The sequence below is a fragment of the Amia ocellicauda genome, chromosome 1, assembly GCF_036373705.1.
Source record: "Amia ocellicauda isolate fAmiCal2 chromosome 1, fAmiCal2.hap1, whole genome shotgun sequence".
In the NCBI taxonomy this organism is placed as follows: domain Eukaryota; kingdom Metazoa; phylum Chordata; class Actinopteri; order Amiiformes; family Amiidae; genus Amia; species Amia ocellicauda.
In genome coordinates, this window is record NC_089850.1 from 5,779,167 (window position 1) to 5,840,114 (window position 60,948).

At 40.4% G+C, this 60,948-nt stretch overlaps 1 protein-coding gene across 1 annotated transcript; it reads right to left on the reverse strand.

Annotated features, from left to right (window-relative positions):
* Nucleotides 1–21,404: 21,404 nt before the first annotated feature.
* LOC136718453 (E3 ubiquitin-protein ligase RNF19A) lies at nucleotides 21,405–60,571 on the reverse strand. The gene is made up of 10 exons (XM_066696511.1): nucleotides 60,488–60,571; nucleotides 46,641–47,143; nucleotides 43,350–43,765; nucleotides 36,623–36,828; nucleotides 35,204–35,351; nucleotides 30,739–30,901; nucleotides 29,064–29,178; nucleotides 25,933–26,064; nucleotides 23,990–24,179; nucleotides 21,405–23,330 (listed from the first exon to the last, which is right to left on the reverse strand). The coding sequence occupies exons 2-10, from the start codon at nucleotides 46,824–46,826 to the stop codon at nucleotides 23,147–23,149; spliced, it is 1,740 nt and encodes a 579-aa protein (XP_066552608.1). The 5' UTR covers nucleotides 46,827–47,143; nucleotides 60,488–60,571; the 3' UTR covers nucleotides 21,405–23,146.
* Between the last annotated feature and the right edge of the window lie 377 nt (nucleotides 60,572–60,948).

Consider the following 60,948-nt stretch of genomic DNA (forward strand, 5'->3'; position numbering starts at 1 on the left):
AGCAACATACACCGGATCCGTCCCTTCCTCACCGACTACTCGACTCAGCTACTCGTCCAGTCACTGGTCCTCTCCCGCCTGGACTACTGCAACTCCCTCCTGGCCGGCCTGCCTGCATCTACTACCCGCCGCTCCAGCTCATCCAGCACTCTGCGGCTCGTCTGGTATTCTCTCTGCCACGATTCGCACACGCTACTCCAATGCTCCGCTCCCTTCACTGGCTTCCGATAGCGGCACGCATTCAGTTCAAGACTTTGACCCTCACCTACCGCTGTCTTCACCACACTGCACCAAGCTACCTTCAGTCACTCGTCTCTCCATAAATCCCCTCCAGACCACTGCGCTCCTCCAGTGCCAGAAGACTAACTCTGCCTCCACTCCACTCTCCTTTCTCCAGAGCCGCTCCTTCTCATCCCTGGCCCCTAAATGGTGGAACGACCTGCCCACCGAAGTCAAAACAGCAGAGTCCTTGACCTCATTCCGGCGCTTACTCAAGACGCATCTTTTCCGACAGCACTTGTAATATTAGTCCTCTATCCCTGCTAGATAGCACTTCACAGTTTTATTTGCTTCTCGCGTTCTTGATTGTTTTCCTCCTTGCTCCCTTTCCCGTAGCCCTTGTCTGTGACCCTACATCTTCACAGCACTTAGCTTTCACCATCCAGGATGTAGGAAGTCACTTACTGTACTTGTGTAAATTGTAAATTGGAATTTGTAAAATGTATTTTGAATTGCTGTTTTAGCCAAATTGAATTTGTAATGATTGATGCCTTGTACTTCTCTGTATTTTTGCACTTTGTTTGCACTTATGTTGTAAGTCGCCCTGGATAAGGGCATCTGCCAAGAAATAAAAAAAATAATAATAATAATAAAAGCTGTAAATATCTTGCTGTACAGAGAGACTCCGCTCAGGTGGAGAGCTTCCATGTCAGAGCCTCCCAGGCCTGGCATGTAAAATAAATACATTATCCTCTGTGCTTGAAGACTTAAATTCTTTACCTGGGTTCTAGAAACCCGATTTGTCTGTGGTACTCAAGCTTTAATAATAATGTTGGGTGGTGTAGTTGTTGTGTTTACTGAGGGTTTGGAGGGTTTCCCGTGTCCCCCCCTCAGACTTATATACTTTCCAGTTTCTCCTTGCACATAAGATTATTCAGTTATCTTCAGAATAACACTGTTAGTTATAAAGTCGCTATATCTTTCCTTTAATGAGGGTGTGCTATTTCATTTTTCTTCATTTTTCACAAAGACTAGAAAGATCACTTCATATCTACTTAGATGGCCAACACATTTGTCGTGCTTAAAGACATTACCTGTCTTTTTATCTGTGCTTTACTTCACTCAAAGCTTGCCTTCGCCATCCTGCACTTCCCCCGTTGGTGCCATGCATCCCTGTGTGTGTCTCTTATATACACCTCACTGACGAGGACGAAGTGTGTCCACCTGTCTGAACTCAGCTTTGGTGAGCGAGTATATTTCCATAATGATATAGGGGAAAATGGGAGGAGGGAGAGGTGCGTATATAGCTGTGGTCCTGTACCACAATATATATGTGGTAACACCATGGGGGGTTGCCATGGTATCGGGCTCTTGAAGTAAGTGGGGGCTCAGGAAAAAGACATGGGAAGAGGGGGTTATGGTGCAAAAGTGAAGATTTATTTATACTGCTGGAGTGAAAACAAAATAAAACTTGTTGAAACGATCTACATAGTGAAACAGATCCCTCTCTAAACATATTGCTAATCAAAGTAAGACAGACAAAGATAAACCAGTCAAGCAAACAGTCCAAAACACAAATCCAAAAAGTGTCAGTCAAAACTTCTTTACTGGGTTTTCAGTTCTCTTTTCTCACTGCTTTTCTCCTCCTCTTCCTCCTCCTCCTCCTCCTCCTCCTCCTCCTCTCTCTCTTCCTGGTCTGATGAGTCTCGATTTCTGTTGAGACATTCAGATGGTAGAGTCAGAATTTGGCGTAAACAGAATGAGAACATGGATCCATCATGCCTTGTTACCACTGTGCAGGCTGGTGGTGGTGGTGTAATGGTGTGGGGGATGTTTCTTGGCACACTTTAGGCCCCTTAGTGCCAATTGGGCATCGTTTAAATGCCACGGCCTACCTGAGCATTGTTTCTGACCATGTCCATCCCTTTATGACCACCATGTACCCATCCTCTGATGGCTACTTCCAGCAGGATAATGCACCATGTCACAAAGGTCGAATCATTTCAAATTGGTTTCTTGAACATGACAATGAGTTCACTGTACTGAACTGGCCCCCACAGTCACCAGATCTCAACCCAATAGAGCATCTTTGGGATGTGGTGGAACGGGAGCTTCGTGCCCTGGATGTGCATGCCACAAATCTCCATCAACTGCAAGATGCTATCCTATCAATATGGGCCAACATTTCTAAAGAATGCTTTCAGCACCTTGTTGAATCAATGCCACGTAGAATTAAGGCAGTTCTGAATGCGAAAGGGGGTCAAACACAGTATTAGTATGGTGTTCCTAATAATCCTTTAGGTGAGTGTATATATATATATATATATATATATATATTTCCTCCCAAAGGAAAATGCTTTGGCTTTTTCATTTCTAAATAAATATTAAAACATAATAAAATGTTCCACACTTTTTATTATTATTTGATTTTTTAAATCGGAAAACATTTGATTAGAGATGTATGTGTCGATACAGTACATTCTTAATTTCAACTTGGCAAAGTGTGGTGCCTTTCCAGTAAGTTTGTCATTGTAAATATGCTTTCTTCATTTCAGGTGCAGCATTTGATCCCAGCCTCATTGCTAAATTACAGTCACAGGTTCAGACACATCAAGACAGTTTATCCAGACTGCAGAAAGGTATGCATTCCATTTTGAAAATAATGTTTTATGTAATTAAACAGGAACATGAGATGTTGATATGTAATATGACTGTTGTCAGAAATGTTAAACATAACCCAAAATTGTCCACAACTGGATTTTGGATACAAAACAAAACCAAATTTATATCATACTTTTTAATTTAAATTATCACTTTTAATTTCACATGCAAATCTGCAATTCATGATAAGAAACAAAATATCCTTTTGCTTCAATTACATTTCAAATTATCATCGACACACAGATTGTACTCTAATTGATTTTACTGTCTTTGTTTCAGCTTCAGAGTTTCTATACTGTAGAAGAGTTGGCAATAAATACTTGGTTTTGAATAACAAACTTGGAACTTTTGACCAAGCCTTAAAGATCTGTGGTGATGCTGGTGTAAAAATGGCCAAAGTTCCTTCCAGAGTTTCAGCCTTACACTGGAGCAAATGACAGGAAGAGTGAAGGACAATTTGTTGATTCAGAAGAGAAACCCCTTGGATTCACCAACTGGAGAAGTGGTGAACTGAACAACAGTGCAAACGATGAAGACTGTACTACAGTACTGAATAATGGACTGTGGTATGACATACCTTGCAATTCAAACTTTACGATTGTGAGGTTTAAAACAATACAAATACTGATATCCACTGACAGTATTATTATTATTATTATTTGCATCTACTATACTGAACATTTAATCAGTTTGTATTAAATTAAAACCTAATCTTGTTCAAGTATCTATATTACTACCATATATCACTAAGATATATTTTATGCATTGGGCTAAACAACATGATTAATTACAGCCATCAACAGCATTTCTGAAACTGCAGTGCAACATGGTGCCCGATGTAACCTATTTGCTTTACGTCCACATATGATCACATAAGCTGTTTGTATTATCAGTAAGGCAGGCTTGTGACTTTGTAAGAGGCTCTTTAGTTGTACGAGAATGCCTGTGCTGGTAGATCATGTTTTGTCTTTATGTGTTTTAGCTGAGAGCCAGGATGTTGTATGAAGAACCCATTGCTCTCTGTGAGTAGGTTGCTGTTCGTGATCAGTTGCTGTTATATTAGGGTTCTGGCTGAAATCCAGGATTGATGACGATTGCTTAATTCATTTCTACAACATAAGTCGCACTCTCAACTCAGGTGCTCTTCTTATGATGGGTAAACATGCACAAGGGTTTTCTTGTCTGTGTTTCTAAACCAAATGTAGCCCGAATATAGACTGAATTATTTCATACAATTTTATTCTGTATTTCCACTTATTATGGTACTAGTTTTAAACCATGTTTAGCCTGTGAACTCATTTTTATTTGTTATTTTGAATGGGAACTATTGTGTAAGTTCTGAACAGTTCTGAAGGAATATTGCTTTTGTTTCTTTTCTCTATTTTACATCAGCCTGGCATCTTGAATGTGAACAAATGTTATCTTTTCCTGTTTGTAAAGAGCTCATGTTAGTGTATATTTGGTGACGTTTCATGTGTGATATTATTGAGAATTTAAATTTTCTTTTCACTATTTACATTTTTAAAGCTTTGTTTTGGAATTGATTTTTTTTATTAGTTAGGAGACAAAGGCTCCTCCATTTGTAAAAAGAAGGTTGGCATGTTAAACAAAAATTGTGATGGAAAGAGCACAAGCAAAGGCATTTTTTGTGATATCTAATGTACCAATAAACTTGTTTTTTAACTTGTCCTAGTGGTGTGTGTCTACATTCAATATTGTCACTGATTTTCACTGTAGAAGAGAAGCTGACTGGGTGAGGATTTTTAGGTCCCTGACAGTCTGAATTGTACTGCCATCTCCTGGCCAAGTGGCGCTGCATAGAGAGGGGGGCTGCTGCGAGCATTTGCATAAGGAGACAGAGGCATGCTGGGAGCATGAAAAACACATTTAACAAAACTCTTTGTGTTTAAAAAGTGTTGTAGTGGCCTCTGCTGGAGAAACCAGCACTAAGACTGCATAATTGATAAATAGCTTTTTCAGAGCTGACGGGGAATTTTTGATTCATCGTGCAGTAGGTCTTCGGTTATCCATTTCTTTCCATTTCATCACAGTTCTCAGAATGACATCCGCTTGTTGTTTCTGCTTCAGTTCTTCAATGTCTATTGCTAAATCTTCACAGGTTTGTCTTACAGGAACAGCTTGTTTAGGCTGTAGTTCAGAAGACCAACTGTTTTGCATGTCAGTAGATGACATACCTTTCTGTTTCTGAGAGGTGACAAGTAAACACTGCACTCCCTTAATACTCTGAGAGGTGTCCGGTCTTCTGGATAAAGCATCAGCATTGGCATGCTGTGCTCCTTCCCTGATAGGTGGGGTCCTCAGAATCAGAGCAAAGATGACGTTCGCTGTATCTGGAATCAGGCCTTCTCTCATGGTGATGTGGACTGGGTGTTCTCCTTGTGTATCTGTCCCTTGAGTGTGAGTAGGATGCAGATGGACTACGAGAATATCTTGAACTGCAGTGCTGATCAGGGTGAGATGAGTGATAGCGATTGCTAGGACTGTTAGTTCTTGAACAGTAATGGTTGCTTGGTGATGGAGACCGCCTTTCATATTTTTGCCTATGTAGGGAATGATGTCCGGGTCTTGGTCCAGGAGACATGTTTCTGTAACTGTGATATCCATATAAAGGCAAAGAAGCATCTTTTTGTGATCTAGAGGAAGAATTATACCCATTAGGGGATTCGTGTCTCAATGCACGATATTTTTCTCTGCCACGGTCTTGTTTCATCCATTCTGGAGAGGACTGACATTCCTTTTTCCCCTCTTTGTACTGGCTGTGCCCATGTTTGAGATGTTCTTGCTGTTGCTTCAACTGGCTCACCTCTACTCTGAGTGCTTTAACATCTGCAGTTAAATCTGCAATAGCTTGTAGTAATTTGGGGGATTCCTCTGACACAGATGTAATGGACTTGCTTGACACCATAGCTGTTAGGATATTTCCAGATTTACATGCAGACAGTTGTTTCCCAGGCAATGCCCCTGTCTGTGCTGTGTGTAGATGCTGAACGAGTTTAATTTTGATGGTTAAATTGGGTTTCAAAGACAGTTGTAAAGATTGCAAATTAAGAACGCAGTCCACCATGGTGCTGATTATTATTGTGTTTCTCGACTTCTACTCCGTGCTTGGGAACGCCCACATCCAGTGACGTCAGCATTGGTTCCCAGGCCGAGCACCGGCTCACGCTCCAGCACCGGCACCATGTCGGTGGTAAAGCGTTATGGGAGCATGCTGGGTGTGCTTTCGGCGCTCGAAGAGGGATCGATGGGGAACTGGGTCTTCCAACCAGGGGACCTGTAGGTGATCAGTTGTCCTTTGCGTGATGCTGAAGAACTCCTGAGAAGAAGGATGAGGGGGGGCTTCCTCCTCCACAGAGGCCAACAAGGCTAAGGAGGGTCTTTCTTTCTCACCTTTCTCTTCATCATCCAAACCCTCAGCATCAGAGGCTTGGACGGATACTGCGTCCATGTGGAAAGCATCCCTAGTCTCTCCTGTAGGAGTGTGAGGCTGCATGGGGGGAGGAGCCTGCCTGGACTGAAACTGAAGCCCCAGACTGTCCCCTGATCTCGCTGTAGGCAACTATTTAACCTAGTTCAGGCCAATAGGGATCAAGAATTTAATGGGATCAATTTAAGGATTTAATTTAAGGATCAATGTGCCTTGGCATAAATTCTGGAGTCTCTTGACTCTACTGGAGGGATGAACATCATTCTTCCAAAAGATATTCCCTCATTTGGTGTTTTGATGATGGTGGTGGAGAGCGCTGTCTAACACGTCGGTCCACAATCTCCCATAGGTGTTCAATTGGGTTGAGATCTGGTGACTGCGAATGCCATAGCATATCATTCACATTCAGTGAGCCCTCGTGCCCTGTGGATGGGGCATTGTCATCCTGGAAGAGACCACTCCCATCAGGATAGAAATGTGTCACCATTTGTAATGATTTGCAGTGACCCTTCCCTCTAAGGGGACAAGTGGACCTAAACCATGCCAGGAAAATGCACCCCATAACATAACAGAGCCTCCGGACCCCCTCACTGTAGGGGTCAAGCAGTCAAGCAGTTCTCTTGGTGTTCGGCTACCCATGCACTTGCCCACTTGTTGAGAACACCAGCCAGTTGAGCAGTCTATGTGACTGGAGCTCCTGCCATTCATGCCCCAATAATGACCCTCTTTCAAAGTCACTTAGATCCTTTCCTCTTGCCATCTTGATCCAATATCAAGGTCAACTGGGCCTGCTCAGAATTTGTATACATGCCACAGAGCATGATAGGATGTTAATTGCTTAATTGTATCATGCAGTACACCTGTTTGGAGGCATCTGCATTTGTTATGTTCCTCCACTCATTTATTCAGGTTTTTTCTTTAATTTGTCACCAGTCTGTATATAATAATAATAAATAATAATACATTTTTATTTTTATATCGCCCTTCGCAGGGTAGCCACAGAGCGCTTTACAGATTGGTAAACATACAACAAATGTACAGCAAAATAAAATACATAAATACAATAAAATAAAATATAGACCTGTAAACATTTTACATGATCTTGAATAAAGTGAGTGTACATTTAAGTAAATAAACCATTTAGGCACGGAGGAGAGAAAAACAAAAAAACTCCTATGGATGGCATGTAGGAGAAAATGAATCTCTGGGGGTCCATGGCTTAGGGCCTAGGCCTAATGGTTGCCTCCCCTCCAGGCAGTATAGTTATTACAGCAGCAAGGAGATCAGAAAGTTCTTTATCGGTGCTGCTGGCTGTGCTCTTCCCTCTGGAGGAGGCCTCTCGCTGGCCATCAGGGGTGGGGAGGGTTGGACCATCAACAGACTTTGTGTTGCGATGGCTCATCAGACCTTGGGTGTGGATGCCCCATTAGCCCTCCGTGGTGAGGTGCCTCAGAGGAGGGTTGTGCCTCATCAGACTTCCATGGTGAGAGACGAGGTGCCTAGTTGGCCCCTCAGAGTGGGGTGTTGCTGGAAGACAAGACAGTTGTGCTCAGATACTGGTCATGCAATGCAGGACATTTCCAAAGACAGTTGTGCAACTGCATGTCCATGGCACACCGGCGGCACTATGGGCTGGAAAAACAGAGACTAAACAGATGAGTCTTCAGCCGTGATTTAAAGGCTACGATGGAGAGGGCATCTCTTACGTTGGCTGGAAGATCGTTCCAGTTTCAGGGCCCTATATCTAAATGCTCGACCACCAGCGGTTTTCTTGTATATTTTAGGGACCACTAAGTAACCAGCTTCAGTGATCTCAATGGCCGACCTGGAGTGTATTCGATAAGATCGATAAGTAAGGAGGTACCAGTCCCTTTAGTGCTTTAAATGTTAGTAAGAGAACTTTAAAGTCTATCCTGTAGCGCACAGGCAGCCAGTGAAGAGAAGCCAATACTGGAGTGATGTGTTCATGTTTTTTGTTTTTGTAAGAATTCTTGCAGCAGCATTTTGGACTAACTGAAGTGCAGAAATAGCTGTTTGTGCTGCTATATATGTTAGAAAGTGTACTGTCTAGTAGTCTGTGTGATGTTCCTTGCAGCAGGTAGCCTATTCCACTTTGACCCTCATTCCTCAGAGCGTGCAGTAAGAAAGAAGGCTGTTTCAAGAGAAGGGTTGTGAGCTGCATCTCAGAGTGCCGTCACAGAGACTCTTAAGCTTGACTATGAAAAGACACTTAACAAGACAGCTTAAGTGTTGGTCACTAATGTACCTTAAACATTAAAAGCTGAACTCCAGAATGGTATAAGGTGAACTAACAAGACGTAATCCCAATATTAATATGTAATTGGAGTGGTAAGTGTTCATATACATGTTGTGATTAAACAGTGCTTAGTATTTATATCATCAGCCACACTAGGGTAGGATTATATGATTTAGGACATTTTACCTTCCAAATGGACTTTCCAAGGAGATTTTACAATTTCCATAGACATGTATCAGTAATTGGTCCCCCAGTGAACTTCCATTTCACATGTATTAGATTTTATCAGTATCAGTTCACACCCTAAAAAGTAATCCCAAGACACTTTGCAAACAGAAACAAGTTGAATGTGTTCTTGTACAGACACGTTTGTTTTCCAAAAGCGTAGAACACAGGGAAGAACACTGATTAAAGATCAACTCACAAAGTAAGTGCCACACTTTAATTTATTTCCAATTGTATTCATTGTATTGTTTGTGTGATAGTAAAACTAAACTGGCAAAAGACGTGAACAATATTTTGTTGTTCTAAGCCGGTGTAATATTTGATATTCAAAAGAAACTGAAAACACCTTGAAAAAAGCCTGTTATCATTTTATTGTATATCTTTACCTCAAAGAATAATACTAATAACCTAATAAGGAAGTCAGTCTCAATAATTAACACTTGTAGTCATGCTGATTAGCAGAGTAAATTATTCTGTCGAGTCGTTATTAATGTTTCATATAAACTGTATTATGTTTTATATTGATAATAATATGCAGACTGAGCAAATTAGATTGATCAAGATAGCAACAGGCAGTTGTTTAGGGCATATTTCAATTGTAAATTGGAATTTGTAAAATGTATTTTGAATTGCTATGTTTTAGTTTAATTGAATTTGATGCCTTTTACTTAACTGTATTTTTGAACTTTGTTTTACACTTATGTTGTAAGTCACCCTGGATAAGGGCGTCTGCCAATAAATAAAAATAATAATAATAGCAATAATAATAATATCCTCTGGACATTCTCCTTTCCACTTTGACTTCTGTTTTTGTATGATGGCCCACGAATGTATCGCCCATGGGTTTGTCCGTTTGTGGATTTCCTGTTTCTCCTCTCAAAGCTAAACATGTTACCTCATTGTTAAGAAAACCACAAGATCGTACAGTTCGTATGCTGTAACAGGACCAGACATCTGCCTCCATGATGGCCTCCTCCCTTGGGAAGGGCAGCGTACAAACTTTGCACTCTGGGGCTTGTTCACGTGGCCTGAATATAGTTAATTCATTATTCAGCAGTATTTATTCAGGTGCGCCCAGTCTTGCCCCCTGTAAATGTGTAGATTGTGTTGCAAGTGTGTTGCCCTGTCACCCAGCTGCATATAATTCAGTGGTACACAGTAGAGCTTGTGGCCCCACTCCTAGCTGTGGTACTTGAGCAGGAAGTGACCACTCCTGTGTTAAGTGGAGGGGCACAAGAGCTGGCCTGCTGTTGCCCCTGCTTTGTATATAGTTTGTTTGTTGTAACTAACCAATGGGTGCCGGGGTAGGTTCTGTTGGCACTCCTCTCTCAACTGTTCCCAGTAGAGCGTGACTGAGGTCTTTGTTCCTGGGCAGCCCAGATGTGGTCCCTGCGTCCTCCATCCAAAGCTGGATCAAGTGGAGGCCCCCTTAACAGGTATAGCCTTGGGGCAGGCTTCCTTACCAGTTCGCTGCCATCCTCCCTTAAGAATGCAACCCTGGTTATCTGAAAAAGAAAGCATTGCCCAAAGGATGCAAGGTCGCTCGGGAGTTCAGAGGAAGTTCCTGTGTGCACATCACCATATATACAAACAGGAAACATGAAGGGACTGCTTGAGTGACAAATACAGGGGCCAATAGGCAGCTTTGATAGAAAAGTGATTAGATGAAAACAGGCTTAACCTCTCCCCCTTTGGGCAATGCTTTAACCCTGCTCTGGTACCATGAAAAAAGTTACATTGACAGTACCATTTTGGGTGGGGTCACAGAGACCCCATGGTACCACAGCAGGGTTAATTTACCAGGGATACATACACAATTTATGCAAAATATTGTCTGAATTCACTGGCATACTGTGTTATACAGTTTTATTTTTCTGTGATTAAGACTGCCTAACATTTAGAAAAATGAATATGCACTGTCATTGTCACAGCCTCGTCTACCAGCTTGAGTCAATCATTCAATCTGCATTACAATCACATTAATTACTCACCGCACACCTGCTGTCCATCATCTTTTCCTCCTACCGGCCAATTTAAACTCCTCCCTGACTTTCATTCAATGTAAAGTTTTGTCAGCATTTGCTAAATCTCCAATCCTTACTTTAATAAAAGATTAAATTAAATTATTAAATTTAAATGAATCTGGTATTCCTTAATTATCTGGCAGTTGACTGGGTTAAGTGTCTGATATCACAGCATTCAATAATCATACCCTTTCATGTATAATGTCAATAGTGTTAACCATAGTGTTTCCGGGAAACTGTTACACTGTGAAAATCATCTTTGCTACGCCATCTTGAATAAGGTTGATGTTGTAAGTTGTTTGCATTTAACTGTGTGTATCCTACAACCCAGAAGAACTTTGGCAACTATATACATATAAAATGCTTAGTAAAGGACCATTTTAACTGATTATTTTATGACTAGTATCAATATATATATGGGTTTCTCTTCAGGTGAGAGGGGAGTGCAGGGTCCTCCAGGGAAAGCTGGTCCCATTGGTCTATTGGGATTGAAAGGTGAAAAAGGTGAACAAGGGCTTCAAGGTACTCTGTCCAAACATCCATACATTTTCGAAACCACTTATCCTGGTGAGGGTTGCAGGGAAGCCAGAGCTGATCCTGGCAGGCATAGGGTGGAAGGCAGGAATATACCCAGGACAGGATGCCAGGCCATCAATGGGTAACACACACACACATATACCTACAGGACAATTTAGCATGGCCAATTAACCTAACCCACATGTCTTTGGACAGTGGGAGGAAACCAGAGTGCCCAGAGGAAACACAGGGAAAATATGCAAACTCCACACAGACAGTCGTGGGACCCCTGGAGCTGGGAGACAGCAGCGCTAACCACCACTCCACCGTGCCACCGTACCGCCCCAGTCCAAACATATGATATAAAAAGTGTTCAAAATCCGGTTGCTGACAATACACTGAAATTGTTATCCTTATGTTGTTAAATGTGAAAGTTAGTGATCTTGCAACTCGCAGGCAAATATGAAACATGACCTTGAATATATTGAATATATACTGTCCACAGTATGACCTATCATCTTAATATTATAGGATGTTTTCTATTTTAAACTGCAGTGCATTTACCTGCATGGACAAACATACAAAAAGTAGTGTATCCCTCCATCACTCCTACTCCCCATGGTTGTTCTTGCCTTCCCTGTCCCTTTATAGACAAAGTATTTAACTCTACTATTTTTCACCATCGACTAGGCCAGTGCAAATGTGTAGAGCCTCCCCAGTTTTTAACAAGAAATTAAAAGAAAATGGAAATTAAAAACAAATTGTATTATATGACTTGTTAATTGAAAATGCTTAGACTTCTTCTGGAAAGTTTACTTTTTTGATAATTTCTAAATAAATATTAAAGTATTAAAGTTTGTCATTGTAACAATAGCTTCTTCATTTCAGGTGCAGAATGTGATTTCAGCCTCATTGCTAAATTACAGTCACAGGTTCAGACACTTCAAGACAGTTTATCCAGGCTAGAAAAAGGTACGGATTCCTTTTTGAAAATACTGTTTTATTGAGATATATGATATGACTTATAATGAAATGTTAAAAGTGGCTTTCAATATTGTCCAAAATTGGATTTTTGATGCAAAACAGATTCTAATTTATGTTTTACTTTTTTATTTCAATCATCACTTTCAATTTCATGTGCAAAGTAGAAAAGCTGCAATACATACTAGAAAACAAGATCATTTTACCTCAATTAAATGTCAAGTTTTCATCCACAGATTTTACATGAATTTATTTTGTTTTCTTTGTTTCAGCTTCACAGTTTCTACTCTGGAGAAGAGTTAACAATAAATACTTGGTGTCCAATAAAGAACTTGGAACTTATGACAAAGGCTTAAAGATCTGTGGTGTTGCTGGTGCAAAAATTGCCACACCGAGAAACAAAGTGGAGAATGATGTTCTTTCAAAGTTCCTTGCAGAGTCTCAGACAGCTTACATTGGAGCAAATGACAGGAAGAGTGAAGGACGATTTGTAGATTTAGAAGAGAAACCCCTTGGATTCGCCAACTGGAACAGTGGTGAACCTAACAACCAAGAAGGCAATGAAGATTGTTCTACAGTAGTGCATAATGGACTGTGGAATGATGTACCTTGTGAATCAAACTGTATGATAATTTGTGAGTTTTAAAATATATATATAAATACTGATTTCCACAGATTTAAACAAATATAATATAACTATAATAAACAAATAATCAGTTTCTATCAAATTAAAAAAATAGTATTACCAAATATCACTGTAAGATATATGTTGTGCATTGGGCTTGACAACATGTTTACAGCCATCAACTGCATTTCTGAAACTATTAATATAAAACAATTATATTATTATATTATATTATATTATATTATATTATATGAACATTTCCTCATCAACTTAAAAATGTCAAATCAATGAAAATAAAAACACAATGTATGAAGGTGAGGAATATATTAGTAATTTTCCTCCAGCAAGGAATTCTGTTCCAGGTGGAGCCAGTTAGGTGTGAATTGGTGGCAGGTAGACAAAAGCTACCTAAAGCAGCTGTTTGGAAAGAACTGCACTGTTTATCAGTGACAAAAAGCCAAGGAGTTGACAAGGGGACAGAAACCAAGAGACTGAAAAACTGTAAAATTTAGAAGCATGTGGCCACTACAGTGTCAGGTTTGGACAGTGATGGCTCCGAGGGTGATGGGAGGGCAGTTGAGCACCAGAGCACCATGGTGTCCACTCCCCACAGAACAGGGAGGTAGTTATAGTAGGAGACTCAATTCTTAGAGGTATAGATCACACAGTGTGTTTAGTGTTTAGTGATAAGGAGACCCGCGTGGTATCTTGCCTGCCTGGTGCTCAGGTTGCAGATCTCCCTAAACTAGTAGGACTAGTTGGCTACTGGCCAAAGCCGGGGGGAATCCACTGGTCATGGTCCACATTGGAACCAATGACATAGGAAATGGTAGGACAGAGGTTCTGCAAGACAAATTTAAAGAGTTAGGAACAAAACTAAAGAGCAGAACCTCCACAGTAGTTTTCTCGCCAGGCGCCAGGGATGGGAGACAGGCAGAGATTAGAAAGTTTAATATGTGGTTGAAATCTTGGTGTAGGGAAGAGGGGTTTAGGTTTATGGAGCATTGGTCTTTCTTCTGGGATAGATGGGACCTGTACAAACCGGACGGTCTCCATCTAAACAGAAGGGGGGCTAATGCATTGGGAGAGCGTATGTGCTGTGAAATTGAGAATCTTTCAAACTAGGGATCGGGGGGCAGGGAGCTCTGACAATGGGAGATGTTCCACTAAGGAAAGAAAACAAAGGGAAACTGCTAGTAGGAAAGTCCTGAAATGTTTGTACCTCAATGCCAGGAGTATAAGGAACAAGATGTTAGACCTAGAAGCCACAGTGCTGATGTGTGACTATGATGTTGTAGGAGTGAGAGAAACATGGCTTACAGAAAATGATGGGGATGAATACAAGTTGAAAGGATACACACAGTTTAGGAGGCACAGGCAAAATCAAAGAGGTGGTGGGGTAGCATTATATGTCAGAAATGACATTCAGCCAGAAGAACTCAAATTAGATCCTAGAAATGAAACAGAATCTTTGTGGGTTAAACTTTTGAATAAAAGATCTGGGGGATTAGTGGGAGGAGGGTGTTACAGACCACCCAACTCAGATATTCAGAAAGATGTTGCTCTATACAATGTAATCAGGTGTAGTGAGGATGTGGCTGTTATAATGGGGGATTTCAATTTCCCAAACATAGATTGGGAAAGCCCAGTTGGGACTACAGCAGCAGAAATAGAAATGGTTGAGATGGCAAACGACTGCTTTCTAACTCAATTTGTCAGGGAACCAACCAGAGAGAGTGCATGTATTGACTTGATCTTTTCAAATGACCAAGATAGAGTCAGAGGGACACTAGTTAGAGAACCAATGGCAAACTGTGATCACAATATGGTTAGCTTTGAGGCAGACTTTCAAAAAACAAGGACCAAGTCTAAAACAATGGTCTACAATTTTAGAAAAGCTTGAAGGTATGAGGTGGCACTTCATAGAGTTAGACTGGAGCACACTGGATACAGATTCAGTTGAAAATGGATGGTTATATTTTAAGAATATACTACTTGATGCTCAGGAGAAATTTGTACCAAAACGTAGCAAATTGAGGACCAATAAACACTGGCCAAAATGGTTTAACAGAAGAATGCAAAAAGACATTAAGAGAAAGAAAATGTGGTGCCCCTGACCACCCACAGGAGAGCCTGGGAAACGGTTGGGGTGGAGTCGGGCTCCCCATGCCACTGCAGGATACAGTGCTCCATTGCCCATGTGCCCCCACCCCCACCGTGCAAATGGCCTGTTGTCTTGAAGGCCAATTTGTCTGTGATACGCAAGCTTTAATAATAACGTGGGGTGGTGTAGTCGTTGTATTTACTGAGGGTTTGGGGGGTTTCCCACATCACCCGGAACCCCCTCTCAGACTTATATACTTTCCAGTTTCTCCTTGAACATAAGTTTATTCAATTGTTTCCTGAATAACACTATGAGTTAAGTCATTATATCTTTCATTTAATGAGGGTGTGCTAACTAATTTTTCTTTTCACAAAGACTAGAAAGATCAGTTCATATCTACTTAGATGGCAAACACATTTGTTGTGCTGAAAGACCTGTTTTTTTATCTTTTTACTTCACTCAAAGCTTGCCTTCGCCATCCTGCACTTCCCCCATTGGTGCCATGCACTGAATGTGTGTGTCTCTTATATACACCTCACTGACGAGGGCCAAGTGTGTCCACCTGTCTGAACTCGGCTTTAGTGAGCGAGTATATTTCCATAATCATATAGGGAAAAATGGGAGGAGGGAGAGGTGCTTATCCTGTATATAGCTGCGGTCCTGGACCACTTCCCATGGGGTGTGACAATATATATGTTGTAACACCAAGGTGGGTTGCCATGGTATCGGGTTCTTGAAATAAGTGAGGGCTCAGGAAAAAGACATGGGAAGAGGGGGTTATGGTGCAAAAGTGAAGATTTATTTATACTGCTGGAGTGAAAATAAAATAAAATGTGTTGAAATGATCTACACAGTGAAACAGATCCCTCTCTAAACATATTGCTAATCAAAGTAAGACACACAAAGATAAACCTTTACTGGGTTTTCTCTGTTTTAGTTCTCTTTTCTCACTGCTATTCTCTCCTTCTCTTCCTCTCTCTCTTCCTTCCTTCCTTTATACTGGCACTGGCCAATCAGGGGCATCTTGTGGGTAAACTCCTAACACTATGTTACAATATATATATATATATATATATATATATATATATATATATATATATATATATATATATATATATATATATATATATATATATACTACCGGTCAAAAGTATTAGAACAACCACATTTTCACATTTTTTTCTGAAATTTTAGAAGTTTTTAAGTTCAGTTTCCTACACCATCAAAAGGTACTTGGAAACTGGAGGAAACTCTGACAGGAAGAGGTCTAGAAGAGGACACCCTTATAGTCATTCTTCTCCAGCTGCTGGACCCACAGTTTATGCTGCAGGCTGTACTGAATATAATACAGCCCATAATCTGGGCTTTATAATAAAATTAGTCATTGTAAAAGAGTTATAATTGAATTGATCCTGAAACACATCATATATTCATATATTATTGCTATTATTTATTGTATTAGCAGATTTGCTTGTCTGCCTGGCCTGATCGGCTCAGCAAGTTTCTAACTTTCCTTTGGAATTCAATATTGATCACATTTGCAAACCCAGGTCTCTGGATCAATGTTGGCCTTGTTGGCAGGGGTGGACTGGGAGCAATAAATGGCCCTGGACTTGTACCCAGGGGGCGATGGCTGGTGAATTGCCAGTCTGCCTATGGTTGTAGGATCATTAGGTGTAGAGCTGTATACAGGACTGAAGGACAGCCAGCCATTTCAATGTGCTTCATGTTGCATAAAATTCTATATTTTAGTTTTATGCTATTTAACTGGTTATTTATGTTTTATAATTGTATAAGTCTGCTAAGATATGTGCATAGTGATTTAATCATATTGGGGCAGCTCCATATCTTAATAAAGAACAAGACCCCGTTCACACTTATTAGGCCGGCCCTGGGCGCCTCAAATTTAGTCCGGCTTTTTTCAGACACCCCGTTCACACTTGCGGTTTAGGAGCCTCTGTGCGTCACACATGCGGGCGAAAAGCGGCCTAAACGAAATGCATGCCGGGAATAAACAAATCTGCTCAAACAAACCAGTGACGCACTTACAGGTGTATTCGATGTGATTATAATCATAACTTATTAACATCGATTGGCTATTGTTCGGTTCTATATTTTATTTGAAAGTAATCCGAAGCTTTCTAAAATAATTAAAAATGTGCTGGTTCAATGGGGAATCTAATTCAAATATTTCCCTTTTCAAATGTCTATCTTCGGTTCTGCAAGTCTAAAAGTGCTGTTTTACAATTCACCCAAAAGCGAAGCACCTTTATTAGGACATCCGCATTAAATCACATTTAAATCACCGCATTAGTGTGCAGTCGTGTGCACGGAAAGCAGCGTCTGCGCTCAGCTGCGCTCCTGCGGTTTCTGTTTTAACTGCATCTTCATCCACATTGCTTTCATTTCTGCATCGTCCCAGTTTTTACCTCTAACGCCGGCATTTGTGATTGTACTGCTCGGCTCAATATAACTGCATTTCGGATTGCATGGTAAATGGCTGGTCTCGTATTAAAATGCACTGATTTGAATGGAAACCTGCTTCGGTTAAATTTATATCGTTTTAATGCAAAAATTCGGATAATTAATAAAGTTGGTCCCGTTCACAATGCAATTTCCACGTGTAAAATGCATACTGTTAAATTTCAGACTTCAATCATACTTAGTACAAGAACAAACAACAGCAAGTTTACCAGCTACACACACTTTTATTTTAATCGACCGAGTAGTTTGAACTGTTCACATCATTATAACTCATTACTTAGCCTAGACTTTTATAATATATATATATAAAGATGTGTTCTAGTGAAATGTAACAGTACATTTAAGGCTATAGATCGATATGACATTCAAACAATAGAGACAATACTGTGTCCTGCAGCGGTGCAGCTGTCTCAGTGCCCAGGGCCGGCCTAAATCTCAAGTGTGAACAGGGCCCAATATGCTACAGCAGGAATTCACATGCCAAGGAGGAAGCTTTAAGGATAGTTTTCCCCTCATTTTCCACCATGTTTGAATTAAATGCCTTTAATATATGTAGGTTAAACCACTGCAATAGATTGCACATATCACGCACCTCTGGCTTCTATTCTATCCTGGTTGAAGATATTTCATTATGAAGGTTTCGGCGGTACTCCAGGAGCCATTTTCAGGCTGCTTGGACTTATTTTTTAAAGACTGTTAAACTATCAATGGTGTAGAACGAGAAGCTCACCAGTTTTCAAGATGGTACGAAGGCCTGCACTGATGCTACAGGGAAGTGGCCACACCAGAAGACTGTGGAAAATGAAGCCCTTATGAGGACACTCCCAGATGGACAGCTTATATCGGAGTTGATGACAGAAAGGCAGAAGGGAGATTTGACATCGTTCTTCTGACATTGATTATTGGATTGCCTTGGTTCGTCCCGTCTGCCGGTTCCCGACCCCCTGCCTGAACTGCGTTCGCTCCGCACATGGGTCCCTTCAATCCAGTCTGTTCGATATGACAGGTATAACAGCCTAGGGAAAGCATTGACTGTTATCCTCCATTCAAGTACATGTGTGTAGATGCATATATAGTAACACTGAGCACAGAGCAGAGGGGGCATCAAATCTTCCTTCAGGGTTCTGGGGAGATACCTTCGAGTGACTGCTAGACAGGCTGTTACGTGTGGAAAATATATAGTATAATTGTACCATTTCCTAGTGTGAATAATTAACTGACAATTTTCCTGTACAAGATTAAATCATAAACTTCTCCAAAGTAAGCAAACACTTAATATTACTATACATCTTTCAGACACTTGAATGGATTAATTCAGTAATTGTGCTGCCATTTCAAAGGCTAGCCATGTGAAGGAAGAGATGCTTCTGACCATTTCTCCAGTTAAGACAACAACAACAAAATCTTACATAACTCACTGGGTCTTTTTACCCAAGGAAAACAAGTGATTGACAAAAAACAAACAAACAACAAACTGTAGTGATGATATGGTTCTAGCTGCCCTTAAAAGCAGATGAATTAAAGATTAACCATGGATTAATTATTCAGGATAAGTACCAAAGCTTTAATTAACTTCTTTTAGGAGTCACTGCCTTTGAAAAGTTTAGCAGCTTGATGAGCGGTGAAGAAACCCTTCGTATTTCAAGCCAAACGGTTCACAGAAAGATGCTGTACAATATAAAGCTTGATTTAAAAGAACCAAATCAATATTGCCTGCTCGTTACAGGTATTTATGATGATTAATACTACAAAAGCCCTTTCCTGCTAAGCTAGCCTAATATTTTGTGGTGTGTAGTTTGGGGATGATTTGGCCCCACCTGCAGGTGACTTGAAGCAATAACAACTTGACATTATAAAGACGCCTAAAATCCAATTAACCAAAACCAAACCCATTTGTGTGTGTGTTTGCATATTTATAGCCTCCCTTTTTAAATTGATGATGATAAATATGAAAATGCATTTAATAAACACTAGGTAGGAAAGTAGGACACTGCAAGATTGTGAACAATGAGGGATTTTGCTTTTTAATTGAAATTTTCTACAAATATTTCTACACAATTGTTTAGACTTCTAATTTAGTTTTTATTTAATAAACGGGACAGAAAGAGACCTTCTCATTCACATTCTGTCACTCATAAACCTTTCACGTTGAAAAATGAACAGCGCACACTGTCAATGTCCATGGACAACCATAGTTTATTGTAGCCAATCAATGTCACACTTTGCATTCGTACGGGCTTTCCACAGTTTGTCTTTATTTGTAGGCAAAAGCATGACACAGCATACTGTAGCTTTGCTTTGGTGCTTGGTTGTAAAGAAACGAAGCCATGACATTCCCAAAGCTGGAAATAAGATTCCCATTGTGGAGACATTCAATACGTTTATGGTTTTATGAGCTAAAGGCTCTTCTACACACGACACACTAGGGGTGATGCAGAAAAGAAACAATATGTGCAGACAAGTCCTGGGAAGGTTTTCATACAACAGTGGAACAACAACAGATGAAGATGAAAATTAATACATATATTTTGTGTGTATATGTGTGTGTGTGTGTGTGTGTGTGTGAGTGTGTGTGTGTATCTCCAAATTTAAGGACAAGCATGAAATATTCAGCAACGATTCTGCATGTAAGAGCCTGCTGGTCTGGGTTGGGAGTCTTATTTCCAGGTGTGCATACCCACCACCTGTATCACAATGCCACTAGGTGCCAGTTCAGCTCGGCAGTGACCTACGTGACATCCATCACTTCAGGATTACAGGATGCCAAGAGAACCATGCAGCTCCTTCTGTTGTGAACACACCTAGACCGATATGAATCAAAGCTTCAATATGGATCTGAAGGGCCCTTAGTGTCATAGTCCGTTGGAGATTAAATTTGTTTTAATAGTTTCCATTGATTATAAACATGAATTACAAATTGCCTGATTTTGTTTTCATCTGCAAGTCAATTAAGATAAAATGTTATTGCCACTTCACAGTCAGAAATATTTATTTGTATGTGTGTGTGTGTGTGTGTGTGTGTATATCTACATTCCCCTAAAGGATTATTAGGAACACCTGTTCAATTTCTCATTAATGCAATTATCTAACCAACCAATCACATGGCAGTTGCTTCAATGCATTTAGGGGTGTGGTCCTGGTCAAGACAATCTCCTGAACTCCAAACTGAATGTCTGAATGGGAAAGAAAGGTGATTTAAGCAATTTTGAGCGTGGCATGGTTGTTGGTGCCAGACGGGCCGGTCTGAGTATTTCACAATCTGCTCACTTACTGGGATTTTCACGCACAACCATTTCTAGGGTTTACAAAGAATGGTGTGAAAAGGGAAAAACATCCAGTATGCGGCAGTCCTGTGGGCGAAAATGCCTTGTTGATGCTAGAGGTCAGAGGAGAATGGGCCGACTGATTCAAGCTGATAGAAGAGCAACTTTGACTGAAATAACCACTCGTTACAACCGAGGTATGCAGCAAAGCATTTGTGAAGCCACAACACGTACAACCTTGAGGCGGATGGGCTACAACAGCAGAAGACCCCACCGGGTACCACTCATCTCCACTACAAATAGGAAAAAGAGGCTACAATTTGCATAAGCTCACCAAAATTGGACAGTTGAAGACTGGAAAAATGTTGCCTGGTCTGATGAGTCTCGATTTCTGTTGAGACATTCAGATGGTAGAGTCAGAATTTGGCGTAAACAGAATGAGAACATGGATCCATCATGCCTTGTTACCACTGTGCAGGCTGGTGGTGGTGGTGTAATGGTGTGGGGGATGTTTTCTTGGCACACTTTAGGCCCCTTAGTGCCAATTGGGCATCGTTTAAATGCCACGGCCTACCTGAGCATTGTTTCTGACCATGTCCATCCCTTTATGACCACCATGTACCCATCCTCTGATGGCTACTTCCAGCAGGATAATGCACCATGTCACAAAGGTCAAATCATTTCAAATTGGTTTCTTGAACATGACAATGAGTTCACTGTACTAAACTGGCCTCCACAGTCACCAGATCTCAACCCAATAGAGCATCTTTGGGATGTGGTGGAACGGGAGCTTCGTGCCCTGGATGTGCATCCCACAAATCTCCATCAACTGCAAGATGCTATCCTATCAATATGGGCCAACATTTCTAAAGAATGCTTTCAGCACCTTGTTGAATCAATGCCACGTAGAATTAAGGCAGTTCTGAAGGCGAAAGGGGGTCAAACACAGTATTAGTATGGTGTTCCTAATAATCCTTTAGGTGAGTGTATATATATAGATACACACACACACACACACACACACATACAGTATATATTAAACAGGGGGAGGGGGGATTGTAACCTCTAATTACAAGGGGTTATCAGGAATTGCAATTAAGCATAGCTTCATTTCCACATTTAATGAGTCACCAAAAAACTTCAGGCTGCTACTTACGATGTGTCAAAATAACAAGTAAAGATTCATACATGCTACTTAATTACTGCATTCCCAGTTCTGCCATGTATTTGAGATTTCCACCTTTTAGTTTTGCTTCATTGTAGATTTTAATCTCCTTTAAATAAAAAGCAGTGCCAAATTCATTGTGGAAGCTACAGTATTTAAATGTTTTTACTACAAGAGAAAGGGTCAAAATAAGGCTCAATTGAAGCCATGGTTAATTGACAGCCATGTCATTGATCACAAATTATCATTATATACTTAGACTTATTCAGATTTTTTAACTGTCCATGCAAACCTTCTGCTAACACTCTGTAGTCCATAAATCCAAGGCAAGCGCTCATGGTTCAATCTTTCACGATCACATCAGAGCAATCTCAAATTAACAAAAACCCAACAGAAACCACAAACATGCTAAAACAATTAACCATTTGTTTTGCTGTCACTGTTAATTTTGTCGAGCGATGATCTTCAATGTGAAGCTTTGGGTATTCCAGTCCATCATTCATGGACATTAACTCCAAATCTGGAGATGAGAAACCCATGGGCAAATCTGTGTGGCTTACAGGAGTTTTCAGTACTGTTACAGTATACACATCCAGCCTTGGACATATGTGATCAGTGTACAGAGTTGTATACGTTTGATGGGGAATCAGGCTACATGTCTTTGCATGAAAATAACTCATGCACAAACATCTTTACGCAAAGATAGGGAAACCCCCCCTTTGATTGTTTTCCTTTTGTGAAATTAAATGGAGATAAGAAGCCCGAAAAGAAGAAATAAAGACCAAAAAAATAATCTAATAATAATAATAATAATAATAAAATAATAAAGTTTATCAAAGTATTTAGCAAACAAATGCTTTCAAACTTTGGGGGGTAATAATTACATATGAAAAATGTTTCCCTTGGGTGAAGACATGTAGTCAGAAAGCAGTGGTTTTGTAAGTATTTTGGCAAGAACTAGACTCCTCTCCTCGCCTGGGAGGACGTGTGAGTTTGCGGCACCCCCAAACGAACAGACACATCCCTTCCTCGCGGCGCGCTCTCTCCTGCTGCTCGATACTGTTCAAACAGACGCTTGCTGTGTCCCTCCACCCCACGCTCAGGCTGGAGTGACCCGAGGCTGACCAGCTCAGCAGGCTGTAGGGAAGCAGCTGTAATCCTTCAGTGTGTGTTTTTAAACCGTGTTTGCTTCAGGCGTGGCCACTCTGCCCATCTCGCTGCCGCACAGCTGCTCCCTGGAGCAGCCCAGGGACTCCACGGATAGGCTCTGACTGGACAGGATACTGCTGAGGCTCTGCTCACGGCCATCCCTCGGATGGGCTTCGATTTCCACCTGCACCTCAATGTTGGTGCCCTCCCTGGACAACAAAAACAGATTCCATCAACATCCTATCAACAATCGCAGCTGATATCGCTGCTCTAGAGGCAGTTCAGGGGAGAGCAACCAGACTTATTCCAGCTCTGAAGGGAATGTCCTACTCGGAGAGACTGAGGGAACTGAACCTTTTCACCCTGGAACAGAGGAGACTACGTGGGGACTTGATTCAAGTCTTCAAAATCATGAAAGGTATCGACCACATCAACCAGAGGAGCTTTTCCAGATCAGCAGGGACACACGCACCCAGGGACACAAATGGAAATTGGGCTTCAAAGACATTCAGGACGGAAAACAGGAGACACTTCTTCACACAGAGAGGCATCACAATCTGAACAAACTCCCCAGCGATGTGGTTGAAGCGACAATTTGGGAACATTTAAAAATAGACTGGATAGGATCCTTGGATCACTTATTTATTAATCGACACCAAACGAGCACAATGGGTCAAATGACCTCCTCTGGATTGGAAACTTTCTTATGTTTTTATGTTCTAATAAACAAGAGCTTGGCGTTAACTTTGGCAAACGACATCTCTAAGGTACTGAACAAAAAGAGAAGAACAAGAATAAGAGCAAACACTGGATTATACTGTACAAGATCAGAGGCTGTTTCTAATTTCAATATAGATCAATAACTCACCTTAATGAAGGGTCCTGCGTGTCACTGAACATACTTCCCGCCAGGGCCACGGTGCTTGCCGATTGGTTGTCCTGTTCCTTGCCACTCTCCCGGTCCCCATGGCTCCGGCTGGTGCTGGGCAGCATGCTAGCCTCATGGACGCTGGCCTCACTGACCGCTAGGTTGGGCTGACCCGTCCAGTGGTCACTGACTATGCAAGGGAACAGAGAGATCCTCACGGGAAGTAGCAATGTACAGGACATGTTTTATAGAACACATCAGCGATGTTGAATTAAAAACAACACTGGCGAAACCGCCGCTAAAGTTTCTATATATCACTAAATGGTATAAGATGTAAGAATGTCCATGCGTCCATCGTGTTTCATATATAGTGGCCCCTACATATTTATACACCTGCGAGTGAGCTAGCTGTAAACATAATTATCTAATAACAATGTGTCGACGTGATGGCTGTTTTCTTTCTACATTACATTAATTCTATACTTGACAGGCTCTCCGAAATCTCATACAATAACATCTAGTGGCACTTCCATATCTGCTGTCTTCACATACAGTGAGGGAAAAAAGTATTTGATCCGCTGCTGATTTTGTACATTTGCCCACTGACAAAGAAATGATCAGTCTATAATTTTAATGGTAGGCGTATTTTAACAGTGAGAGACAGAAATAACAACAAAAAAATCCAGAAAAACGCATTTCAAAAAAGTTCATGCTAGTGTTAACACCAACATTAGCATATTATGATGCCAGCAAACCTACTGTGGTTAGTGCAGGCGCAAGCAGCTTTGGTTTAGGAGCTACACTGCTGCAGGGAAAGGAAGGTGAGCTCCAACCTGTTGTCACGAGTGGCAGTGACCACTGGATCCCAATATAGTCACTCTATGCCACCCCAGTTTTAATAACTGACGAAGAAATGATCAGTCTATCATTTTAATGGTAGGTGTATTTTAACAGTGAGAGACAGAATAACAACAAAAAAATCCAGAAAAACGCATTTCAATAAAGTTAAAAATTGATTTGCATGTTAATGAGGGAAATAAGTATTTGACCCCTTCGACTTAGTACTTGGTGGCAAAACCCTTGTTGGCAATCACAGAGGTCAGACGTTTCTTGTAGTTGGCCACCAGGTTTGCACACATCTCAGGAGGGATTTTGTCCCACTCCTCTTTGCAGATCCTCTCCAAGTCATTAAGGTTTCGAGGCTGACGTATGGCAACTCGAACCTTCAGCTCCCTCCACAGATTTTCTATGGGATTAAGGTCTGGAGGTTTTGTGTTTCTTCCATTTGTGAATAATCGCACCAACTGTTGTCACCTTCTCACCAAGCTGCTTGGCGATGGTCTTGTAGCTCATTCCAGCCTTGTGTAGGTCTACAATCTTGTCCCTGACATCCTTGGACAGCTATTTGGTCTTGGCCATGGTGGAGAGTTTGGAATCTGATTGTTTGATTGCTTCTGTGGACAGGTGTCTTTCATACAGGTAACGAGCTGAGATTAATCTGTATACCTGTATAAAAGACACCTGGGAGCCAGAAATCTTGCTGATTGATAGGGGATCAAATACTTATTTCCCTCATTAACATGCAAATCAATTTATAACTTTTTTGAAATTAGTTTTTCTGGATTTTTTTGTTGTTATTCTGTCTCTCACTGTTAAAATACACCTAGCATTAAAATTATAGACTGATCATTTCTTTGTCAGTGGGCAAACGTACAAAATCGGCAGGGGATCAAATACTTTTTTCCCTCACTGTAGTAATTGCAATGAAATCCTGTCTCTTTTAACATTGTTTATCTTTGTGAACTCTGCTCTTTCCGGGCATCAGTTGGAATGATTGAAATTAAAGGGATGTGGATTTGAACAAGCCGTGTATTTGTGTCTTTCCCAGGGAAGGGGAGGGCAGTATAGGCGGTCACCATTTTGACACCTAGAGAAGCACTCACAGTTGGCTAAATCTTCCAGCTGTATTTTCCGCGGCTCTAGCTGATCCTTTTGACCACGGCACCAGCCGTTACGACATAGAGACATGGGGACGACTCCGTACACATAGGTCATCATGAGCGGGACTCCGACTCCTGAAAGACAGACAGATTGAAGCAGACGTTATTAGAGTAAATCGCAAAAAAATAAACACAACTTTTACATTAAATTGAAACATCAAAAGAGAAAAACGAATGAAGAGCTACTAATGATGATCAGTATTCATTAAAGTTGTAAACTATCACTGGCAAATATGGGATTTCAAATAAAACGTGGCAGCTGGTGACTCTCATTTGTATTTTTGTTTCAGTTATTTTCATTCAAGAAGCTTATGGTCAAGATTATCGAAATTTAAAGGAAACGAAAGTTCATGATGCAATAATGTATTTTTAAATTTGGTGCTGAGTCTATTGTTTAATGAATACAACTTTTTACGGAAGGCTTTTTATTTAGCTTGTTTTGATCATATTGAACACATGCATATAAAATGTGGTGAATTTCACAGTAGTAGTTAATAGTAGTTAGTAGTAGTTAATATCTGAGGAGTAAACAATAGCAGAATATGTTTTAAGTGGTGTATCTATTAAAAAAATGCTTGGATCAAATTGTCTTATTGAAGGGATAGGATACATCATAGGAATGCATTGGTACAATGATGAATAAGTGGTGTATCTTGATTGGGAGTTGGTGGTTTGTGTCCTGTTTCCATGGCTTAGGTACAGTAAATATTATCCTGACTATATAATACAATAGCTATACTGTATTCATTTTAGACCTTTCAAGATATATATGTTGATATTAGCCTGATAGGATTTCCTAAAGTGCCTTATGGACCAGTAATATATTGTCTTTTCCATGTTGAATGTAACTTACTTAAGGAAATATAGGCAGAATTGTGAAAAGTTATTTGGTGACATACTGGGGCACTTAGGAACGAAAGATTTGAAAATGGACATAGACCATTTTAATTGTAAGAATTAAAAGTGTGATATGTTTTTCAACAGCTATACCTGAAATTATTATTTTTCATAGTAGTAGTACTAGTAGTAAGGAATTTAGCTGTCAGTTAGGTTTCCCAGAATCCTAAGGGACTGATAAAGGTTGTTCAAATGTTAACTTATGATGTCTTATAAATACACTGCAATACAAGGGTACCAACACTCTGGGCAAAACCCTTCAGTAGATTTCAGTGACTCATATTAAGACATGAGAGATGATTGGACTGCTCTACAAGTCTAATCTAATCAGATGTGTCTTGGGGGGGCAGTGGGAAGTGGTAAATGACAGTTGGGTCCTGATGCTCAAGACCATGAGGGACACTCGAGGGAAGGCTTGACTAATTGAACTGCAGACAAGGGGCAGGAGGAGATATAAGGAGAGACAGGTGGAAGGAAGGAACAGCATTACGAAGAAAGACGTGGGTACAGGGAAAGATCTTAATATGGGCAGTGATATGAGGTCAGTGTACAGAGTGAAACAGAGCAGCATGAGGGAGGTGACGCAGAGAGAAAATACGGCGAGCAGCAGGACTCTCAAGTCAAGGGTGGTTGGCGGAGAAGGCCAGCCAGAAGGGAGCTGAACTAGGCCAGTAGTGACAGGACAATAATAAGCATTATCATAACAACAGTGCCATAATGACAAGTAGTGCATACTGGTCTACATTTAAGGTTCTAGGAGAATACTGGCTATTAAATGAGATGCTGAATCAATGAAATCCAGACCAGAGTGTCAAATGTAGGGAGGCAGTCAGTGAACTACAATATAGAAACCCCCAGGCTCCTTCTCAACCGAGTCATCTGGCTGAGTAATCACACAGGAGTTTGGTTGCAAGTCTTTCTTTTCCAATTTATGTACACACAAACACACAAATAAATGAATATGTATACATATACAGTTGTAGTCAAATGTATGTACACCCTTCCTTTGAAAGAATGTTTCATACCATAATCAATGGCTCATTCTTAGCTGAGTCAATGTTGTTGTGATGTTACATGACTTAATACAACCCTGTCATTAGTATGCTTGTTTTTATTCCCCAATATTTAGTTTTCCTGTTTTGACTGCAACAACATTAAAACAAAGTGACCGGACAATCTAGGAACATATGATTTTTTTATATTAAGGTCGCCAGCTTTTCACAGGCCAATCCCAAGAGGAGGGGATGTGGTGCCTTGTTAAATTTCAAAGATCATGCTGGTCAGATTTAATTATTATTATTTAGTATTTTATTGCTATTATTAACAAAGGGTGAGGGTTAAAAGACATGGATGAATAGGTTTTCAGCAACCGTAATGTATAAAAAACTTGACCAAGGCTGAGGACGGGAGCTGAGAAATTGTACACTAATACCCCATTCACACTGAAACAATTGCCAGCTTTTTGGTGACATTTTGTTGCTGGCAAGGTCTGTGTGAATAATAATGGCAGTGAGGTAGGAACAATTATTTTTATGTTTTAATATAGTCTTGATTTGCCTTTAAGCAGGCTGTGTCTCAGTGTAAATGAAGTGGTTGAGTGAAATACTCAGAAGCCCTAGAGAAGAGATGTGCACCAGAAGAGAAGCCTTGACTTAGAGTAATGGTAAAATTAGAGTTCAATCCAAACAATCTAATGTTATAAATTCAGTGAAGTTGGCCAGAATCAGCTGGTCTGTTGTCCAGCCTGTGCTGTGAAGGTCATTGCATATGATTGCACTACAATTTGGATAGAGCCTTTGTAGTCTGTTAAGTATTCAGTTATCTACTGAGCAACTTTCAATAATAATTGAATTTTTCCACAGTGTCTTGCCACAAACTAGCAGCCTTGACATAAGAGATAACGTATTAAAACTGAATTTGAGACACAATAACAACCACAAAATGGAGCAGACAAACACAGCAGTCCAAATGTGAAAGCACAGTGGAAAAAAGGACATTTCTACTGTGATTGGAAGTGCTCCTGGAACGAGATTTGGTTGGTTTGACTTGTATGCTCTTAAAACATTATGTCACTTGGCAAAGAGCTACTTGTGCCAGAACATGTCAAACATCATATTGCATTCAAAATATGAAGTCTAGTGACTCAAAGACAGACAGATTTGAAGGCATTCACTTACCCACAGTCACAGCTGCTATAACCGGAGAAACAAACACAGACATGACAACCCCACTGGCCACCGTCAGGTACTGTTTACTCCCTGAGATATTGTTTTTCTTACATCGACTGTGGACCTGAGAGTTGTTTGACAAACAAAAAGCAAGCAAACAACAACAACAACAACAACAACAACAACAAAAAACAGAAGATCAGTTGTGTACTTATATCCAGCAGTGCTACTTTGGGTGACACAGAATAAGAATCCTACTATAACAGAAAACAGTATTTACTTCTATTTACAGAGGAGAGTAACAGCTTGTAATTGTATAAATCTAAAACAGGTAACTGGTTAGTCAGACCTTTTATTTGCCTCTTACACATTCTTTAACCAGATATTAAGGTCTGACATGTCTGCTTTATTGTCATACCCTGGACTTTCTGTACACATGTCTAAGAGTCTTTTTCTGTTTTTAAGATACGACTAAGGGACATAAAACTCAACAAATAACAGCAGAGGAGCACAGTATTTTGCTTATTCTCTAACACATCTTTAGGGCTAGCCCAAATTAAAGCAATTACCTAACCGTGAATTGCAAAGTACAAATCTGGACCATATCATGGTTTAATTTATTGTTAAAAGCCACTCTTTACACTCTTTAAAAATCACAATGTGATAGGGTACAACTTTGTAATTTGGTCTTGCCCTTAGTAATAATTTAACTAGTACAGTACATGAATATGTAATCTATTCATGACCCCTACAAGAATAAAGTTAAATGGCTCATAGAATAAGAAACTGAAAAATGAAATATTTTGCCATAGTTAAATCATGACTTATTGGGCATTGTTTCAAATGATCCCGTCAACGATTTACACTGTTCAACATTAACACAATCAGAAAAAAGGGGGGAAACATGAATATAGATATCCACAAACACATCCCATCCTCAAAACATTCACAGAGGATAAACAAAAGGAGCACAAAGAGAGAGAGAGGGAGAATCCACCAGGTCTCGTTTCCCAGCAGATTTTAGTATTTATCACATGCAGACAGAGTGATTGCTTTTCTCTACACACTTGATTACTTGTCTGTTCTTTAACTGAACTGTCCTCCTACGGCTTGTCATTCGGGTCCTTCATAATGGAAGAACCAAGAAAAACTCAATATCGTAATAGGGAAATCTGATGGACTATTCTGTGTTTTCTCGACACCCCGCAATTGATTTAATGTACCTGTCACCGGGTTCGGGTTTTAATCCCTGTGTGCAATTGATCCAATCTCTTTTCACTTTAAAAGCAGAGACAGGGAAGAAAAATAAAAACACAGATTAAAAATAATTAAGGTTATTCTCTTCGGACACATGTGCAGACCATATTATTTCAGTTGTTTTTCTTGCTGCATAATGTTGTAAAACGTTATTTGTTAGAACAGAAATAAATTGGCAGCTAGTGATGCAAGTTACCTCATTTGCTGGGGACTTTTAAGTAACACCACTACGCACGTCGTAGCAAAAGCAGATGTCTGTGTTCATGGCTTCTGATTACGCCAAGTTTCCAGAGCCGCCCAAGTGTCTGGAATGGTTTCGGAGGCTTGTTTATCCAAACCCACTCATGTTTTCACTGATTTAAATAAAGAAAAGCCTTTTTCTAACCCAAATAAGAAAAATAATCTGGAGCAATGGATATAGCAGTACCTTTCGACCCATGTAGATTGGTATCCCCACTATAATGACTGGGATGGCGATGCCAGCGATGAGAGAAATGACCACCGGAGCTCCTAGTAGCATTCCCACCTGCCAAAGCACCTTCCGTGTCTGTGACCAGGGCTTCTTGCCCCAGAATGTGCAACCAGAGGGACTGCAAGAGAGACAGACAAAGACATGCTTGAAAATGAACCAATTCGGTCACTCAGAGGACACTCACACTCTGGGCAGTGAGCCAACGGTGAATGTCATGAATGCTGATGCACAGATTTAAAAAATAATCATTCTTACATGACCAGCCCAACAGAGTGTGAAGGACATGACTTTACTCCTTCAGCTCAGCCTTTGGTTGACTTCATGAATTGTATCCTTCCTTTTAAAACTGTGATGTAATCTTGTCCTAGATTATCTGTATTATGTTGTTCAGATTCATTTCAGACCTCAGTCCCTGTCTTCCTCTGTCGGCTACATACTGATCGGGGTCGTAAACCACAGAGAGGGTGTTATTTAAAAAAAACACCCAGGGATATTACATTTTAAATCTGCAAAAAAATCCCTATGGTAAACAATCCCCAAGGTGTGGGAATTTGTTAGTCCTTTAGGTTAACATTCTTTACAATGCCAAAAACAACAACATGCACAGTGGGAGATGATTGTGTTTACACCATTGAGGGCCGGGGTGTTAAAAGTATCTGCTTCATTATAGCAACACTTAATTTCAGACTTTCTCTCTGGGAAAACACAGCACTGCAGGTCAAAGCTGTCCTAATGCTGACAGCAGGAGTCACAGACAGTGAATTAATTGCAGTGAGCAAGGAAGGTTTCCCTCTGAAACAATGTGCGTTTCTCCCGGCACTAACCAGAAGAATACGCAAAGAATGACAAAGTAAGGGGGGTTCAGGGGATCACTGATCTTAAATTCAGTAAACCTTAGATAATTCCCTTATGTGTTCTTTCAATTTTTAGGCTTGCACCATGTTTAAATTGTAACTATAACACAGGTGAATAGTTTACATGTTAAATCAATCTCCTGTAATTACTATAAAAAAAACTGTTGCATTAATCTTTAAAGCTCAGTATAATGTCTGTAGTTGTGATTTTCTGGAACAAGATTATCATGACAATACTTTTGCAATTTTTCATCAGAGGCACCAAACAGTTACAAAAGTCTACAGTCACGTGATAAAGTCAGACAAAGGATAATCCATCAGCACTGTTTGAACTCATCAGAATTAGTTTGAATCCTATTTTTAATTTGACTTTACTTACTTGTTGTTGTTTTTTTTAGATTTAGTTTTGTTTTTATTAACACTGGAAACTCAAAAGAGTATTTCTAATTCGATGACAATTCAGTCAAACAATGAATTAGTATGATAGCCATTGGACACACATTTTTCAACCAAAAGTGTATCTGGTCCTTTTAGAGAAGCCTCAGCTTTCTAAAAGGATGGTCAATTATTACATAGTTTCCACTGTCAGGCTCGACTGGACCCGAGTTGACACAAATACAACCGAATCTGACTTCGCTCGAGTTCAAGGGCAGCACAAAGTTTTCTGAAAAAATAGCCTTTCCAAACAAATGATTTCATTGGGTCAACGGGGTCAAACTGTGGCACACAGCAGGGAGTAGCCAGGATGAAGATATACAAGACAATGGATCCCCCCCGCTGGTGCTTTAACAGCACACCTGTGTGGAAAACACTTACAAGACAGGAAATGGAAGCGGCTCCTCTCAAAATCACTTCTCTATGCTATGCCTTTAATTGGTTTCTGATATTTTAATTCAGGGGTGTTTTTAGAGTTTGAAGAGGCTAGGGGCTTAGCCCAGACACAGACCCACCACACCCCAATCGCAAAATACAGCTAAATACATTACTGACAAATTGCATGTTTTGGAAGAACACTTTATTCCGTTTCAGTAACAACTCCTGTATCTACTCTTTTCTGTTAATGCACACCATACTCTTTGTCTTTCCTGGTGTCTCCATCATATTGTACTAATTGTTGTCTGTCTCTGTGTCTTTCCTGGTGTCTCCATCTATTTGTTGTCTGTGTCAGAAAGAAACAAGGAATAGTACAATATGATGGAGACAACAGGAAAGACAGAGAAAGACAACAAATAGTACAATATGATGGAGACAAAAGGAAAGAGAGAGACAGACAACAAATAGATGGAGACACCAGGAAAGACACAGAGACAGACAACAAATAGTACAATATGATAGACACACAAGGAAAGAGACACAGAGTCTGTGCTAATTTGCTCACAAATACAAATTGCTAGATTAAATTGGCTGATCAGTACAATGGTTGAATAGAATAGAAGTGTCTGAACTGAATGAAATCTCTCAATTTGGTATTTTTTCAATTGAGACTGAGATTATAGAGTTTGGAATCTAGCAGTCAACATGACTGCTATGGTCATTCTAGTAGATACAGAATTCCGGTTGTTCTAGTGTTAATGATAAAAAACAAAGAATACTCTGATTTTAAATATATACATATGTTTATATGAACACATTTTGTTACTAAAAGGAAACTGTTTAAGATTTAAACAAAACTTTCTTGTCGTTTGTGTGTACATACACTAACCAGCCAAGATATACAGTTATAGCTAGGTGGTTTATATAATGTTAGTAGGTTAATTGACTTGTTTCATGTTCTCCCAAAGAAATGCTTACTTAACCGTTGTTATGTTGAGCCCTAAGGTTAGCTAACTAGCAAACACAAACCCTGCACAAACCTGTAACCGCTAACTCTGTCTCTGCTGCTACACTTTGAGTTTCTGGCATCCTCAAACTCATACACTGCTACCGATTCCTGTTCTAAATGCTTGCATTTTCCTTGTTTCTATCTAAAAAGGAAGTTACGAATGTCCATTTTTTCCTGCTTTGTCTTATGCTGCTACTATTGACAGACGTTATGCTGAGCGATAACAGGGCATTCACAACTCTATCTGGACTGGCAGGTGCTTTGGCTGTACGTGTGTGTGTGTGTGTGTGTGTGTGTGTGTGTGTGTGTGTGTGTGTGTGTGTGGGTGTGGGGTGGGGGGGGTTGGTTGGGGTGGTCAGGGGAGGAGACGTGCGAAGTAAGCGGTGCATTCGTATCATTGCAAGACACGCAAGTAGACGTCTATATAATCGCACAGCACTGCCGTTATGGTAAATAACTGGAGTACACATATATTAATGGAATTGGATCAAAAGACCCGGGGCTAGTACAAAAAGACCCGGGGCTTAAGCCCCGGAAGCCCAGGCCTAACAACGCCACTGGTTTAATTCATCATTTCATTGCATGCATAAATGAAAGCAACAGCCTGCCCCAGTTCCCATTTTCCTGTCACTGTGTCTCCACAGTCTCTTGACGCCCCTGCACCCTACTGTTACTGGTCCACTGATTAAAACTGAGCACTGTGTGTATCAATGATGTGCTTTCATTTGACAGCTGAACATCAACACTGCAGTGAACAGTGCAAGAGTAAGAGGCTTGTCTGCAAACATACTGGAGCAGGTTAGGTTAAGACTGCATGTAACCATTCATGTTATGATTGTATTTAATTTCAATTCTCTACATTTTTAAAAATCTTTTTAATATAGTGGTTTTAAAGAATACATGTGATTCACAATCTGGGTGGACACTCCCCGCCCTATTTTGTGTCAAATCCTCTGTCTAGTACTGATTGTATTGGTTTTCATTTATTGTTAAAAGTCTCACCATGCCCACAAACTGCTAGGTAAACCTTGAAAGAAAAGAATCATGTTTCAGTCCAAAGTATATTATTTGTCCATTACAAGACTTGATTCAAGTCTTCAAAATCATGAAAGGCATCGACCACATCAAACCAGTAGAGCTTTTCCAGATCAGCATGGACACATGCACCCGGGGACACAAATGGAAATTGGGCTTCAAGGCATTCAAAATGGTAAACAGGAGACACTTCTTCACACAGAGAATCGTCACAATCTGGAACAAACTCCCCAGCGATGTCATTGAAACTGAAAATTTGGGAACATTTAAAAATCAGACTGGATAGGATCCTTGGATCACTCAGTTATTAAGGGACACCAAACAAGCATGATGGGTTGAATGGCCTCCTCTCGTTTGTAAACTTTCTTATGTTTCTTATATAAAGTATCATTCTCAAGTACAGGCATTCTTGGGAATTGGGGTCATTGTCTGCAGAAAATTCAAAGTTGAGAATTATAAAATACATGCATGGTTCTTTGTTTCAGGGCTTCAAATATGAACCATTGTATATGCTATACAATCAATGAAGTGGCAGTCAAATGTACAAAATTAATTCAATCAAATGGAATATTTACAGTTTTCTCTAGGCTTTCAAGAAACTGTCACACTATCTCAGCAATATATAAGTACTGTCACATTGGCTTTACAAAGTGTCCTTCTTTATACAGTGCTGTGTCTACAAACAGCAAATCTGAAACGGCTGGAGTACCTGAGGTAGTGCACATCTGTGATCTCCTTCATGCAGAGCCAGCAGAACTGGCAGGCACACACTGTGCAGTTCATGCGGTTACAGCTCCCATCGTTGGTTTTCATGATGTAAGCGCCGCACCTCGGGCAGGCCTTGATCTCCTCAACCTCTGTAACGAGACAGTCGTGTCAGGGTCAGGTGGCTAAATGTGTCATTAGTAGAAGATTAAAAGCAAATTTGGAGAGTGACACAAATGAAGAGGCTGAGATTGTTGACAAGGACAGCATTTTTGCAGAGAGCAGAGAGGAACTCAGATCATTAGGGGTAATTTGATTGTCTGCTGCAGAGCAAAAGTACCTCATGTGAGTCCCCAGCGGAGCATCCAGTAAAAGCATTGTCCACCAGAGTGCAGTGTGTCCTATAAGATGGACAGACTAGTCTGGAATTCCATGTCTGGCTAGGGTGTCAATATATGAAGTTACAAAATCCCATTGGAAAAGATGTTCATTAAAAGGAAGGAATGCAAAGGTACCAGATGTGCATCAGTATCTTTAGACCCAAAGAATGCATGAGCTGCTGGGTAACCAGCAGGATACATCCTTCTGATCTACAGTGCTTCAAGAGAGGCAAAACCATTCAAACTGTCCTTAAATCAACAACTTAAATGTGTCCATCACAAATTGTGTTTCATATCTCCGCATCTCTGCAGGGGTAAGTCATGAAACTGTAGCCCAGCAGAATACAGAAGGCAAGAACCAGGGCACAACTAAGTCTCTCCAGTTGATTCTCAGTTCTAGGTGTTAGATTATGACAGGCCGTGCTTATTGGAAGGAAGCAATAACTTTCGATAACAATGTGTGATTTCTATAGATACAAATGTTGCTATCACTAATTTCTTAGTAATTATTACTATCATAGTTCTTATATTGTTTTTAATCACCTAAATCAATTTTGTCATGCCTGGTCTGACCTTAGCTGTAATATAGCAAGGATTGTGATAGCAAAAGCAACAGTGTTTTTGTAGCTCTCAAAAGACACCCTAAAACGTGGGTTAGTCCTGTTGTCTGAAATCATTTATTGAAAATATATGGGATTTTTAAGTTCATTAAGTACCATTAGGAATTTCAGGAGCAAACCAGATGACCATAAATAATGAAGGGCATTACGCCTTTAACGATGTCTGTATTCATCCTTATTTTACAATTCAAATAGTAAAAACAATGCTAAATTTGCATTACAGAAATGTATGTCTGATAATATATGTAGATACAACAGGGAATAATGCTAAGCTCCCTGCTCTAGTGCAAACAAATGTTACATGTTACAATACATATATTCATTTTATTTTTCCACATCAGCCTTGATTTTTTCACTAGATTGGCACCCTGACACTTACATTTGTAAGATACTAAAAGTGGAAAAAGAGGAGGTGGGAATTACCGCTGCCCGGCTCCTCATTGAAGATGAAGAGCGTGGAGGAGTCAGTGTTGCCGGGCGTGTGGTGGGCTCTCTGGCGCCGGGCCTGGTCGCAGGTCTGGTTGGGGTGCCACAGCTGGCGGCAGTGGTAGCAGAACTCGGTGTCACAGCCCTCTCGGCCACAGCTGAGCTTGGGGCACTCGGCACAGCCGTACGCGATCACTGCATAGCTGAGCCACAGACAAACACCAAGGGAAACATGAACACACAACTGAAAGGTTGGTTAAAAAAGCACAAAAACAAAACAGCAATTGGTATTTTTGTGGTTGTTTTAATTTATGTTATGTGCAAAAAGTAGACACATTATAACAAATATGAGGATGCTAAATGGGTAAACAGAGTCTAGATTGTAAGTTAAGGTACATGATTGGCTCATCTTTCTAATTGTCTGTTAATAACCTATTTGTTTGAAGGCCAGATTGAGGTGATTGTTCATTTATATTTTATTTGTACATTTTGAATAACACATATCTACTCAGACCCCCTTGCTCACACGCCAGTAACACAAAACACTATTAACCACATAAGCACGATGGGCCAATTAGTGTAATCTGATTAATTATGCTTTTACATTATCAAAATAGGTCTGATTTGCTCAATTGGATTTTAAAGTTCAGCGTGTGTCAATAAACTACTACTACTACTACTACTATATTCCATAAATGAGAAGAACAAGATTTAGGGGCAAGTTTATGATTAGTAACTAACCATTTTGATTTTGGACATTTCTCATTGCATTCTGGGTAGCAACGATGTGGTTATTTGTCCCACAGGTTTGTGTAAATTGTAAATCCCATCTGTATTTTACAATGACTAACAAGTTAACAGGTTAGCCTTGTTGATGTGAGGTTTCATTGGCACATCTTAATCAGCTCTGCTCTCCACTTCTACTGTAGGTGAGATGTAGGCAGCTACCACATCCTGTGAAACATACGCTGTCAAGCTATCCACATATTTTGCACTGTAAATCTGCAGTGCAAACAGCAGAGCTATAGCATCAAAGGGAGGACAAATGGCTCAACCTAGTAACACGAAGAGCCCACAGCTGACCCATAAGCCATAAGAGTCTATGTTGTGCAAGATGACGAGGAAACCCTGGCCAAGTCTACCAAACCCCCGCTGGGCTCGGCTATTTGCACATTGCCCGATGGCAAATGCCCAGTCACAGTTGGCTATGACATTCAATCTCAAGCTGATCATTGTCTTGACTCATTGGCATGGCTTCTTATACAAGGGACTAAGATAAAAGGTTCTCATTTTCAAGGTAAATATTAAAACTATTACTGGAAAAAGTTTGAATATCAACAAATTTGACTCAGCAGAAAAACAGCAGACATTTACCGGCTGAAATGATAATGCAGCATTTAGACAGGTCAGGGGGTTTAAGAGAGGCAGATGTGGTTTGGAAGACCAACGTCAAGTTTCCATTTCTGTTTGGCGGATGTAACTGAGCTAGCTAGGCGGGGTTTACATTAATGGGTCTACTATCCACATTGCACTTCTATTTGATCATGTGCAGCTGAATCAAGCTTGTACTGCATTAAGGGCCATATTCATAAAACTTTCACATCTTGTTAAGTCTACCACACCTGTTTCAAATTATGGAAAACAAACACCCAATGGTACTAAATAAAAAAATGAAGCCTTTCATTTGCTTTTGGTAACAGAAATTAGCACTCAGAAAGTGTTTGTGTCTATGTTTTACTTTAAAACATCAAACATGATCTTATTTGCCCTTTCTTAACTACTGCTCTCACAGAAGGTCTCCAACCTTTCAGGATAAAATATTTTCAACAGAGCATAATGACCCTTTAAAATGGCTATATTGCATCTATAAAAAGGTGAATGTCTTCTGGTTGTAGCCTTTAACAGCGGGACTGTAATGAAGAAATATATTCATATTTACATACATTTAATTAAAATTGTATCTCCATAACAGCTAAGCTGCTTTGGTGCACAAAAGTGGGATAAAATTATGTTTATATGTATATATGGATCCCAAGAGATGAGAAAAGATGGGAAAATAAAATAATCTTTGCAGGCGTGACATGGAAAAGAGAAGCTGTAGATCGAAGCAAGTGGAAATATCTTGAGGAGGCTGTTACCCAGCAGTGGATCAGAATATGTATTATATATACTATAATTAATATTTGTAAAATAATGTACTAATAATTGGACTAACTGCTGGGAAGAAACACGCTGATAAATAATTTTGGTTAGTTTTGTCATTTTGTTTCTAAATGGAAAGGGTCTGTTGTTGAGTGAGAGTCTGTTATAAATTAAAGTTTAGCATCTGTTTACACTTTGCCATCCTGTCGCCCCGACCCCAGCTGACACCATGCCCTGGACCTGCTCCCCCACCGATCAGCAGGACAGGTGAGACAGACCACTGCCCTCGCTGGTGCCACAGAGCAGTGGGAGGATTTTGGAGGAAAGCAATCTTTAATCCAGTGAAGTACATTTTTACCAACATGGTCTGACATCAGTAGCTGAGCCAAAAAACAGCTTTTGGTGTGGCCCATCAATGCCAGTCTAATTACTGGGGCCATAATTCCTTCTTAAGCTTGACCCATATCCTTGAATTTAAGAGTACAGGTTTTAAATACAAACCAAAAGCTTTTCTACTTTTTTTTTATAAGGAAAATCATAATGCTGCAAAAATCGAAATACATTCCTTAGCAGTGGTTTTTAAAACAGCACCCTGAAATAATTATGAAACACTGCAACTTTGTTGTGTTCTGGGTAGAAAAACACAGGTGTGAAGTTAACCAAGTGGTAGCAATCATATGTAATCAGACCTAAGTATGTCACTTATTTTAAACTTCAACAAATGTCTCCACCTTATTTAGCTAAAGCCCTGTTTTAATGTTTATTTAAAGATACAAATGTGAAAAGCATGTGTGTTTGTTGCTTTTCTGTAGAAATGACTTTTTTGTTTCTGTGTTTTTCCTTTTCCTTTCCATTATCAGTTGTGAGGCCTGCAGGGGCATGCAGCCTACAGGAATCCTTTCAGAAGGCAAATGACAATATAAGCAGATACAGGTAGCAAGAGTTAATAGAAGAAAAAAGGGGACAACTCAGATTTGATATACTATTCCTGAGAAGCTCTGGGCAGGACTTACTCACATCTGTTCACCTTAATAGCATGAGGGGGGCGAGGACAAGAATAATCCCTTTAACTGTATTTTACAGGCTTGGACATCAAGTAAACAAAACAGATTCTGACACCAGTATGAATAATTGATATATACACTGATCAGCCATAGCATTATGACCACCTGCCTAATATTGTGTAGGTCCACCTTTTGCCGCCAAAACAGCCCTGACCCGTCGAGGCATGGACTCCACTAGACCTCTGAAGGTGTGCTGTGGTACCATCTGGCACCAAGATGTTAGCAGCAGATCCTTTAAGTCCTGTAATTTGCGAGGTGGGGCCTCCATGGATCGGACTTGTTTGTCCAGCACATCCCACAGATGCTAGATTGGGTTGAGATCTAGAGAATTTGGAGGCCAAGTCAACACCTTGAACTCGTGATTCATCAGACCAGGCCACCTTCTTCCATTGCTCTGTGGTCCAGTTCTGATGCTCACGTGCCCTTTGTAGGCGCTTTCGGCAGTGGACAGGGGTCAGCATGGACACCCTGACTGGTCTGCGGCTACGCAGCCCCATACGCAACAAACTGCGATGCACTGTGTGTTCTAACACCTTTCTATCGGAACCAGCATTAACTTTTCAGCAATTTGAGCTACAGTAGCTCGTCTGTTGGATCGGACCATACGGGCCAGCCTTCGCTCCCCACGTGCATCAATGAGCCTTGGCCACCCATGACCCTGTCACCGGTTCACCGCTTTTCCTTCCTTAGACCACTTTTGATAGGTACTGACCACTGCAGACCGGGAACACCTCACATAAGCTGCAGTTTTGGAGACCCAGTCGTCTAGCCATCACAATTTGGCCCTTGTCAAAGTCGCTCAGATCCTTACGCTTGCCCATTTTTCCTGCTTCTAACACATCAACTTTGAGGACAAAATGTTCACTTGCTGCCTAATATATCCCACCCACTGACAGGTGCCATGATAACGAGATTATCAGTGTTAGTCACTTCACCTGTCAGTGGACATAATGTTATGGCTGATCGGTGTACGTAATCTATGTGTAGCAGGGCTCATTGTGGAATACTTTGTGCAAAACTGTTAAACATTTAGAATCTATCTTCGAAAATGGTAGAGCGGGCAATTGATTTCCCATCCTCCACACTGTTGAAGTCACTTCCACTATAAATGTAGGTTTTCACAGATAACCGGGGTTGCATCCACAACCTATCATTATTTTTCAATCCAAGAATAAGACCCACAGGACCCACATGAACAAGGCTCAGGAAGCCTTACCCAAAACCATTGGTTTACAAGGATGTAAGACCTCAACACAGAACAGAAAATGTAATGAGAAGGGGCAGAGGGCCACCAGGGGCCCCTGCATACAGTCACAATGTCAATCTCAAGAGCAAGGACTAAACAGGTCATACTCAATTGAGTAAATATCAGGAGGGAGCAGACCAGAATACAGAAGCAATGCCAGCGGCCTAACAGAAGGGAGAGCCACTGCAGACAGACTGAAAGTCGGGGAAAAGACTAGATCCAGACCATTTGAGGTTCTTGCCGCAGCACAAATGTCAGTCAGTGGGGCCCCTTGTACAGAGCCCAGAAGCCACACCTGAGTGGAATGCGCTACCAAGTGCTCAGGCGCTGCCAGGCCCTCAGACTCGTAGGCCAAAGCAATAGCATCTACAACCCAGTGGGACAGGCATTGTGTATACAAGGCCTACCCTTGTGTCCTCGTCCCATGACACACAAATAATTGGTCCATGTGATGATCACCCCTGGTACAGTCCATATAACACCATAGGGCCCGGCCAGGACATAGTGAACATGAAACCCAATGGAACCCTGGAGCCATCAAGTGCAAAGCGAGCACGCAAAGGACGCACAACAAAGTGTGCAGCTCACTCACCCATTTCGAGGACACAATAGTCAGCATAATGACACAAACTTCAACTTAGACCAGTGAGCTAGCTCACAGCCCTGGGGTTGTGCTGACACCAGAGGGAGAGAGACCATGGCTCAGAAGGCCTACCGGGTGGAGCTGTGGTGGCTACCTCAAGCCCAAATCATAAATCTATAAGTAATATACCTGTCTAAAAAGGTGGGTTACACAGCGGCACTTTATAGATATATATGTAATATACATTTTTATACAGGATATATCAAATAATAATATGGTCTCGTCAAATTATTACAAAAGCTTATTATGAATAAAAATAGCTCAGCGTTTCAATTAAAAATACAAAATAGAATAAACCATTTCATTTTAAGGTGGTGAAAAAGGAGCTTTTTCTTGCACCAAAATATATATTCGTGTTACTCAAAAATCTGTGAAGGGCAAAAGACGCTGGGGTAGTTAAAGCAGGCAACAGGAGGGGTTGCCTAGCTACACCTCACAGGTCCTTATTGTATACACAAATTCTGACATGCTTGCGCTGTCCCCTCACCCCCTGTGAGTGTCAGTCTCTCCTTCAGATGACCGGGGTTGCATCTGCATCCTGTTTTTCTTGTACTTACTATATAAAATGCAATATATTTGATTGCCATCCTTACCTGTCACACATGATTAAAAGTTACCAGTGCGGCTCTCCTAACTGCTGACCCACGGCTTTGTATTCATGATGCTGTTATATAATAAAATGTAGTATTGATCTGCTACACTTGTCTAAACTGAAGTCTAAAACCCTAGCTGAAGTCAAAGACAGGTATTCCCCAGGCAGGGAGAGGGTTGTCAGCGATAATCCCTTAATCTTCCCACACCTAGTCGGCTTTCTGAATGGACAATTAAATGAATGAAAACATGGCTGTGCCATACACATCAAAACTATGTACAAATGTTTTATTATTACACATTTTATTATATACTCAATCTTATTATTAGGGCTGTTTCTTTGTTTTGATACTTTCAAAATGTATCTGCATTATTTAAAAGGATTTAATATACCACCAATCTATAACAACACCTACTGTTTTGACACAAATCACTAGATTGTGTTGTCTTCCAATGGGACAAGACATGTTTTTAATTATGAGTGTAAAATGTGCTTATTTGAGCAAAAATGCTTTATGACAGTATCTTTTGGCTGCCGTTCCAGCGGATGGCACAATCTGCAGATTTCTCTGCATATATTACATAATGTTACAATTCTTCACAGTGTTATATGGAGTTATTCTTTTCATTTTTAAAAGCTTGGTCCAAATGACCTATTACTCAATAGACAGAACTTCCTGTCCTAGACTGTGACGATGGTTCAGCTCACACCTACAATTACAAGCAGGTTTAGCTCTGTTAAATTTGTTCTAGAAATGTCCCAATAATAATAATTAAAAAAAATCTGTTTAATTCCTAATTATTTTATTTTTGGGTATATTTAATTATTTTGTTCTATCTTTTGCATTTCATTTTATATGTTACCCCACATTTTATTAAATTGAATGCATTACGTTTTCTTTAATCTTGTGTCATTTCGTATGTGTGACCCAATACAGGCCTGTATGCAATAGTCTGCTCCACCCAGCGCTCAAGGTTTTCCAGAGCTGACCATTGGCCGGAGTCAGTGCCTGTGCCCTCCCGTGACTCTTGGCTCACCTGCAGTCGGGCGCAGGGCACCAGCGGGTGTCAGGGTCGGCAGCCAGGAACCTGCGCAGCTGGTACTCCTCGAAGCGCTCCAGCAGGGCCTGGTCGTCCAGGATGGTGCGGACATCGGGCGGGGCCAGGATCTCGGGGCACTGTGGGCAGGCGATGCATACGCGGCTCTCGGTGATCTCGATGCGCAGGTACTGGCGCAGGCAGTCGGCACAGGCGCGGTGAGGGCAGGAGGACAGCTGGGGGAAGTGGCACCGCGGTTGGCTCAGAAGGCACAGGGGACACTCTATGTGGTCCAGCAGCTGCTCGTGGCTGGAGGAGGCCGAGGACAGGCTGACGCCTCCCACGTCACCCCCGCCGCCGCCGCCTCCTCCCCCTCCCCCCCCACATCCTCCTCCACCTCCGATGATGCCCTGGTCCTGATGGGAAGCAGATTGTCACAGCTCAGAAGCACACAAAGTGAACAGATTTCAAAAGGTGATTTGAGTGACACTCTGTGACTGTTTCATTGCTATGGTCTTTGGAAACCAACAGGAATCATTGACTCCTGTTGTGATCGTATGGATGCTTTGTGGCATGGCTGTCTGGACAATGTTAGGCCTAGACCCAACCAAGACTTTGTCCTACCCAGAAAACACAAAATAGAAACTTGAATCTCATTGCATTTTTGTAGAAAGTGGTTTCTGACAGGTTTGTACAGGTTTGTACTTTGGACATTTGTTTTAATTTGGTCCAGGCCTTAGTTTCACTCAATCAGTCAGATGTTTACAACTAAACATGGCTGTTGTAGGTTGTTCTATCTTTGGAGCTAAATAGCACTTTAGCAAAAATAAATAAACAGATAATTAAAGATTTTTATGGGGGGGAAAAATAACACATACACAAAACAAGGATAATATTATGTTACATGTGAATGTTCCTTATAATTCTTGCATACAGTAAGCTTATTTTACAACACAATTCATTGTCTCAGTTAGGTGATAAAGAGTTTATGTCAATGCCCTGTTATTCAGTTCCTATAATGCACATTCTGTGGAAATCTGTTGTTATTCTGCCTTTGATTGCCATTTGACATGCTATCTTCCAAGAAAAAGAAAAGCTTCTGAAAACACTTCTCAAAGTCAACGTACAAAATGCAGTTAAATTAGCCTCCAGCAGAGATCTGTCGTTTGTTGACATTAGACTCTTAACCTAATATTTAGCTTTGAGAAGACTTTCCATGGGAACAGTGGGCTGCCATGACAAAAAAACAATCTCAACAATAATACCCAAAGCAGCCAATGGAACAAATCACTTTAAAACTTAAACATCAAAATCAAATTGGCAATTAATTATAGGCACGGACATTTAATTTACAAAAACAATGCTGCACTCCGAGATAAATGGGGAAATAATACTGAATAACTGTGGAGATGGAGAAGCTCTTAGGAAGTGTAGAGAGATGCAGCAATTGCATCAAGTATCTAAGTCCTGGTGTAAGTCAAACAAACCAGACTTCACTTAGAGAACCATTGTTTATACCACAGAAGAAACAAGGTTTGTTTAAACTTTTCATGCAGTGAAAGTTTAAATGCCATACCTGTTATTAATCACTATATTGTACAAACCTTGACACGTTTTTAGTATATTAGTGAAAAGTCCACTGCACTGCTTTGTTCTTAAAAGGGAACAAATGGAAGTCCCTAAAATGATTGGTTTATGTGTGCTCTTGTGTTAGTAGGAGTGTATCATTAATGTATCTGTGAATTTCCTGTTCATTTGAGTAACTTTAAAACTTAAAAGTGTAACCTTCATCACAATGTTGGCTGCTGTATGTACTTACTTGTTTAGAAGACACCCTTACGGTTGCACAAAATACATTTCTGAAAATGTTTTAATTATACAATACAGTACAATAAATGTAGCATACAGCAATACATCATATAAGTCCTAGTTAATATGAACTAAAACCAAGTACAAAATACTTGTCACACCCCTAATGCATGCACTGGGTAGATCAGTCATAATTATCAATACAATTTAACATTTTTAATAATGATCATTTATTAATAATGAACGGGACATTAACAGCAACTTTGTAGTTTTAATAACGACAAACTAACGAAGAAGACCAATGCGAATGTGTTATGGCCTTGGTCCGATCTATTTACTGCAGTGTAACAGGACTCAATTTGGCAACAGTGTTTAAACCTGATTTAAAATGTTAATGTCTTTCTGTTTAAAGGCTACTTTAAAATCCCATCCCGTGTCAAAAGCCAAATGGTCACACAACCACTGAACGTAATTAGAACATAACTTATAACAGAAAAATCTTAGATACTTTACTTTTACACTATTACTAACACCTGACTCCATATAAACCAATCAGTTTGGGGACTGCCATAGCTCCCCTTTAAGGCTGCAGACTTTTAAAGTTGCTGAAGCCACATAAACTACAACCAGGCCAGGGACACAGATCATTCACTTATATTTCCTTTTGAAACCATTTTGTGAGAGTAGATAATAAGGGCCATAAGTATGGTACAGTACTTCTAATAAATGTACAGACAGCTCTTACTCATTAGTAAAACAAATTAACAACTTTGGAAACTCAGACCTAGGTTATAGTTGATCAAAAACTTGCTTCTTCTACTTTAGGAACTGAAGGAGCTGATCAGTCATAAAGGGAAGACTGAAATATTAAAGTGCACTCTGGCCTCAATGGGTAGTTGCACTCTCTCCGTCACCAATGTGCTGTTCCTGTTTTAAGTTCCTAAAACTAGAGTGTCGAAAGGAAGTCATTGTGATGTATTACACCAACAGAGTTCGTTTCTTGGAGTTACACCACGACCCCATGACCGAAAAGGTGGGCTGAGAACAGAACAGAGACCCCACTGTGTCCAACCAGCAAGCTCCTGGAGAAGCAACATCCATATATAGAAAGATTTCTGTTATTCTGTGTTGCTGAGGCAAGCTGATCGCCCAGCCCATGGACCAATTGTGTATGTCATACTTGTAACCTTTGAGACTCTCCGGGACTTCCCCAAAGAACGTCTACCCTGCATGCGTGTATCAATAAACTAACATCACTCTGATCCAGACTGTCTGCCTCATCATCGAATGCACTCTTCAGAAACTTTAGTTATCCAACCCTGGAACAATAGTTGCTGCAAATTCTAGCGGAGTCCCTCTTAGCATGTAAGCCTTCTACTTACAGGCACATTGTTTCAACAGATTAAGCATCCGAGGTTGTAATATAACACTATGTTCTTGTTCTGTGAGATATGTGTTCCTGGAAGTGTAGGTTGGAAGTACCTGGTCTCCATGCTCGCTGGGAGTCAAGGTGATGGCGATATCCTCCCTGCCCTTGGAGGCGTCTCTCTCCTCCCGACCCGCGGGCCGCTCGGGCCTGGCATCGGACTTGGGCTTGCGGCTGAAGAAGCTGAAGAAGCTGAGATGCTGATGTTGCTTGGGCCTCTTCATGGTGTGGCAGAAGTTCATCAAGCTGAATTGGCATGGGCACAATGGGCAGGGGGAGGGGAGCAGGGCAGGAGGTGGAGGGTTGAATTTATGCGTCTGGGCCAGAAGACTGATTTCACAGCATCTCACGGATGGTGCTCTGTCGCTGTGAGGGCAGGCATTTTAAAGTTAGCTAATGCACAAGCAGGACAAAGTCCAAGAATGAGGTCATCCTTACTTGAGGACATCGCTGACTCATTTTAGCATTGCAGCAGGGATTTCTGCTGCTTAATGAACAGCGGTTTGTGTAATCTCATTCATTATCGCTTATTTGCTGCTCCCTGTGGCCGTGCATCATCCTGTAAACAAAGGAAATTCCAAAATTACAAGCAGAAAAATCCAAGGAAAAAGGCTCCATCATTTCAGGGGCTTCCATCCTTAACATTATAAATATCTCACACACAAAAGTACAGAACAAGTTGCAGGTGTTCAGAGTGTCAAATGCTATCCAGACATTAAGCATTATGCACCTCTGTATTGCCAGCCCAAGCCTTCCAAAACTATTCCTCATTGGAATTACAGGACTTTAAAAAGGTGACTGTAATAAATTTCCTGGCAAAAGCTTTTCATTGGTGCATATTTTTGAGTTTTTTATTCAATGTTTGTATAGGTTATTCAAGGTTTTTTCTCCAGTGTTGTTACTGTTAGTTTGAGAAAAAATACATCAAATAAATGACTGTGTACTTTAACTTTAAAATAATTCATATTCCATCAATATAATAAAATGGTACACACAAATTTTTATAATCATGGTTGCACAGAGAATTACAATTGGCAGGCAAACACAATATAACTATTTTTAAGCATGGAATATAAAATATAACTCCTTGTTATACAACAGTTTGCAATTATTTGTATAAACATCATTCTTGGATGTGACAGTAATTGATTGACTACATTCTCTGCCCTGAATGCCTCCTGAGGTCTGAGAAGTTCTTGTGTTGAGGTGTCTTCAGTGCAATATGCCATTACATGACCATATTCATGCAAAGATCATCATTTTCACTATGGTTTTCATGAAGGGCCTGTTTAGGAAAGTTTTGTCTTGTCCTTTGCAGTTGAATCCCCAGTTAAGTCAGGTTTTCACATTAGTTGTCCAATCCATCTAACTCGGCCTAGTGACCTGCCCCCAAAACATTATAAGGACAATTCACTATAATGACTTATACCTTAATTGTTAGCTGATGTTCTACCTACACACAAAAGTACATATGTATGCTTTGTTTTCTTCATAATCAAGCCTTTCTGGTGAACAGGTTTCAACCAGTGGGTCATCAGGCAAGCTGAGGTGCACTGCCACAATATGGCAATTAACATATTCCCTTAGCATTGGTAGCACATGCATTAGGAGTCACTTCTGCCATAATCATTATTGCTTTGAGTCACAGCTCTGTTATTCATATCCTGGACAGGTTTCACGTCGCAAAATGCAGCTTCTCACGTTCAAAAGAACATGGCCTTCATTTTCAAGCCATTACTGTGCATAAAAAACCTTACCACTACATATGCAGTACACAAAAATTATTGCTGCGGTTATCTAGATACCACAGTTATCTGAGGTGAGGGAGATAGTCAAGTTAATATCATACAGTAATTCACGTGGGTGCAAATCCATACAGCATACACAAGTAAAAAAAAAAAGGCATTTAATTATGGACAGTTTACTAACCTGACAGAACTTACCATACTTTTACCAATAATTATGTTTTTTTTTTTTTTTTCCAGAGTGCAAAATTCAATATGTTAGCTGCCAACTTTTATTGTATTTATTAGAGCACTTCATCCGTACTTCATGTACGAATAAACATGTTTTTGATGCATATTATTCCTTCTTTTGAAGAGGCTGATTTTCACACTTAGGTAAAATGAGACTTTGATACAGAAGCAGCTCAAATCAAGATCACGTTGAAAGGGAAGCTTCGTGTGGTTTTAGAAACCTCTTTTGTTGTGTTTTCTTTTAGGAGAGAATAAAGCACAAACAGAGTCACGAATCTTTAGTGAAACATAGAGCTGAACTCAGATATTCTGATATACTGCCATTTTCTATTGTAGTATTACAATATACAGTGTAATATACAGAAAGCATGAATCAAGAAAATTAATACATATTTGCAGTACATGAAAGCTTTCAGTCTCCTTTCCTTATTTCCATTTTAGAGAAAACAATGACTAGGAAAAATCTTGACAACAGCCCAGACGCACTCGACTGAAAGCCTAAATGGCCAGCTGTTTCTGATTCCAGATGGAATAAGTTGTATACATAATAAAGCATTTTCCAAAATGTACATGGCTGGATAGAAATGCAAGAGCATTATGTTGTCAACCTGATACTCTCTTGATCTTCAGAGTAATTAATATGCATCAAGTGAGGCTGGAGATATTGTTCTGGACCTTTTGGAGATAATTTAATAATGTTGTGTTTGCAGACCTACAATGCTGGAAGTTAGACCAAACAAATCTCTCTCCAGCGCACTTTATTTTTTGTTCTGTCAGCATTCACTTGGCATTGTACAGAGAAAGTTTGGCTTGTCCATCTGTCAGGGTGAGACTTTTTTTGTGTGTTGTTGGTTGTCTTTTTTTGCATTCAGGGCTATTTCTCAGCAAATGAAATAGTATTACAAAGCATTTATCTTTTTTTTTTTTTTTTTTTTTTTTTTTCTGAAAATGTGCTGCCAAAAAGAATTTGTAAGGTTCAGTAATGGCTGGATTTTATTTCTACTTGACAGGTTAGATTTAGTAGTTTATCACTGCAGTGAAGCTCTTCACTTGTCTTAAGGAAGCCAAAAATGTAGGTGTGGAAATTCTCACTTACCAATAGACCTGAGATAAAGGTGAATGCACACATAGCAAAGGAATAAACGTCAGGAAATACAAAATTACAAATACAAATACAAAATTAAGAAATAACACCATTAAGAGCTAATTTTTTTATAAAATTATTTATATACAATGGCGAGTATTAATGGTAAGGTTGTTTGCTTTTCTGAAATAAAACTGCTTTTATTATACAAAGTTAAAAATATGTGTCCAAACCTCTGCAAAACAGAAATATTAGGAAACACTCTATATACTGATATGTATGGTACCATGTATGAGCGTGCCACACTCTAAAATCAGTTTGGAAACAAGTAATCTGTAACATTAGTCTGGATACAGTATCAGTACCTATAGAAAAACAAAAAGCTAAATCAACACTGAGCCACTTTGAACGCAGTGCATATGAATACTGTGCTGCTGTGGAGAGCATTTCCATTCACTCTCTATTTCTATCAGGCTGTTTGTTGGTCTGTCTGTCCCTGCACAATTCTGCAAAATGTCAAAACTGCTCTTAAGGGCGACAGGCTGACACTAGACTCAAAGACACCAGAGGAAAGGGAGTCAGGCTGTGACAGACATCAGCAACACACAGGACAAAGAGACCTCACATTGAAATCCTCATTTCAAGTGTATACAGCGGGCACTGGCCACTCCTCCAGCCGTACAGTCCAGCTAAAGGATGCAAAGCTGCCCCCCCCCCTACCGATGAAGTCTTGCACGCTGCATCTGTGGGTCGCAGCCTTCAGCTCTGAAACTGGCAGGCGCAGGGCGTTATACTGCTCTATGTGTCCCTGGCGACGTTGCTCATCCTCAGGTGCAGGCATGGTGGTAGCAAGGGATGTTGGCCTGTTGGCTGCTCTCCCTGCAGGGGGCCCGTCTGTAGGTGGCAGCCGCGTTCATTCAGGGCCACAGAAGGTGGGTTCACCCAGGGCTGCTATTCTCGGTAGAGCAACCATTAATTAGGCCAGAGGGATGGCAACACACATGACTGAGCAGCCACACCATATTAAAGACCACACTTCCATCCGTACAGTCAAGCTAAAGGCTGATGGGCTGCCCCCCCACAATGTCTTGCGTGCCACGTCTGTGGGTGGCAGCATGGATGTGACAGGTGGAAAGCTGTCCCTACTCTCGCAGCAAATTATAGCAAGCACAATAATTAAATACGGCACTAGAAAATGCAAAGGGAAATAAAATCTTTCACGTCCACAGAAACCAAATGTAACTAATAACTGGAAGGCAATCCAGGTCAAACGGTAACTAGGCTACATGTAGGCTATTTGGTATGTAAGTTTGTTGGCTCACATAAATCAGATATACACCGATTAGCTTTAACATTATGACCACCTGCCTGATATTGTGTAGGTCCCCCTTTTGCTGCCAAAACAGCCCTGACCTATCAAGGCATGGACTCCACTAGACCTCTGAAGGTGTGCTGTGGTATCTGGCACCAAGACGTTAGCAGCAGATCCTTTAAGTCCTGTAAGTTGCGAGGTGGCGCCTCCATGGATCGGACTTGTTTGTCCAGCACATCCCACAGATGCTCGATTGGATTGAGATCTGGGGAATTTGGAGGCCAAGTCAACACCTTGAACTCGTGATTCATCAGACCAGGCCACCTTCTTCCACTGCTCCGTGGTCCAGTTCTGATGCTCACGTGCCCATTGTAGGCGCTTTCGGCAGTGGACAGGGGTCAGCATGGGCACCCTGACTGGTCTGCGGCTACGCAGCCCCATACGCAACAAACTGCGATGCACTATGTGTTCTGACACCTTTCTATCAGAACCAGCATGAACTTTTTCAGCAATTTGAGCTACAGTAGCTCGTCTGTTGGATCCGACCACATGGGCCAGCCTTCGCTCCCCACGTGCATCAATGAGCCTTGGCCGCCCATGACCCTGTCGCCGGTTCACCGCTTTTCCTTCCTTGGATCAGTTTTGATAGGTACTGACCACTGCAGACCAGGAACACCCCACAAGAGCTACAGTTTTGGAGATTCTCTGACCCAGTCGTCTAGCCATCATAACTTGGCCCTTGTCAAAGTTGCTCAGATCCTTTACGCTTGCCAATTTTTCCTGCTTCTAACACATCAACTTTGAGGACAAAATGTTCACTTGCTGCCTAATATATCCCACCCACTGACAGGTGCCATGATAACGAGATTATCAATGTTATTCACTTCACCTGTCAGTGGTCATAATGTTTTGGCTGATCGGTGTAAACTAGTTTATGTTGTTTTAATGCCCTTTGCTTCAGAAGATTATGAATCAGAGTCTGACTCTGACTTTGAAAATGACACTTCCCATCGCAAAACCCATGTACAATGAGGATCAAAGAACCATGAACAGAAAACAAAAAATTATGTATCACCAGGTGTGATCATCCTTAAAAGCCCCTTCCTGAAGGGAGATATATAGTTCGAGCATTCAATCTTTTGGGGTTGTTAGGATATGTGCAAAGGTGAAAGAAAACAAGTCAGCTGGGATCATATTAACAATAAAAAGGAGCTATCTTGAAATTACACGGCATTGCTATAAATGCAGCCATGTTCATGTTATCATTACCAAAACAAATGGTCAAAGCTGTACACAGAGAAATGAAAAGCACGTAATTGAGAAGATGAAAAAATGTTGAATATTTCTGCATCGTAATTGAAAATTACTACAATCAGCAATCATCCAGTGAGATAAACAAGACATTAATAAGCCTGCATTCATAATAAAGTGATGTATCCATTAACATGACTTTGTAAAATGTAAATCATCTGCAGTGTAAACAACCATGCCCTTATAAAAACACCTTTCCATTAAATTTTCAATTCAATTTCAGCAAATTTCAAAGCAATACCACATTACACAGTACAATGATCAACTGTAAGACATGTCACGCTCTGACCATGACCATGACCAAACGCTCTGCTTAAAAAGTATAGTCTGGTGTGGCTGAATACAAATTATATGGCTTTGCAGTTTTTCAATGCGTAAACTTTACTGAAAATAAGCTTGCTCATGGGATCCCTGCACCACAGCAAAGGATGGAGTTGGCAACACAGTCAAAAAGTCCAAATGTGGCATTAGAAAGAGCACTGTACATTCATAATTTACAAATAGCTTTAAAATATAAAGATCTGATTTTGATAGACTAGACTACTGGACTACTGAGTAAATTACAAACAAATCCCTTAGGTTAAGCACTGTCACAATGTACAAAAATAAGACTATCATCTTAAGGTGTCTTGTGTATAACACATAATAAAAACACTTTGCCATTAAATGGTAATGATGAGAGCCTTCATTTTACTTAAACAAATAAGCATCCTTTGAGTGAATATATTTTGTGGATTGGTGGATTTCTGAATTGAGGTGTTACATAACAGCATTCAAGAAAATAATAATGGGACAACTGCAGATAAGACACAAACAAGTAAAAACTCTAAGGTATTGAAACAAGTTCTTAATGTACACTTGGCTGGGCTTTTCTGGATGAAATTAACAAAAAGGCTTGGAAATGCTTCAATCACATTTTACCTGACTGCTGCAGCCTCGCTGGGTTCTCCCTTTCCGACACACCACCTTTGCTTATCCGTAGTTTTGGGGCCAACTCAGCCAGGCTCTGACAGCAGTGTTCAGGTCTATAGGTTTAGAGGTTTACAATACTTCTCCATGTTTTAACCTGATTTCATTACCCTTCTCTGTGGTTTTACAGGGGGAAACAGCAGTGGTTGTCTGCCCAAGAAGTCTGAACATTTGGATTTGCTTTTGGACTGTCTGCTACGTGTGTTTGTCTGCCTGTTTATCAGTGTATGTACAGAGAGGGACCTGTATTACAGTTTAATTATACTCTAAAGCACTGAGATCAAGAGCACAGTAAATAATACATTAATTTCTTCCATCGTATCCCTGCCGGTCTGTGTAGCCGTTTAGACCCCACCTATTTATTGAGTGCGGCCCTGTGTTCATTCCCCCCACGGTGTTACAATATATAAAGAGAAGATGATCAAGTATTATAGACTCTCAGATAGCTATTTGTAAGTCTGAGTGGAGGTCAGTGGAATGAACCTCCAAACAAACTAATACAAAGAAATCCCCTGACAAGTATCATCAGTGGCACAGGGTTGGTTTCAGAATTGGGGGGACGTGTCCCCTACGCCTATGGATCCAAGCATACATTATTTGGGTGGACAATGTAACATTCTCTCAACATTGATGGGGACACGTCCCCCCCTAAACCTATGCCTATGAGTAGAATAAAACATTATACCAGTCAGTCAGTCTTCAAACTGAAAGAGAATGTTAGGTTGCAATGCACCCCTGGTTCTTTGAAAGAGAAAAAACAATATTTAGGCAGCAAGGTCACTTCATTGAGCCTAATGGTGACTTACACACCATCATCCCACTGCAGGGCCTATTAGCAGCTTTGACATAGTCTCAGAACCTCCCACAAGCATGGCGTATTTCCCATAATGCTTTTCATTCAGAGAGCCAGGGTTGCAATCCTCAACCTAGTATTAGTGCTGGAACCCTAAGCAGGGGCAATAGCCAGCTTCCACTGCAGCCACAGCAGTAGGCATCATGCGGTACTACAATGAGATGTTGTTGGATTACTGGAAGTAACAAACTCAACAGGGTACTCAACACTATCTCTCATGAAGCTGAGAAGCAAAGGGGACATTACTTCAGTGTGGTTTGGTCCCAAATGTTTCTTGATCACCCCACTGAAAGCCCGATCAGCACTTTGGACATCAAGTCTCAGAAGCTCCCACAAGTGTGGCACATTTCCCATAGTCATTAGTGCCTTTGGAAATTAAAGAGAACACGGAGTTCTGTTTTAAACGCTTTTTTATCATTAGAACTAAACCCAAAATGAAACTCATTACCCTGATCAACATTTTTTTTAATCTTCAATAAGTTGAACATGAAATATCATCTTTACATTTCCTTCTGCAGCGACCTGGTTGAAAGGGGGTTAGAAGAAATACTTTAGGCATTATCTATTTTGTCAGTGCATTTTCTCAAATAAAGTGCTCCTCGAATTAGGATAAAGATCCCCTTTGGCTCTGACAGTGTGTATTTCCCAACAGTGATCCATCCACAGTGAAGCCAAATAAAAAGTAGAAAGCATTTTTCCACAAAACAAAAACGGTGACAGCCTGTAGTATGTGCCATCTGTTTTAATGAATCTGAATGATGTGGTGAAGAAAGACATGCATCACAAAAGAATAGATAATAGCAATGCATCCTTTCTATGAAGACCATTCATGCTGTCCTCATTAAGACTTTCTATGCTACTGGCAACAATCATTTCTACAATATAAAACAGCCTCTGCATAATTTTCCAGTCGAGTTCAACCACATTGTCTGTGCAGAACGGGCAATTTCCTGAAAACAAATCTCTTGTTCCTGTAAAGCTGGCAATCCTATCTTCCACTGTCTTGCTTTCTCCTGTCAGGGAATGCAGGTTTAAATTACAATAGGTGAACTCATCGTCTCAGAGTTTCAGAGTTGCAGAACTAACAAAGTTTGAAATGTTCAAAGACAGGTCATGTTATCAGTACATTTACCTCCACACTATTCACCCCCATCGAACGAGCATCAAAACAGTCTGCTCCGAAATATGATCAATATACTGAGGTCAATCCAAAAGCGTCTGAGGGGTAATGCTGGACATCCTTAAGGGATAGTTCATTGCAGGTATATACCTCTTCCCATAACTTCCTTTAAAGGTTTTAATTGGTTCCTTTTTTTCTCTAAGAACATTTACTGCAGTGGAGAGGAGATCCTTAGGAGGATTTTGTTGCTTTACATCTCTGAATACAAATCATTCATTCTGCATGCCTTCACTTTTGTCCGTTCTGCATTATCTGGATACTAATAGATTAATGCATTGCACCAAATATTGTTATCTGGCTGATTTCCAATAAATATGTTTAAAAATAAAACAAATGATTTTTATGCTCTGACTGCTTTCTGGAAGCTTAGATGTGGTATTTGGGCAGTCGTGTGAGGCAAGCACCAGGCCCTGATTGTCTTCTGGCAATAAAATAAATAAACACAGCTCTCTTGGATCAATACATGTATTCATTTATAAATATGTTTTTATTACATTGAGATAACAGTTTGTTTAAATAAACCTACACCTGTTTTATATGAGGGAGGATACAAAGCTCATGCATTATTTACATATTGCATTCCCTCAATTCATTATCTTTATTTTTCTATTTTTGTTTAAAGGGAGGGCAGAATATGTATTACAATTAAACCAGAAAACACTACTGTCTTTTTCCATTTGCTAATCTATATGTACAATGGGCTATATCGAATTTCAGATGGGACCTTACTTTCATATCGTACTAGTTTCTATGATAATGAACCACGGAAATGAATTTTCTCAGTTGTTTTACTGTTTACAGCATACTGATTAAAAGGCCCAGTGAGAAAAAGAAGGAAACTCACAAAGTGTTGTGCAGCACGTAACTTAGTTTTCTTTCTGTAATAAAGTAAAATACAATCACATTACAGCCATGTAAACAGAGAGTTCGGCAACAAACTCTAAGCAGCGTTGTTGTCACTTTGTGCCTTGCCTTGAAAGGAAAAAGCAATTTCCAGATGTAATATAACTGGAAGGAGATGAGATTGAAAGCTCTGATTGTGTGATTGTAAGTGAATAGTTTATGTAAGTCAGCATGGAGGGGATGAAAAGACTTCCCACAATTTGATTAGCTGCTCAGAAATGTACTTGGGTCTCGGGACTCAGGTCTCAGATCTGTGTGGAAAATGATCCAGTGCACTTAGGCAAAGCTTAATAATGGGGATCACCAGCGAGAAGTCTGCGATGTCTGCAGGGTAAGCATTATTTGCAATTTCTGACATGCTGACTTGAATCTCAACATCATACAGTATCAGGTTGTTTCTCCTAAGGGCAGTGGGTAAAATACAGGGAAGACATGTGCCATTAGTTTTAATGAGAGCATTTTATTAAGCCACTTTCCTAAGTGTTGCTCAAAGAACCCACCTCACCTGTCTGTTCACCGTGCTATTCGTTACAACAAAAATACAAATTCACAATCACCATTATTTAAAATATTATAAAAGTTGATTTGACCTCTCTTATTTTGCTTGCTTAGACCAGTTTCATTGGTTCAGCTTCAGAGACTTAATGTTACCTCTTTCGGGAACTGCAAACTGAACAAAATCAGGTCAATGCAGAAACTCAGAAATCTCAGCTGGAAAGAAGATCAGACGCCATTATTATTAAAGTCAACATTAAACAAACATGTTAGAAATAAAGGACCCAATGCAATAATATGTACATTAGAAGGAGGGAGGCCTTGAGGAGGCAGATGTATCTGCATTGTGCTGTCACTTTGTTCTCCCACTCCCAGGCCTGGCTGTATCCTCAGCCCTTCAGCTACCCCCCCCTTCCTCAGAGAGGCTCGCTAATCTCTCCTTGGCTGCTGTTCTACATATTCTCTTCTGTGAGCATAAACACACAGTCTATGGATGCTTACGGCATCGTAGTCAGAACGGTAACACCTGGTATTTCTCTTGATTAATGACAGTAGATGTGCAGATATCTGTGGGGTTTGGGGGAAGCTTAGTGTTAGATTTTAGGATGGGAATCCTCAAATATACACATGTACGCTGGTATGCAGTTCAGCAATGCTAAAAATGGATCCGCATGCTCTATTTATAGCCCTTACATTGCCATTAGCACTCCCACATACACCCACGCACACACATTCAATTATTACAATTAAAATCAATCCCTGGTTAATTGAAACCTGCTATTACTGTTCAAGCATGTGGTTTCAGTTAATAGAAACTAGTAACTAACTAAACCAGCCACTCTGCTCTGTCAATTTAAGCAGTTAAAGAATTAAAGGATACATCCTCCTGTATTTTATTCAGCTATATATTATGATTTATTCTCAATATTAAAACATAATGTATCAAGAGTTATTGCACATTTCTTAAATCACTGACTAGATACAGGTAACCACATCCAGAATCACAATGCTGCGTTAATGAAACTGGATTATAGATTAATGTTTCTTGAAGGTATTCAAAGTTCACGTTTGTTTGTGTGTGTGTGTGTGTGGTTCTGTCTCTTGGTTTTTGTTTTACTATATATTGTGTTTGTGTGAAATTGCTTTGGCTTATGATAGAAAGAGATATTTTGTTTTATTTTATTTAACACAATTTATTTATTTGAAAACAACATGATGCAAAATCCAAAATAAAATCAAAGAATTACGATATACTATATAAATGTGAATAATGGCAATTTCTTCTAAAGGGATTTCCTGTGAACATTTATTTCTTGTGAAAAGCACAGAGCAAGTTGAGCAGAAAGATACCAATCACACAAGTGCCTTATTTATGAAGGTTATTAAAACATCTCCAGCATAGCAACCCAAACAAAGAGAAACTGTAATGATGCTTGGCATACAACAGGAATTTCAGAAGAAATCAAATCAATCTCTCTTAAAGGTGCACTGAGAAAAACAAAAACTGCCACAAAGGTCAACTTAAGAAATGTCTGTAATGTATCGTTTGTGGAGAATGAAGAACAACACATCCAGTTGTGAGATTCTGTGAACCAGGAAAAGCCTGCTTGAGAAACTGCTGTCTGTTTTATTTTGCTTCCTTTCTTTAATGGTCTATTCTTATTCCATTATTTTTCTTATTGCTTCCCACTTATTGCTATTGTATTGAATAACCACGTTGTATTAGCTGCCTGCAGTTCCATCTCAGAATTGAAAAGACATTTTAGAAGCATTAAATAAAATGGCAATAAGGTCAGATGTAATCATTACCCCCGGCCCCTGCAGTCCTGTTTTCAATCTTTATGATTTGAAGGTGAAATAACTGAAGAATTCACCAAATTTTTAAATCGACATGGCTGGAGGCTGCATCAACCCGCCTGGATTTCTCACAGGATTTGAGATCTAAACCGAGTGGAAGGGATGGGGGAGGGGTGCAGATAATTCTGTTTTCTTTGTTAACATCCTCTTGTGGATGGCCCCAGAGGGAACTGGTTGGGTTGGACACAGATGTTAGATGGAAGAATTGCATCAGCACTTTGCCTAATGGTCTAGATTTGTCATGTTGGTATATGTGTACATGCTCCGGGGAAAAGCCAGATACTAAGAATTTAAACATTAATCATTAGATAAAAGTCACTTTAAAATTCTTCATTTGGTCCAGATAGTTTTTTGCTAAAGGCATTTTTACATTTAGTTTTTGCACAGAACTGCATTGGCGGAAACAACATTCACATTGGTTTTACAGAAACCAACAAAATAGACTAGTACTGACAATAAATTATATTTCAGAATATATTATACTAGGATCTGAGGTAAGACTGGTGTATTTTTAATTTGTATATCCTTTGCAAAAGAAAGTTCTTAATTTTAAAGCACATTATGCCTTCACTAATCAGTTTATCGTTGCTGCTGACATGTGAATCTCCTTGGGAAATCTGTAACACTTCATTTCAAGGAAAGCAAAATCTCCAATCTCACATTAATTCAATAAACACAGACCCTTTCTTCTATTTGGAAACTGAGTCTGTCACAAAGCAAAGGATCGACAAAGTGTTTCTATAAATCTCCGTTACAGGCTTGGCAATGATCACCACAACTTACAAGTATTCTGCACATAGTGGATTAGCATAACATTCTCCAGGGCCACGAGATATGGCTGGTGTCATCACATAGCCAGGCGATGATCTGGATGCTGTTTCAGAGCGCAGGCTCTTTGAGAACTGTGTGGGGAGTGCGCTGATGCATTTAAACGCAGAGTCTTCCCCTGCTGTATCCTAACCTGTCACTGATTCAAAAGTACAGAGAGAGGAAGCCAGCCATCCCTGGGCAGGGATTGGATATGGGCAAGAAACGAGTCTCTCCTAGTGGTGGAAAAGTTCAAAAATCAATAGATTGACAGATCTGACAGATCAAGCTACTGCACAGAGGGATTCCTGTGCTTTAAGAGATGCATCCTCGGAGGACATTATGTGTTGCTATGCATCACAACGCAAAGTCATCCATCATCTCTACAAGCACACGATGCCTCACACATCTGAGTGTATCACTGGATTCACCACCATACTGTCACTCTTAGCCAGGGGTCCCCGCCAGAGTGACTCTGCGATTACCAAAGATCAGCCAAGGGAGAACTCAGACAGGGATCATTCCCCTGGCCTTGTAACACAGACCTACATACTGTAACAAGTCAGCTGTAGGCGAACCATTGTTCGCTGTGCTTGTCATACAGGGGTAAAGGGGAGGGTAATTGCAGAGTGTGTGGTAATGTGCATGCAACTCTGTGCTTGTCTGTCTGCCTTCTCGATACGTGAGAGGCGTTTGCAGGCAGAGAACATTATCAGGGGGCGTTGATTCCCCCACAGGCCGTGTGTTTTGAAACGAGTGACAAATACCCAGGCAGGTAGGGTACTGGCGGCATTCAAAGTGCAGGCAGGGGGGAGTGCGAGAGACCGGGGAGAAAGTGCACTGGATGCAGTATGCTCAGACAGACCACTGTGAGCGACTCCTGCTGTGAGCAGAACAGCTGTAACCCGCTGTGCGACGTCTGTTAAGGCTGCATAACCGTTTTAGTTTGTAGTTGAGCTTGTGCAGCAAGTGTGCATTAGCTCTTATTCATCATTATATTTAATTCTTCTGAGAAACCACACAGGTTACAGTGCGTAACATAACATCCCAATTGATACATTCTTACCTTCAGTACACAAGACCCTAATGTCAAGGGTATGCCACTTATTACACAACTACTGGACTACTGTAGCTCAGCATCAGTCTGCTGACTTACCTCTCGGCATCGGACCCCCTTTGTCCATCAAAAAAACACAAATCTGCTTAGCAGTACAGAACCAAATCCACCCGCAGTTTAAAACCACCTGAATAAACAAAACCAAACAAAGAACAAATGTAAAACACCGAACAAGCAGTCACTGATATAGGAACAAGAACTAGGAACAGCAATAAAGCTTTATGCAAAACACAATACATCTTCAAAGAAATGTTAGCAGAATGTTAGCAGTAATAATATTAAAGGAATCATAGTGAGTATCTTATATGACGAAAAAAGATTCCCACTTAACCTCAATTTTACCTTTAGCGTTATGAAAAGAAAGAGAAGAGTATACATAGTTAGTGATTGTTTCTAAATGAAAGCAGCTTTAATCTGTCACGACAAGGACGCAGACCATGGCCAACACATGCATAGATGCAACACAATCCACTTGTTACAGGAAACTTTTCATTAGCCTA

Excerpts from the sequence above, each read along its gene's own strand:
- LOC136718453 (XM_066696511.1), bottom strand. The coding sequence starts at position 46,826 with ATGAACTTCTGCCACACCATGAAGAGGCCCAAGCAACATCAGCATCTC. Across the intron at positions 36,829-43,349 it reads TGCCCTGCGCCCGACTGCAG|CTATGCAGTGATCGCGTACG; the intron begins GTGAGCCAAGAG and ends TCTGTGGCTCAG. Across the intron at positions 35,352-36,622 it reads CAATGAGGAGCCGGGCAGCG|AGGTTGAGGAGATCAAGGCC; the intron begins GTAATTCCCACC and ends GTCTCGTTACAG.